General features: G+C 39.6%; 5 protein-coding genes across 6 annotated transcripts in view; 2 read left to right on the top strand and 3 right to left on the bottom strand.

Moving 5' to 3' along the window:
• Positions 1-20019: 20019 nt before the first annotated feature.
• rhoub (ras homolog family member Ub) lies at positions 20020-27229 on the bottom strand. The gene is made up of 3 exons (XM_053320539.1): positions 26807-27229; positions 24737-24795; positions 20020-22229 (listed from the first exon to the last, which is right to left on the bottom strand). The coding sequence occupies exons 1-3, from the start codon at positions 27021-27023 to the stop codon at positions 21774-21776; spliced, it is 732 nt and encodes a 243-aa protein (XP_053176514.1). The 5' UTR covers positions 27024-27229; the 3' UTR covers positions 20020-21773.
• Positions 27230-30035: 2806 nt separating this feature from the next.
• On the bottom strand, positions 30036-39209 carry rtn2a (reticulon 2a). Its single transcript, XM_053320541.1, has 7 exons — positions 39153-39209; positions 35984-36191; positions 35138-35276; positions 31658-31727; positions 31519-31565; positions 31363-31421; positions 30036-30549 (listed from the first exon to the last, which is right to left on the bottom strand). The coding sequence occupies exons 1-7, from the start codon at positions 39163-39165 to the stop codon at positions 30474-30476; spliced, it is 612 nt and encodes a 203-aa protein (XP_053176516.1). The 5' UTR covers positions 39166-39209; the 3' UTR covers positions 30036-30473.
• Positions 39210-48625: 9416 nt separating this feature from the next.
• ppm1na (protein phosphatase, Mg2+/Mn2+ dependent, 1Na (putative)) lies at positions 48626-54122 on the top strand. Of its 2 annotated transcripts, XM_053320667.1 has the most exons (6): positions 48626-49034; positions 50063-50634; positions 53117-53234; positions 53336-53450; positions 53564-53627; positions 54029-54061. In XM_053320667.1, exons 1-6 carry the CDS (start codon positions 48626-48628, stop codon positions 54059-54061), a joined length of 1311 nt encoding a protein of 436 aa, XP_053176642.1. The 2 variants fall into 2 exon arrangements, with proteins under 2 accessions (XP_053176642.1, XP_053176641.1); XM_053320666.1 differs by lacking the exon at positions 53564-53627 and having other exon boundaries at positions 54029-54122.
• Positions 54123-57037: 2915 nt separating this feature from the next.
• On the top strand, positions 57038-61128 carry si:dkey-202g17.3 (4F2 cell-surface antigen heavy chain). Its single transcript, XM_053320665.1, has 8 exons — positions 57038-57407; positions 58878-59042; positions 59130-59206; positions 59290-59367; positions 59443-59498; positions 59584-59776; positions 60368-60475; positions 60733-61128. The coding sequence occupies exons 1-8, from the start codon at positions 57038-57040 to the stop codon at positions 61126-61128; spliced, it is 1443 nt and encodes a 480-aa protein (XP_053176640.1).
• Positions 61129-64970: 3842 nt separating this feature from the next.
• ptgir (prostaglandin I2 receptor) overlaps positions 64971-72089 on the bottom strand; it is a 23223-nt gene continuing 16104 nt past the window's right edge. Inside the window, exon 3 of the mRNA XM_053320668.1 lies at positions 64971-65266. Within this exon, the coding sequence (XP_053176643.1) occupies positions 64979-65266 (288 nt within the window). The 3' untranslated portion in view covers positions 64971-64978. The remainder of the gene's footprint in view (positions 65267-72089) is intronic.

Raw genomic sequence — 72089 nt, 5'->3', positions numbered from 1 at the left:
TAAACACAATGGAGATTTTCTTGGAGAAACAAGGGGGATTTTGGTGAACAGCCTGGCAGCAAGAAAGATATCGTGTATCTGATATTTTCCTTTCTCAAATTTAAGGCAGAGTTGATTTAGATTTTCTGTCATGAGGACAGCTTGCACTATGTAAATACACCAGGTCTCAAAATCCCCCTAAACAAATGTTTTGGCTCTTTGTGTCGTCTTTGGGTAAACTCTCCAAGGCATAAACAGCTAAGATTTCACCCTCACCATCACACTGAGGCCTGAGGTAGAAGGTAACAAACTATGTTTACTCAAATACTTTACTGAAGAACCATTGTAGGTACTTGTACTTTAATTTCTTATGGTAATTTTTCCAAAAGAGTGCACACTGTTGGAGCAACTGATTAGTCATCATAAATCAGCTGTTCAACAATCACAAATAGGTGTAAGCTTTGAGTGGCCACATACTTTTGAAAATATATCTTTACCTCTGTAGTTTTGCCTCAATTTATAACTTTTACTTGTATGTTCAAATGGTGGAATAGAGAGAGAGAGACAGAAATGGAAAGATGTGTGTCAAACGTGGCAGATGTTTGAGCGTAACCTGAGACGAGATCTGGTTTTCTCCTAAGCGACAGGAGACATGGGTCACAGTGACAAAAACAAATGACCCACAGCAGCTGGGGATCATGGTATGTATGTGTTTTTTCATACATGTGCATATGTTATGTGTGTTGCATACATGCGTGACACATGATAGTGTACAGGGGCAGATGTCTAACGAAGAGATAGCAGTTGTCAGGGGATTCCCACGCTAAATGTGTGAGGATGATGCTCCCCGAGTTTGAGCCTCAACTGCCCTCTGTGCTTCAATCAGGTGTGTGTAGTTTCATCATATCTGAGGGACAGTTTCTCACGTGGACAATCAATGCACTTGTGTCCTCAAGAGCATATGTGAAATGTCAAGAATTTGAACTGATGGTTAATACCACTAATAGTAGGGGGGTTTACATTCACAGCACTCCAACCACAACAATGCTGCTCCACACTGTCCTGAGCAGACGGCTTGACTACAAACATTAAATTACACTCACTGCATCTGTCTCCTGTCTCCCTGCATTTGTGTATGCGCCCATCAACACATCCTGACGTTTGTGTGTTTCCACGAATACAAAGTGTGTGTGTGTGTCCTGTAAGGGGAGGCCACGTTGCAAACAGGAAGGTTGTGATGAAATCTTTATTTTCCAAACAGTCCACTGACTGAGCAAATAGTGTGGCCTGTAGAGATTATTTGTTTTGAGGAGATAATGGAGACAGTGGGACAGAGAGTGGGAGAGATCAAATAGGACAATAAGCATTCAAAAGTGTTTTCAGGACAAGAAACCTGAAAATATTTAAGGCAACCTCTCTTCTTCTTCTTTCTAAGTAGTCAAACTTTTTTTGTGTGTGTCCTAACTCATTTATTGATATGCAGTGAATCCAAAACATATTTGAGCAGTGACTGTGTTTTGGCTCATATCAGGCACGTGTCTGTGTTTATGCCAAACATGAGGCTGACGGCAATGTAGAGCATAGGGGATATTATGTATTAAACACCAAACACACAATATCCAACTCAGAGGTCTTATCACTTTGGATAAAGGTAATGTGAAAACTTCCAAAGAACCAGAAAGTGTTGATATGACTTGACCTCACAGCTACTCACAGAGTTATAAGAGTCAAAAACATTAAAATTGATCTTAGTAATATGTATGCCCTATATAGCCTTAAATCTGATACTTGGCATGAAGACCGATATGTGGTTTAATGTCCTGAGCTGGGAGATAAACCCCTGAGATTGGGTTTAAAGGGGCTCTGCTCTCAGCAGTGTGACATGCCCCCTATTTGCCCTCATTGGCCTGGCCGGGGTGTGTAATCTCTCTCTACTCTCCAGCCCTCGTTGTCCACACTCTCCTCCTTTCAAGGGAGTCAGGGGACAAATGTGAGAGAGTGATGTCCATCACATGTTTTATATCTAGGACTATGTCCACACTAAGCTGACTAAATTAAAAGAAAACATGTTTTTTTTTCTCCTCAGTGGAAAATGGCCACCATATGTTTTACTCAGGACAAAAAAACAGACATTGTGAACTTAAGAAGACAATGTTCTTTCTGTAATGTCAATCCCACTCTGTAATCAATTATTTTAGATATCAACAATCACACGATACAGCTGCCGTCATCAACCTGCATTAATGTCAATGCAGGAATTACTGTTAGTCTGGTAAACATGCAGGTAGCATTTATTAACCTTAATCAAATTGCTATTTCATACTTTTTTTTGTTGTCTGACAACAGAAAGGGAAAGATATGTCACGAGAGCCACCAAGTTGTGAATCTGTGGTGGTAGAGAGTGAGAGAGTGCAGGGGGCAAACTGAAGGTTAACTGGGCTGTTTGTCTAACTCCACACCAGATGTTGGTTGTGACGCAGTTTTGTTGTTTGGCAGCTGAAATAGAGTGAAGAAAAGACATTCAACATTAACAATTTTCTTTGTTGTTTGTTGTTTCAGTGTTAATAGAGTTACATATGTCTAGAGTATGCTTCTAATGAAGTGCTTTCCAGATTATGGAAGGTGAGAAAGTAGGCAGGGTTTGAACTTCTCTCCCAAAACCACTGTGTGTCACTTTTTGTGTGTGCAATGCCAATAATACTTTCAAGGAGAGAGTCTGAAAGTGTGTGCTGCTATACCCCTCAGACCAGCTATAAACATGTTCTACTTTAGTCGACTGACACGTCCTACAAACCCAAGCATACCCTGGCCTTTAGTTAGCGTCCACCTCACACCTTAAAATTACTCTTGACACACTCTGGTATGCACGCACGCACACACACACACACACACACACACACACACACACACTCAATACATGTATATGGTGAGAGTTGGTTGAGTGCATTAGCCAGGTCAAGTTGAGTTGCATCACCACACCTCTGTTCGCTCAGGTGTGTGCATGTATGTCAGTGGACTTAAATAAACACATGAACATCTACAAGCATTCCTGAACTGTTTTTATTACATGGTTCCATGATCACACTGACACACAGGCCTCTTAAACCTTATCTATACTGCTGGAAGGGGCTCCCTCTGTCACACAGGAGAACAAAGTCCACTATAGGTTCACCAGAATAACCCTTCAAAGTGAGAGAGAGAGAGAGTGTGTGTGTGTGTGTGTGTGTGTGTGTGTATGCTAGACTTCCAGTAAAAGGCCTTACAGCCTTTCACAGCAGCGGCTAAGGTAAGCAGGTGTCCTTTGTTAGACCTAATCCTCACAAACCACTTTCAAAACAGGCCTGATATTTACTGTTCTCCCTCTTATACTGAGAGACTCTGACGTCAGTGTCTGACGAGTGTTTCTGCAGCTCAAGTGTATATTTCACAGAAATTCATTCTGGGGACAGTTTTTATGGCCTATATCTGTTTCACTAACAAAAGATTTATGATAACGCCTCTCCCCCACTTCTCTTCTTCGTTTCCAACTTTCCGCACTGTTTTTTTTAAAAACTTTATCTTAACTCCCACCTCCTTATCTGTTCTTTCTGCCCCCCTGGCCTGCTTCTCCCTCCCCCTTGTATCATCCACTATCTCCTTTCTTAAAACCCCTCTTTTCTCCCCATGAGCTGACTGTCCTGCCTGGAATTGCACCATTGCTCCTATTACCTTTTTTCTATTTCCCCATATTATGTCATACCCTTCGTCTGCAGCTCGGGGCTTCTGTCACTCAACAAGCCATAAAACAGCACTCATCCGACCCTGCCCATTTTCCATCAGCTCACAGACAGACTGTCACTCACTATATTGTTGGTCTGACTTCTCTTCTATATTTTCTTTGGTAGTAAGGTGTAAGTTGCCACGGTTGCATGTCTAATTTCAGCTGAAGAGATGAGACAGCGTTTGCATTAGCCACTATGTCTTAAATAGGCTGTCGGCTTTATATAACGCAGCAGCTTCATCCAGCAGCTTGTCGGGTGTGTTTATCTTACTATATTTATGTTACTGGGGTGTTTCTAGTGTGTGATTCACTCTACAGTCAGTGGGGTCTAAAGCAGCTGTGAGCAATGGATAAATGTCTGAGTATAGTCTTTTTAATACATTTAGACTATAAAACACACGGCACATGGAGATTCTAAATCATGTGCAAATTCTGTTCAGTACAGTATATACGACACTTCTTCTTTTGACTGCAAAGGTCTGTGGGTTGTGTCCGTGTGTGCCTATCAGTTAGTCCATTGTTCATTGGAGCGTGTATGTGTGTGCGTGGATGAATAGTACATTACAGTACTGAGGCTTGGGGTGGGTTATGTAACATGGGGGTTGATGGAAGGACAGGGTAATGATGAAAGGCGGACATACAGTACAGTGTCTTTCCATGCTGTGACATGTTGAGATAGGAGAATGCCGCCTCTTGTTTATCTGCGTCCGTACTCGAAAACTCATCAATAAGGCTCTTTGACAGACACACAGATAGACTTTGTGTCATTCGTCAACCTGTTGCTCACTCCCACCAGCACCCCCCCCCCAACCTCCTCCAACCCGCACCCCCAACTCCCCGAACATTCCCATTTGTGTTCCACCTCCATCAAACAAAACAAAAAACTCATTCAAAAACATACTGAGTATAATATTTTTATAAATAGCATCCCACCCATTTTTCTTCAACAACAAGTAGGGGGTGTGCAGTTTTTCCTTTGGTTTCTTTTCCACACACTAACTGTACTGAATGTTCTGTCATCACAGTCAGCTGCTTGCCCAGGGCTTGTATCATTTTCGATAAGATATTATGAGCCAGTTTGGTACAATAAAGACACGTTGTTATTCAGACAGACCCAGGTGGAAACAGCAGACAGACACCCTGATGACAACACTGTTTAAACAGATGTCAGGTGTCACTCGGACTCAAGTTTTCCATGGCTAACAGTGCTTTGACTCAACCTTCACTCACTCAGAAGCAACACGATACTAATGACTACAGTCAGGTTACTATGGTATTTGATATACAGGCCATGTAAAAACTGCTTTTATTCTCCACTTTGAATGTAGAGTTATAGAATATCAAGGGACTCAAGCTACTTTTTATGTATAGTGTGATATGTCCTGCAGCCTTAAATCTGTCTGGATTTAACCAAAAGCAGTGCCACATTTCCCCAACGTGTGTGTGTGTGTGTGTGTGTGTGTGTGTGTGTTTGTGTGTTTGTGTGTGTGTGTGTGTGTGTGTGTGAGAGACTACTTAGATGAACTGATTTCAGCTTGGAAATTGGTCTGCCAGTCTAGAGAGACTCTATCTATAGGCCCACTGAGACATCTGCAGCAGCTGGCCAACGCAGTCACCAGGCAAACATTCATTTTAGGCTACACAGAATGGCAGGATGTCCAAATGAAAGAGGGGGAATAGACAGAATGAGTGTGTGCTTCTTGGTGAATGACAGGGGAAGTATGTGGAGAAGTAAGACCTACTGTTAAGGCAAACAGGGAAATAAGTGTGTAATGGGATAGAATGTGCTACATAATTCATTATAATTTAGCAAATAGAGAGTCTGGCCACAATGACTGGAGGAGTGCTCATCGTTTAAAAAATTGAGGTCAATAAAGAATAGTAATATTGAAATAAAACAGAGCTGAAGAAGTGGGCAGACATAGACTGCCACAGTAAACATGCTTGAACATAAATTATTTTTTTTCAACATTACATTTTGTCAGCATATAAAACATTTGTAATTAACATATTTTCTAAGTAGCTAAATGATTATTGACAATGTACAGTTTTGAGTTTGATTTTCCCCACAATATGAGTCCTTTCAAACAATATGCACTCAGAAACTAAAGCATGTATTTTGTGGGTATGGTTAGGCACTCAATGCACCTGGTTAAAATTAGTAGTTAATGCCTGTGGTGAAGAAAAAAACCCTTTCCGAAGGGAGGCATATTGGATGTACACCTTAAATATTTCATGGACTGAATGACCTTTTTTGTAATTATGGCTTTCTTTTATAGAACAGCTGAGGGTCCCAGTTTTTGTATAAATGGATCTTCTGGTGAAATACATTTATGATTTACATGTACTTGTTATATTCAGATGTGCTTTCTGTAAATTAATTTGATTGTACCATTATGACTTCATGATATGAAGTTTATAGCTTCAGTTTTCAGGTTGTAAATATTGCAGATAACTTGATGTGTGTCCTATATGTTGATGAAATTGATTATCTCAACCTGTGATCTACACGTTGGTGGAATCAGATGAAGTCTATATATGGACCTTCTTGTCCACATGCTGAATATTACCTGATGAAGTCAAAATTTCATAATTGACTCAATAAACTGCCTTTTTAGTAGCATCTATTCAGTGTGCAAGTGTTCTTGGTAAGTGACTTGAAGTATGAGACAATGTACACTTCATAACAGCAACATTTAACCTGAAAAAAATGCTGCACGTTCCATCTCTGGAAAAACATTGCCACTGAAAATAATACACACAGCAATTATTTTCCTTTGAACCTTATTGAAAACATAAATCATTAACTGTAATTAAGCCAATTAAGCAAATTATGATTAGGAAACATAATTGAGTTTGGAATGATAGATGTACAAAAACTGTAAGAAGAGACAATTATAGTTTCAATGTAATTAAAGACATCACTTCTTCAAATTTACCACAACTATGTCTATGGTTGAATATGATAGTGGATTAATAGGGAGCGGCTGAAATGACTGAAATTTAAAGACAGAGGGAACAAGGGAGGAGTGAAAACGAAACTGACCCAGTATCGAACAAAAGATGGAAAAGATGGATGGATCTGGTGTGAGTGATGTGTGATTACAGAACAGTTGTTCATACTGGGTTCAAGCAGGCTGGGGCGTGTATAGGACAGGACATCGACTGGCCTGAGGGATTTTTTCCTGCTCTTTGTCACTCAAGCAAGTGACAAGCATCTACTGTGTGTGACAGCAAAGGAAAACATTGTAAAACTATCTCAGTGCTCCTGTTTGAGCTGCATAAGTAAAAAGATAAGGGAGGAGGAATGTGCGGAGAAAGAAATAGGAGGTAATTTACAAGTTGCAGGTCTAAGCAACACTCATCAGCCTCCATCAATCACTCTCTGACAGACACAAACTGTTGCTCCTGGCTGTCTAATCTAGGGCTCAGACCTCATCTCGTATTCATATTCAGCAGCAGACTGGACATGGAAATAGATTCTGTGTCAGTGTACCAGATTTACGTCAGACCGATCACCAATAACTCCCACACATGCCCCATTCAAGACAATAACACCCATGGGCACATCATGTTCATTCACATATTGACACACAGACACACACACACACACACACTGGTGGACAGAGAGAGTGGTTGTTCCTCCCAGTCCTCCCTCGGCCAGCATCTCTGAGACGCCATGGATCTATATTTCAAAGGCCAAGGTCAGAGCGGCCTGCATTCACCAGGAAGTTACACAGTAATGAGACCAATTAGGAGGCTGCCGCAAGGAGGTATTCAATCTCTTTCTGTCTCCATCCCTCTCAAATCCCTTTGAGAATAAAGCCTCACTTTGTCCTCAGATTTGATCCACATTTTTACAAAAACCTTAAAAACAATAAATACAGCTTCTCCTTGGATTCGGCTGTTGGCTGCAGCTGTTACATGACCCTTTTTCCCACAGCCAGCCAACATGGCACCACTTTCATTTTCGTCCACATCGCACTCCTTCACTGTCTACTATGCTCCATGTCTCCCTCCCTCTGTTTTTCCCAGACCTTCTGTATCTCTCTGTCCTTACCTCCCTCCCTCCTTTTTTCTGTCTGGTTCACTCCCATCATCCCAGTGTCCCATATGAGAGATCACACACACAGTGGTCAGCATGTGTCCTTTAACATGTGTGCTGTTCAACATTGACTGAGACAATGAACATCTGCCCACTTGCTTCATCAACCACAGAAGCACAATATGGCTTAGTACACGTTTAAGTACATCCATTAAAACTTTTACTAAAGTAAAGAAATGTAAATGTTATCAGCTGTACTCATAGTGCAGCAGAGTGACCCCTGTATGTAGCTCATAGAGGTGAAACTAATCTTTACTGTTAAAAACACTGTCAGGTTTTCAACTTGAACAATTCAGGGAGAATTTTGCACACAACAATACTTGGGAGCTAACTGTTTAAAAACAGATGGCATATGGAAAAAGTGAATGGAAATAATGTTGGCATAAATTACAATAACACCAGTAACAATGCAGTACATGTTGAGAGGCTTTCCTCCATGCCTATTCCCTGGCATGGTACAATATCATAATTGATGTTTCCTTGCTCCTCGATCCTCGCCTGAACCGGAAGTTGTTCCAGAACGGCATTTTGAAGGACGTCCCACTTTTCTTGTTTTGGCTCTGAGGCTCGAGGAGGGATCTCTGAGGGGCTATGAGCGAGGATACACAAGAGGCAGACACGGCCCTTTATTGATCGATTGATTGGCCGCTGCAACATAAGGAAGAGTCTGTCTGTCAGCAAGAGTCTGTCTTTAAGCACATTTGTATTTTACATAATTTGTCCTCATTTTCATGTGAGGAAGAAAAATTCCTGAGTGTCAGGTTTGGTATTGAGTTTACTTATTGAGTTGCATCATTTCCATTTTTCCTGAAACATTCAACCAAATAAACAATTTTCAGTGTTTACATTATCAAATAATGCATTCACAATCCAAATATCAACAAATACAGTCTCGAATAATCAATAGAAAATATAAAGACATTCTGGCAGCAGGAATGGTTCATATGTGATATATACAGTAATATATAATATAACAGGCTGCAGAGAGAAAACAATGCTGCTCTGTCAGTGATTAAGTGCACACCTTTATTAATCATAGCACAGTGCATGTGTGCAGACGCAATCTCCGTCAAAAGTTGTTAAAGCTGTTGAAGGTGACTGACAGCTGATCCAGCTAGCCCCGTGATCATAGGCAGAAGTCGCTTCACATAATGCTTCGAAGGAAAGGACTGTCTACTCGAGTGGACCAGGAAAAGACGCAAGCAAGGGAAACATGGATGCAATTTAAGAGGATTGAGAGGCACCCAAGGTCATTAAAGGTATCATGTGGAGGTTTTCGACCACCAGTAGTGCTGTGGAGCAATGTTCTGGCCGCTGTGGCTGTGAAAATGTATCAGTCTGCCAGCAAGAGCAAAGAGAAAGAAGACTGCTGGCAAACAAACATGGGTGTAGACACCTTACATTTTAAGTAGAAATAAAAAATACAACATGCAAAACGAAAAGAAATGACTTATCATGCTTGTAATAGTGCATTCACATATGGATACAAAGTTGTAGGCAGTCTCTGATCTCTCATGAATATGTCTGTGCATGTGTTGAACAAGTAATTTACATGTAGATAATATAAATAGAAAATATAAATACTGATGTAAAATACAAATACCACACAACAGTACCAGTAGTATTTTAGATCTACTTACTTTTCAATGACTTTCCATAACCCATCACAGAGGTTCAGCTGGCTAAAATTTAAAATGTGAATGTGCTCAAATCAAGTTAGAAAACTACTGAACAGTCAACTTTATGACAATTTTATGATGAGAATTGCAGGAAGAAAAAACTAAAGCACCAAACCGGTAATTTTTCATTTAACAGAACAACAAATCACATTGTTAAACTGCAGGTACTTAGAGTCTGTGAAATACTGCAGCAGGCCTTTGTTCTCATTCTTCTGGTGAAAGCAGCTTTGCTGCTGACACACACCAGACGTCATGACCCCATTCCCAACGCTTCCAAACCCTCTCCCTGTTCTTAACAACTCAGCTCTTCCTGATGTTTTGTTGGCTGATGCTCTGCAGACCAACAAAGAAAAGAATCAACAGTTGAAATTGAAAAGGAGTCGGACAAAAACACCTCAATCAAAAGCATCAAAGCCATTTTCTGAAATGAATAGGGAAGTTTGGTTGGTGGTTTGACTACCTTTCATTGGTGCACTCTGAGAAAAGCCTTAGCTAAACAGAAAGACAAAAGCAAATGGATTCACTTTGCCCAGTGGCATCACAAAGAGAGTTTCTTATAAACTTTACTGGACACATTCACAATGTCACATGGTCAATGGGCACAGAATGGGTAGAAAATAACACTGAAAGGAATAGACAACAATAATAATTGAAAAGAAGATTACAGTAAAAAGTGGAACCAGGCTAAAAGTAACCTGGAAAAAAATGTGGGTCATGCATGTAAATCTATGCCTGATAAATTGTATGGAGTATTCTTGATTTGAACGACAAATCAAATACACCTTTCATTTTTTTTAAGTAAAATGCCTAAATGCTTTTTTTTTACTGCATATAATGGAACCATTTTCTTCCATTAATTTCAGCATGTTATGAAAATCAACTAGAGACACTTGAAACTATCTTGAGATCAGTAATCCATCACAGTTAACATTGTGTCTGCTTGTTGTCAACGATACGCTATCATTGCCTGGTGATACAGTGTGGAGATTTCACATCTATCACTTTCAACTGCTTAACTACTTAACAATAACATAATGTACTTTGACCAAGATAAAATGATTTTATTTTAAATAGGGGAATGGGTGGTAATCTAAAAAGGCTGGAAAAAATTTGCAGGATTACTACAAAAAGCAGTTATTTAAAGTGTACATAATTGATAATAAATAAGCTGCAACATTAAATAAACAGTTCATTGTTCTTTTAACACTTATCTGAACCTCTTACATCTTGTTGTCAGGTTGCCACTCAGTTTGGTCCAGACACTTAGTCTGGACAGTGTCTGGGGTCAAGGCCCTCCTACAGGGCCCTCCTTATAGGTCACATCCTGTCCAAAGGGGGGAAAAGGGGGAGAGAGGGGGATGCTGCTTTTACCGTGGGAGGTGGTAGGCTGAAGGTCAAAGGTCGGTGCTGCTTTCTCAGGTTTCAAAGCATGCTGGGGGCTGAGGTTGCAGGGTCACTGTGGGTAGTTCATCTCTAGTTAGGTCTGTTGTGTCTTTGTGGAGCAAGGTAATGCTTCCGCAATTAAACACTAAAAATGGAAGCATTTATATCCTCTTGTGTAAGAGGAGGACAATGATGATTAGCGAGACGACTGATCATATAATCTGTCTCTTGGGGCTCCTTACCTGCTGTGCAGCGCAGCACATGGTCAAACAGTGATTTTAGTGTGTGTTGTTTTGTTTCTGTGGAATTACAGAGCAATCAATCATTGAGGGAAGTTTCGCTTTGACTTGAGTGGACAAACACAGTCTCAGTGTGAGCTCACTGTTGGGAATAAGAGACTACTGGTTCCGGCAGATTCAGGAGTAGTGTGTGTTAGTAGTTTTTGGGGTGATGGATGGTGGAAGTTTGCAGATGAAATTCCATATGGACTGACTAGGAATTATAGAATGAGGAAAATATCCTGAAAATTGGAGAAACTTGGAGATGGAGAGTGAAGAAAAGATATAAAAGAAAGGGACAGAGAAGGTAAAGGTCATTCTGCTGAATGGAGCCTGAAGAATAAGTCATTGTTTCTTGTATTGGATTTGGAACGTGAATGCAGATATTCAGAAGTGGGATAAAGGGCAACTCTGGAAAGAAAGTGGAGTGGGGGGGTGAAAAGAGGGAGTGAGTGAGCGTGGGTGTGGAAGAAACAAAAGGAGACAAGAGAAGACTGCCAAGAGTGAAGAAGGATAAAGAGGCAGAGAGACAGTTCATGAGAGCACAAATAAAAGAAGCTGTAACAAAATGTTGAGAAGAAAAAGCAGGGAAGGGAACGTACGTAAAAGGTACAAGTTGTATCCTGCAGATTTCCAAATGGACTGTAAAATTGCTCCGCTGTGCAGGGACAGGGAAGTGGAGCGCTTCTGCAGGTGTTATCTCAGTCACTGATAAAGAGCTTTATGCACAGCGTGGCGTGAGGAGAGAAGCCGGGTCTGCATAGGGAGAGAGGGACACGCTTACGTAACTGGCTCTGTAACTGCCAACAGCTGGCTTGGTCTGGGCTTGCAGTGCTAAAGCCTCTATGAGTCCAAATCCAGATATCATATATCTATTGGAGCAGAGAGGAGGACACAGAGTCCCTGGACATGAGTGGTTCTGTTTCCTGTCAAGATACATCTCTTCAGCCTGAGCATATGCGTTGAGCCAGTGCCAAAAAACTGAGAAAGAGACCACAGTCGCTTTAATCGATGATCCACTTATTAATTTCAAACAGTTTGAAGCAAATGATGAGGGAATGTCACGCCACCCAGCTTCAGGCAGTGACCGGTTATTAAAATATATCAACATGAGGTAAACTGTATAACTTCTCTGCGTCATTGCAAGATGATAAATGTAGGAAATATCATACTATTAAACCTGCGATACTGAAGTGTTTTTCACTAGATAAACTGTTTACACATTTCCATTTCCAACAAATACTGCAAATTAAACATCAAAATAGGTCATGTTTAGTTGCACTTTCAGACACTCATTAAGGTGTTTCCTGTTAATCGTGTCTTCCATAACTATTACGAATAACTGTTGCACAGATAAAGTGTTTTATGATCTGACTCCAATACGGTTAAAGTTAGGTCAGGCTTAAGCACAGAAAATGACTGGGTTAGGGTTGGAGAAACATCATGGATTGGGTTTAAACTACTGCTTTGTTAAGGTTAAAGACCTTTGTTGTTGTGGTTAAAAAATACTTTGGTTAAGGTTAACAAACATGGGTTTGGATAAAGGACACCAACGTTTAGTGTCGGAAGGAAACAGGAAGCAAACGGTGGTCTCCCATATGCAACCTTTTTCCTCTATGGGCTTTGTGGCTCTATAACAATGTGACACGTCTCCCTCTTTTGCATGTGATGGAAAGCAGTTGTAGTTTCTAAAGAAGCCTGAGGGTTTTCCCACTTATGGTCATAAATGTTTTTGCACCTTTGCTGAAATGACTGATGCTGCCATTTTTCCTGTGAGGACATAATTTCTCCTGAAAATTGATTACCATGAATTCAGTCTGTAAACACTGATAACAAAATTATCAATGTTTACTTTCGCAAGAAAGTACACTTTGGTCCATCAGTTCTGTTGAGCTGGTCACACCACTAATGAGTCACAGGGGTGGGTAAATAATCAGCTTCCACCTCTGACATTATCAGTGACCACAGAAACAGTGCACTGATTTCCTTGGTGTTTGTTTACTCTGGGAATAAAATTGCACTTTTCTTGATTATGTCATTTCTGCTCGGATGTTTGGAAACACTCAGTCCGAGTGTGCGATCAATATTAAACCCTGTGAGTCACTCACATGTTATCTGAGGTGTCTTTGTCCTGTGTTAATCAGTCAAACTGAAGGCTATTGGATTTGCAGTCCAAACAGTGGTGAACGACGGGACGACATCAAGGCCAGGACGTAAATCTGTGTATGCATATGGATGCAAGTGCACAAACATACACACACCCTCTGTAGCTTTATCTGTCCCATATGAGAGATCAAAGCACTGCAGGCTGCCAGCAGTAAAACAGAGAATGAGGGAACGCCAACAAAATGAACTGATAAAGAGAGAACATGTGATAGAGGCAACAGAAAGAAAGGGGAAGCATAGAGTAAAGAAATATAAACAAGGAAGAAAGGAGAGGAAAATATTCACATATGTCCCTGAGTAAATGAGGTCACTATATGAGCCATTTCTAGAGAACAATGTAATGTCTCTGGAGGCCAATCAGATAACATCAGCCAAGTGGGCTGCAGCTGTGAGCCAATCATAATCCCAGTTAGTGACATCAGACATACAGTTGGATTCAAACCAGGGAATAGCCACTGAGGAAAGACAAAAAAAACTTTTAAAAGGTGGTTTCTCTTGGAAATCAAAACCTTATTGAATTAGACCCTAACGTCTTTTCTCCTGTGCTCCAGTTTAGTCAGCAATATCACTTACTGGAGTCAGGGAAGGAGTACTTTTCATGCCCCAGATACAATTTGGCACTCTACTCCGAAACCAAGAACAGTAAAAGGCAACTTGAGAAGCTCTGTAAACAGCAGATGTTCTCCTTATCAAGAAGCACAGAGTATCTGGTTAATTTCTAAACATCAGAGAATATGAATCCAAAGTGTTTACCACCAAACCTTACAGACAATGTGTGAAACTCTGACATAAGTCAATGATTAATTTAAATCCTCAATGGCAAGGAGTTTCTATTGTGTGGCAGAGCAGGAGATAAGGAACAGATATGGAGCCACTTCTGTATCTTGTTATCTTTTCAGGTGCATGCTCAACTGACAACAAAGTGACATTACACAACCTTTCTCTTTGTTTACCTATAAGCACACCTATGCAGTTGTGAGTGAATGAAGCAATGAACCACAATTGCAATGTTGTTCACAGTAATGCTCTACATTCATAACCTGGAGCAATCACTTTTTCTTTCTTTCTTTCTTTTTTGTTGTTGCTCTGAACTAAATGCAAACATTAATGTTTAACGTGTCTACCAGGTGCAAATTTAGCAGGAAACAAAGAGCACAGCTGAGGCTGATGGGAGTGTCAGGATTAAGTCATAGACCAAAGTGTCGGACAAATTAAAATATCAACCTGATGATTGTGCTAAATGAAAAGTCAAAGGATCACCAACGTTATAATTTATGCTAAGGTGGGCATGAATGTTATTTCTGAATTTCAACAATTTCATAAAGTCAAGATATTTGATTCAAAGCCAAACGTCTACCTGATTGTGGGGCTAGAGCTACCATTAAGAGACTACAAAATGGCAGTTCATCCAAAGTATTTAAAAAAAATATCAGTCTGGACCAAAATGGTTCACCGACCACAAGCCATACCACAAGCATGGATAAACATAATACATTTAACATAAAAACATAAAACCATATCAAACAAAACACAAGCAAAGCTACAGGATATGTTGCACTCTTTGTGTGATTTTGGGATATCTAAGATGAAAGTTGACAACCTTGAGAGAATCTTTGGCTGGAAATTCAAAACATTGGTCCTGGATTGCACTATGAGATGTGCATCGATTGCCAATGTGGAGTTTTAATGACCAAAGACAGCCTGCTGCAAAATTCTGACTGTCAGAAATGTAAGACCAAATCCCCCCAATGTGACTGCTGTTACACCCACATCCTGACCAAACTAATTGGAATTATCATGGGTCATTTTGTAAGTGCAGTTTATTTAAATAAAGTGTTATGTAATATGATGATGGCCCACAAAAACTAAAATGATAGAAAACTAAAAAGTAGTTTGTGAGACTTTATTGCATTTATACACAGTGCTGATGGATGATGTGCTGAGTCTCTACTTTCATATGCTTTTTTTCTATTTACATCATAGCACTAGGAATAAGTATACAATCTGACATGCAATACATTTGCACTGTCATTGTTGTTGCACAGTCTAAAGGTGTTTGATGGTAATAGGAGAATGGTATGAGAACACTCACAAACATAGACAAAGAACTATTTACCTTGCAAGGCAGCTGGATTCATGAGATCGCAACATCAGCTTGCATGGACAACCTTTCATACTATGCTGTGTGACAAACCATCTGGCATGTCAGGTTTAAGAACTATGTCTGGCAAAATTACTTCAATAAGAAAATACCAGTTATCACAGTTTATAGTAACTTTTATAGTAACGATGAGAATGAACCTCAAGGCTACAGTTGAAGCACCTATACAGTCACATTTGCAAGTGCAAGTGCAAAGATGTGGACATCTAAACTGTTTGCCTGAAGGAAAGACACATGTTCCACAAACCACAGGACAGATGTTCTTGAGGCAGAGATGGGCCTCTTTATAGCAAAACACTGAGCTGTTCAAAGAGGCCCTGCTGACCCCAGCACAGAGCGACTCAATTAGCTTCCCATAATGAGACCGCACTGTGGGGGGTGTTTATATAAGCTTATTAAAACATAATCCTGCTAGCAACGCCATACTGTAGCATGCCAGACTGGCCACTCCTGCTATCACAGTGTTAGCTAACAGCAGGTTAGTAGCTTTAGTCCTCAGAGGGAAGGAGAGAGCTTTGATTCTGATTAAATATTCTTTCATAAATCCATAAATCAGCTGCTCTTTTAGGGATAAAACCAAACTAATCCCTGCAAAGTAATCTCTGTACACTTCTACTTTTTTCCTAACAGACTTTACTCACTTGATATTAACAACCTTCAATTTACTGTTGTTCACATCTGTCCTGTCTTCAATAGTAGAGGAACTCTGTATTCCCCACAACTGTTGCAGTACAACACAGGTACTGAAAACTACATGAAGACCACCAGTGACCCATATTCAGTTGTATTAAAGAGTGAAAACATAACTTATGTCTTCTATGTGTTAAGAGATTTTTCAACATATACCTACTTTGAACTGGGAGTGAATGAGAATGGGAACATAGTGCTGCAAAGTTCTGTGTGTGTGTGTGTGTGTGTGTGTGTGTGTGTGTGTGTGTGTGTGTGTGTGTGTAAAGAAAGAGAGACACCTGCAGCGCATACAGCCAACCAAATGTCAGGACAAAATTCATTGCTGCGCTGAAAACATAATACAGAATTACTCTGAAACATACTGTATATTTACTCAGTATTCCACTTGTCAGAAGTTGGTTTTAAAAGGGTTTTTTTTCTTACAGAAGAAAGATCCTTAAGTCAATTAAGTAATATCCAGTTTCTCTGAGACCACATTCCTCTTTATGTTGTTTGACATGGTTTTGTCTTTTTTGGTTGTATTTTACTTCACAAAAAAGACAAAAGAGCACTCTGGTTAACTATATTATTATAAAAACATGAAACATGAGCTTGTCGTCTGTGTATATTTTGTTGGATTCGACCGATAGAGGAATACAGTACAGGGTAAATGACACAGGTCCAAGAATCAAACCTTTGGGGACTACACTGAAATGTGGTTATAATACTCATGGTTGTGGATTTGGGGTAAATAGTGGAGCAAGGAACATTGTACTATAGCTGATCACTACTTCCCCTTCCACCCAAATGGACAGGTTATCTCTCTATTATCTTATCTTATCTATATTATCTTATCTTCTCTATCTTATTACCACATGCTCCAAATTTCACACAGAGGGGAAAAGAGTGTCTGACTGAAAACCTCAACACCTCTCTGGTGTTCTTCACGAGTACTGACTGATGCAAAACAGGTCCGAGATCAAACTTTAAAATGAAATTGAATACGACCGACAGAATTGCCTATAGTTTTTTTGTGTGTGTGTGTGTGTGTGTGTGTATATGTGAAAGCGACTTAATTCATTTTAAACCCTCTAACCTTAACACCATTCTCACCTCTCAGTAAACCTGATGTGTCATAATCACTCGGCGTGAACATATGAGAATGTGAGAACAAGTCACTGAAGTAAAAAGACTTGTTCCAGGAGGGTTATAAAAGAGAGGCTGGGGTCTTCAACATAATTCAAAAGCTGATTTCTGTCAAGAATAATGACCTGTACTCAATCGCTGCTTAAGTCTATATGTGGGCGTCTTTTAATCAGAGCCCCAGACATATTGCATCGCATTACAAGAGCTTGGGCAACAGTTAATCCTAAAGACAATGTACAAAGTGGACCACAGTCTACTGGTTGGATATCTTCCCACCGCACCAACCTGACCCACGTAGTTAATGTCCCGCCATAATCCCGCCCTGTGGGCTGAGCTCCGGTCATTATGCTGGCAATTATCTAAGGGGTGTCGGAGAAATACTTCACCAACTTTAAGACATCAAAACTGATTACAAAGCTGCTCTTTCATGTGGAGTCAGAGTTCAGTTATTACCTAAACGATTCTCAGAGGTTATGTAAGGAAGTGGGTTTATAGGAGGGAGAGGTTCAAAAACCATCTGACGTTTTACTGTTAAACCAGGTTACTGTAGACTCGACCACACATGTAATACCAATATCTCCTGACACAATATTCAATTAAAAGTGATATCTACAACTAGTCATCACATAGGATGATAGCTGCCTCTGGTGTCACTGAGGTCACACCTGTATCTCTGGGAATTGAAAGAGTAGTTCAACATTTTGGATTATATGCTTATTCACTTTCTTGCTGAGAGTTAGATGAGAAGATTGATACAATTCTCAGCAATGACAGAATAAAATTGTCAACATAATCCTTTAAGATTTGACCCTTTTTCAGGAAAAAACTAAACAACCCAGAATAAAATGCATTTAGTGTTCTCCACCATAAGTACAAATGGTAAAGCAGACTGATGGGCCATAATGTAGGGAGATAAAAATGCACATGCACATTTGAACCATTTAAATAACAAATACTGTGAATCTTTTTTTAAATACTCTTATTACATTTTACAGAGTTTAATTGGTGGCTATTTATTTCTTAAGTGGGTGGAGTTGTTCTTGAGGACTTGGACTCATGACCTCATAAATTAATGACAGATACTAAATCTGCCAAAGTGAACACCATTTTGGTTACACTTGAATGGGTCTGTGACCGTGAAATGACTCCAATACATACAGTCAGATCACCACTCAATGATAATATTTTGTCAGTCTTTGGGGTTTTTTGGTAATCTTTACTCATTGACATGTTTTACGTTTACATATGGTTGCACAGATACTCCCACATACTGTATGTTTGCTTAACCTTAGAGGACAGTTTTGGTATTTGTATTAAGGAGAGCAGTCTAAATTAGTGGAAAGACCCTTCCACATACCTACACAGTCAAATGATCTCATGACATTTGAGAGGTGTTGCAGCCCCGCCAATTATGTCTCCTGTCTGTTGGTTTCATGATTGACAGCTGAAGGTTCCTACCACAGACTATAACCTATATTTCCAGTAGACAGGTGGGTATTACCGTCAAAACACCCAAACCACACAGCTAAATCATGAACAGATCAGAGATATGGCAGGCACAGTATACAGCACGTTTCACAAGATGGCTGCCTTTTGCTAAGACACAACAATGGGGTTTCTCGCTAAAATATTGGTGGAAAGTGGAGGCAACCTGACAATCATAATTAGGCTACTTGGCACCACTCCTACTGTAGTTTCACCCAGTCTGAGGCTGGACAACATAATCATCTCCAGTCTGCCAGACAACACAAACTCTCTTTTAGCTGCCTAACCTATCATTAGCACTTCTAAACAAGTATAAGGTACCTAGCTAACTGTCATTCTCTGCCCATTGTTGTATACTGTGGTGTAGACACGTAGCTATGAATAGGAGGAAAAGCCTATTTTGGGCAATTATAATCATCTGATCCTGCATAGTTAGAAGCCTTGGTGCTGACAAAACCTGTGAGCTAAATCTTTGAAGTCTGATTTACAAAGTGTAGCAACTTTCTAAAAATGTTGTCTGTAGTCAATTTTAGAAAGTGACTGAAATTGTTATCCTATTAACAACTCACTATTCACTGTATAGAGAACACTATATAGAGGACTATGAAGTGAATCACATGGCAAAAACTATTTTGGACACTATTCTGGTCATTACTCTTGTCCAGTACTTTTAATTTTTTTGTCCTCACAGTTCAGATGGTAGTTCTAATTCTTATTTTTAGGAAGATGAGTCCTCTAAATAGGCTATAATGTATAATAGGCAGATAACACTGCGAAATGCCAATCGTAACATTACACACACTATATTGTAAATAGTTAATGATTTGGTTGTTTGAATATGCACATATATCAGGGTGTTTTCATAATTCCCCCTCAGTCTGCTAATAGTGCATCTTTATGAACAAAATTTGATGTGTTTCTCTGCTTTAGGCATGTTAAAGTTTTGTAAGGCAGCAGGTACACATTTGACAATAAATTCCTACATTTGGTTACAAAAGTAGGAATTCGTACCATGGACTTTACACCAAAGTCCCCTGGTCTCTTTTTCTTATACATACAAAGCATATGAGATTCGTCATCAAACATATGTTAATAACCTTTGACCTCAGAGACAAGGAATGCAACAAGCACTCTTCCACTTTTTTTATCATCTCATCATTACCTCTTCAGTGTGATAAGATATCTTTATGGAAGACTCAACACTGAAAACCGGTTAAATATTTCACATTTTTATTTTGTTCCTCATACAGCTCAGCAAACTGCTCAGACACCAACTGAAACACTCATACCATTAAGTACCATTCAGGCACTGTACATGACTGAGTCAATTATATATGTACACAGATTTATCTTGATGACATTACAAACATCATAAATGTGTGCTATGTAACATACATAATGACAATACAATATTTCATACGTCTGCTCTGTATTGCTGACGATCAGTTATTGGCCCAGAAGGAACTGATAAATAGACAGAGCTGAATGACAGGCTTCTGAAAAATAAGAAGCAAACATAGAATCAGTCTCTTTGGTGGTTTCACCTCATTTACTGCATAATTTCAGAAGAGGAGCGAGCTCCAATATACTGACCAACAAAAACTGATAATTATCTGTTTAAGGACCTCACTATAATGACAATGAAGAAAGACCCAGTGGTGTATTGCAGGTACTGATTAACGTCCAACTTTGATGATGCTTTACCTGCTTTGACATCTTGTTTTAAAAGAAAATTAAGGAGGTACACACTCATTATGTACCCAGTTCTTAAGTTTTCACACCACTGGTCCAAAGGCCATTGCATGGCAGTGATGTATTTGGACTGTGCGATAAGTGCAATGTACAGTGGCACCACCCAACTTATTGCTGCAACCTTGTAATAATGACGAAACGTTCTGAAAAACATTTAAGGTTTCAGTCAAAGTGAACAACTGAAACTTCTAAGCTTACCAAAACCTACAGCAGACATATTTAGTTTAATATCCTGCATAGGCATTTTATTATTTGATTAATGTTTTGTGGCATCAATCCAGTAGGTGTGTATTGGTGAGGAGCTTGAAGACCTCTTACTGTGTGACTCGACTAACAATGAGACAGCTGTATCAACATTTCAAAATGTGGCACAGACACAGGCTGGTGTACAGAAATCCCAACTAGAAGAAGTACAACATGTATCGCTCTAACCAGCTGTACATTCCCTCAAAGACTCATAGATTTTCATAAAAAATTATACTCATATACATTTGATTGTAATCCAAGAGACAAGTTATAATAAATCTGATCAGATGCAGATTTTACTCTTTTGTCATTGGAGTTGTAGATTTCTCTGATTTAAAAAAACAAGGTGCAGGACTGGCTTTGATTTTCAACAGTGGAATAATTGCATCTTTGATTTGAGGATTTAAGCTGATCAGTTTATATAGACTTAATGCTTTGATTTCAGTGGTGGTGGGAGATGAATTACAGTGTAGAAAACAAAATGATATAGTTTGTTAAAGAACAGTACCAAATCAGACAAAAAGGAGGAGGAGTATACTTTTAGTACATAACATCACTGTCTGAACACCTCCCCTCTGAGTCAGCTCATATTTCCTTTGGACATGTCCAGTTTGATATGCAGTTCCATGTGCCATAAAATTTTATTAGCTCCATAAGTTTTGGTTGAATGCTGGTCAAAGTCATATTAACAGTTCAAACTGGCTCTGAGGAGCAGACAGTGGTTACGCTCTCAGTCTTTCAGGCATCAAGAAATCAGCAAGAGATGTTTTTCTGCCAAACCTGTAACCACTACAGCTCGGTAGACACGCTCTGCCTCTGTTGAACTGTTGCTCCATTAAAGTCATTTTGGGACACGTGTGGGGTCCTCCATGTGAGCATGAAAACAAGTCCTTACGTCCAACTCAGTCCCCCTGAACAAGTTCCAGTTTTATCATCAGTCACAGGAAAACTGTCTCCTCATTCCCTACTGGACGCACACATACTTTTTCCACCAGGACTTTGAGAGCATCTTCATCTTATCAGCTGTGCTGCGGACCTTCCTCTCCCGCCGGACTCTCCTGTCAGACTGCCGCAGCCCCACAGCAATAGCTGCATCGAACACCTCCTTCAGATTCTTTTGTGTGAGTGCCGAGCACTCGACATATGTCACTGCCCCGATTTTGTCTGCCAGAGCTCTGGCGTCTTCCTCTAGCACTGGCCTCTCCCGCCGCCTCGCCAGCTCAATCAGCACCTTGACGTCCTGTCGCAAGTCACACTGTGTGCCAACGAGGAGGACGGGCGTGAGAGGGCAACGACGGCGGATTTCTGGGACCCACTTCTCCCAGACGTTTTGAAAGGAAGCTGGGCTGACCACACTGAAGCAGAGCAGCAGGGCATCGGTCCGACTGTAGCAAAAGTGGCGGAGTTTGTCAAACTCATCCTGTTGGAGACAGAAACCGATACTGAGCAATGTGGTTTTGTGTTGTCAAAGGCAAATTCTCCTGTATTCCTACTTCACAATTTAATAAAAAAAATTAAGGAAACATTTTGTATTTAGCTCTAAAGCTTTACTTTGTGATACATTATTTCACCCAGACTGACCACACACAGATGCACTTTCAGGAAGCCCTTCACTGATCAACACATTCAAACATCATAGCAACACAGGGAAGGGAACTGTGCCAATAAGCTGTTCAATAACACACTGTCTAAATAGTGTTTATATTGTGCTAATGTATACATGAGCCCTGCCCGCTCACTTATATCAGCTACAGTAAATCTCCTAAATTAACACTATGGAGGCACACAGCTTTAACTAACAAGGGCCTCCCACGTCCTTGAGTACACAGATTAAAGTTGGCAGACACTTGACACAAACCTCTCCTTCTATGCTTTAACCCTCTGCTTTCCAGCATACATAATCTCTCTTTACCTAAACATCACTCTTAAGCGGCATCTTTTGATTTTGAAATGCAGCCAAAATCTGCAAAAGCAATCAGTAATTTATACATGTGAACATGTGGGTTCAAGGCTCAGCAAATGCAGTGGACGTTTAATCAACTAGTGCGTTTCCCACACAAGCTTTGGCTTTGCTTTGCTATCTGATGACGTAGGTCCATCTGCAGAATATACAGGCATATCAACATCTCTGACTAAGGAGCAACTTTGTTTATCAGCTTTGGCAGCAGCTGTTATCATTTTTCTCCGGACCTTTTCTGTCTTCTCTCTCGGCTTTCTCCCCCCTCTCTCTGTCATCTCTTTTTTTTGGCACACCCCAACCCATTTCTGGCACAAGCTCCTTCTTATGAAATTGCATCAGTACAGTAAAGTGTTTGCTGACTTTTATCTGTCCATATTTGCCCAAGCTTGTCTGTGTGTGTGTTATACGTGCGTATAGCCGTAGCACTGTGTGCAGCTTGCAACATGCTGTGAGGTTTTACGTGTATTAGGGGCTTGTTCAAATGCCTCAACCCACTTCATAGCCAAATTGTCTTTGATTCTGCGGAGAACTGGCAGTGCCCTTGGAGTGTTTGTGAATGTCAAATATGCTGCTCCCAGGGCAGGATTCTGTTGAGCTGGATTATGAAATAACCACCCATGCCCCAGAGAAAAAAATGTTTCACAGCCTATTCCCCCCCAAGATCTCCCTACCAACATAATAATGAGTCAAAAACCTTCCCTGGCAAGCTTCTTGTACCACCATGTCCTTAACACACACAGACAGAGAAAACAAATCTTTTTTTCATGCTTTTACATCATTTCACCTCTGATCTAACCCACTGGCTTCTCCCTCTCCTTCAGTGCTCTCTCTTTTCTATGGAGCAGCATTACTTGTACTTCAAATGAAGACTGACAGTAGAGACAAGGAATTCTAATATTTCTACACTGGTGAGCTACCTGAAATAATAGGGAGAGGCCTAAATGAAGCCCTGAGGAAAAACAAAGGCCAACTTGAGTGCACTACAAAAACAACATGTCTGCTGCTAATAATCCGTTTTTGTTGCCAATTAATTAAATATTTATTTAATCTATTAAACACAGTTTTTTTTTCTTTTTGATTCTAGTGGTCTCTCGATCAGAACTATAACAAAAGATCAAGTTTGTTGATGTTGAGAAGTAATGTGGGATCATGGCCGATGGAAATCAATCTGACATATCTCTAATGTATTATCTGGTCTTACTGAAGTTTCCTCACAGGCAAGTAGAGGGGTGATACCATGGACAGGTGAATAAATGAAATTGACTGTTACCTTAAAAAATAGCCATTAAAATAAGGTTTGACAGCTCGAGGTGTCATCTCGGTCGTGTTCATGTAACTTGAACAATTCACAACTGTAATGTAACAAGTGGCTCTTTGTGGCTGTATGTAACTGCAGTGGTGGCTTGATGTTAACATAATATCATGTTAAGGTTTCAGCAGGTATAACATTAAACATGTTCACCATCTTAGTTGAGCATTTTAGCATGCTAAAATTTGTCAATCAACAGTTATAACAAATTACAGCTGAGTCTGATGGGAATGTTGTTATTTTTTATGTATTTGGTCATAAACCAAAGTATCATTTTGACTTGATGATTGCACAAGATGAACAATTAAGGGTTTCACCTTGAAGGGAACATGAATGTTTGCACAAGATTTTCATGGCAACCCATCCAATAGATGTTGAGACATGTCACTAAAAATAAAAAATGTTAACCTCATGGTGGCACTACATGAAAAGCTAGCATATCAAGAGTCTAAAGTCAGTAAGATTCATCCTCAGAGGAAGATTCATGTCAGTCCATCCAACAGATGTTGAGATATTTCAGTCTGGGCACTGCCCTTGTAAAGCCATGCTGCTACAGTAGCATTGCTAAATTATGACATTTATGTGTAACAAAGACATGCATTGTGATCCACAGGGTGCATGTGATGTGTGTGTACATCAGTGTGTGTACAAAACTCACCTGTCCTGCAGTGTCACATAACTGTAGTCTAACTGGGTTTCCATCCACCTGAACCACAGCTGCAGACACAGAAACAGATAGACAGAGAAAATAAGTCACAGCTGTTCACATGAACTTCAAACTTTAAAACTGTATGCCACACACACACGCACGCATGCACACACACACACGCACACACAAGAATATACTGTGGAATAAACAAAAGCCTGCCAGTTGAAAACACAAAGACCCCCTGCTCTGTCCTTCCAGCTCACAGACGGCGTGCTCTGTCTCGCCCACCCACTCTGCCAGTTACTGTTGAGACCATAACACTTTACTGTTGCTCGGACCACTCGGTGAGCTTTGTTCTACGCTGTGTTTTGACAGAGGCCATTCCAACGTTGTCTAATAGTGGGGGTAAAAACAAAGCGGGTTCTCTTCCAATAGGCCTCATTTCCAGATTGGTGGAAAAGTGGATGAGTCATCTTACAGCAAGTTTCATTACAGGGCCATTTATTCTTTTCAGAAGAGTGAGCACAATGCAGAGCAGCAGGCACATGGAAACATTTACAATATGCCTGGAGTGTGTTGGTTGGTCATACCACCTGATCAAAGAGTTTGCTGGAACTACTCATGTAGTAGGACAGGCATCATAGCACCCAGCTTTGACAAAAGAGAGGAGAAAAGAGCGAGAGGAAGAAAGTGTGTGAGAGAGAGAGAGCTGCCATTGTGTAATTATTTCCTAATCCCTGACATATAATACTTCTTTGATTTTCTGCACCCCCTCCACCCCCCACCCTCCCCTCCCTCCGCTTCTCTCTGTTTCTGCCACCTGTGGTTTTGCGTAACTACTCAGAAGTCAGCTTTCAAGAGTACTCTCTGATTCCGGGCACCGAGATATGACATCACCAGCTAGGGCCCCAACTGCACAATTACTCTCTGTCAGGCTGGACGAAAGACAATCTCTGCCTCAGAGCCACTGCAACAGATGTGCCCATTCCAGTATAGATTGAGAGGGCTCGAGGGGTCAAGGCTGACAACAATAGAAAGAGTTGTGCAATCCAAAACCCGTGAACCAGAGACACTCTCTGCTCCGTACGGGAGGGTTGAGCCAGAGCTCCTCTGAAGGTGGTGTGTGTTCCAAGATAGTTTTATGAGATTTATGTTAGCCAAGTTGTTAGTTTTACTGCTCATCAGCTTAATGCCAGAGAGAGAGAAAAAAAAGATTGTTGACAATAATGCTTAAGGTTAGTAAGTAAGTCAGTTTGCAGGGTGCAACATCAAGTATTCACTCCTTAATACAAAATAACCATAAAGAAGTTGACATACTCATACGTTTGCATTTATAGACAGGACATCTAACAAAGTGAAGTTTGAAGGTTCAAAAAGAAAAGCTACAATTGGACTGTCTGGTTGGATCACTCTGAGGATGTGATCATAAAGTAGTAAAGGTCACAGCTGTTTCCTTTCATGTTAAGACTGATCAGTTTAAAGAGCCACCTTTTAAGGATTTTGTTCTCTACTCTTATTTTTCAGTAAACAAATCTTGCTGGGACTAGTGAGACAGTCTGGAAAGTGGAACCATGCCAAATGGAAACCTGGCTACATCAGGAACAATAACTCATGTACATTAACACTGATGGAAGACAGATAATAGGAAACACAAACACATCTACCATAACAGTGGAATAATGGGAGAACTGGCAGAATGGGTGGGTGCTTTCAACACGTATGAAGTTGAAGAAGAGTTCAGGGAAATTAAGTAAGGCTGTCAGGCAGGTAAGGACAAATTGAATTAAATTGGAAATAAAGAGGATTATATGGGCTCATCGGAGCTTTGTTTAATGTCATTAAAGTTTAATTCACCAGAATTCACCCCAATTTAGGCTTCAATCTCAATACACTGGACCTGTGCAGCTATGCAATTCAGACTCACTATCTGATCCTTGCAAAACTGACAGGGCTTATTGGAAAATAAACCTGCATAAATCAGAAATGCTGTTTCTTTTATCAAACAATTACCGTTGATTATTTGTGCGTAATGCAAATTGTTTAAAGAGTCTAAATAGGCATTATCTTCACTTTGCTTACCTGAAAAGTCATCAAATGCAGTAGGGACGTATTTGGTTGGGTAGCCATTCGTTGTGTAGCTGACCACCAGACTGGTTTTGCCCACTGCTCCGTCGCCGAGCAGGACGCACTTCAGCAGCCGTTCCTGCGGTTGCCCTGGCCGGGCCGGACTCGGGTTGTGAGGGGGCACCGGGGGGGCCATAGTCCGTCCGTAATCCATGGTGACTGGAGGTGACATTCAATCAACCAGCACTTTACTTCCAGCGCTCTCCTCGACGGTCAGATGAAGGACCCACCATGAGAACAGGCTTTTCCTCTCTTAGACAAGTCTGCCAAATGCTTATGATCGAGAGTTGGATTTGTGCGTAAAACCTCCTCTCCTGTCCTGTGCGCTGCCAAACCAACTGTGGCAGATTACCATCACGACTAGAAGCCTCTCTGCAGTTTACAATGCGAAGGCGGGTCCAAGGTATTATATCTCCGGATTGATTTGACTAAACCCACCCACTTCGCCTCCCAACAGTGGAGAGCCAAGCAGACACAGGTTGGGGATGTCAAATCAAATGTTTATCCTTTTTGAAAAATAATATGTTGTCTATTGAAGATGATTTAATCTGCACATCCAGACCTGTCCCCTCTTGTAAGAAAAGGACAACCTTGATGTCCATTTTGAACATGACACATAAATGAAATTTCAAACCCACTCAGACCCCTTGACCTACTTTAACTTTAACAGTGCAAGCTGAGCCTTAAACAGCCACTGGTCACAAACTGTAGTTACTGGAGAATGTACAATATGAAAAGACAGTGATATTTGTTAAAGTAACATACTAATATCTAAATAACTGTTCTTGTGGTTGGTAGTTTCTCATACTGTGCAGTGGCTGAGCTGATCAAGTTTAAACATTTTAAAAAAGGGATGGAAATAATGTCTTGGCATTTGTCGCCTCCTTGTGGTTGGAAGTAACAGCGAAAAGAAAACAAACCCATGAATTACTTGTTGGGCAGGCAGTGCGTATATCATGATCACCATATAGCTCCAAAAGCCACAATTGAACAAGTTTCATATGTAAAAGCATTTGAAACATCTTGACTTTAAATGAAATGTGTCCATACAGGCCAAATCAAAAGTAGATAAGAAAACCAAGACCCAGAAACAGACAAAGTTCCAGAAACATCAATAACCTCAGGCTCAGCCGATCAATTAATCTGCTGATTATATTTCTCTAACTGGACTATAAAAGTAAGAAAATAGTAAGACATACCTGTGCAATTCTAAAAGCCAAGATTACATCTTCAAATTGCTAGTTTTGATTTACCAAAACCTGAAGGTATTCAGATTAACGAAGAAAACTAAGAAATTGTATTTTTGCTTGAAAATAGTTGCCACTTAATTTTCTACCAACAGACTAATTTATAAATTGACTTACCATTGCAGCTCTAATTAAATATGATACCCGCGTGGCTAGTGTAGGAACAGTTTCTGGTCTGACAGCAATTTATCTGAAGCCTTATAGGCTCCATCTATTGTGGCACAAACTGAAAATTCACTATAGGGGCCAATGTATAATATAATTCCTCTAAAGGTGAGCCCCGTTTATAGCATCTGATAAATATTTCAGTCCAAGCTATTTTATGTTATTGCAAAAATAAAACATGCTTCTTATTACTGTCATAGGCAAGTATCAGAGATTTGAGTCACATTGTGAGTTGTGTCTGTCAGGAAAAAGTCACACTACGCTTATGTTTTAGCTTTTCAGTGTATTTATTTTTCCAAGATTAAAACTCTAATTATTTTCAGGAATACAAAATAATCAGCATACTACTATAATGTATGTAATGACCCATTCTGACATATTTTAAAAGAACTGCTTTCCTGTTTGGAAGTCATTTCTTCCTTTCTTTTGTTTCATCCTCACAGCACATAGAAAAACATAATAAAGTTGTGGGCAAGACCAAGCAAGACTAAATAATGAGTTTGACTGCAGTTTTGTCTAAATATAATTTGACAGGACAGACGTCAGTGAATGAACCCTTTGTATATGCCAAGCTGTGTGGACAGAAATAGAGAATCACTGACTAGTGCCTCTAATTTCATCACTATCTCTAACATCCTGTTTGAAAAATTAATTTGTATTGGTATACTACTATAAGAGGCCAGTGTGTACAACTACAGTCGGTCCAATACTGAGCAGCAGGGGGTGTCTAAGGCTAAAGGGCCATATTTTTTGGGTTTCAAGGATCATGTCTGTTAACATAACAAGGCTTTCAGTGCAGGACACAGATAAATTATGCATTAATAAGGCATAGGAACAGACACATTTTGGTGCAAGCTTAAAAGCAACTGCTTAAGGGAAATATGGACTTGCTGCAGAGTGTCCTGAATAACTTTATTTTTCCTAAAACTGATCTACTTACAATTCTGTAAGTAGATGTGTAAGATACCATGTCATTGTACACATGTATCCATTTATCACACAAGTATTATAACCACGTACAAAACCTCATTCTCAGGAAGGCAATGGTCAGGTAAATATGAGAAGTGGCTTGTTATGGGGGGAGAAATCGCTGTAAGCTGTTGTCAGCAGTAAGTACTGTGAATCAGATCATGCACTATAACCTGCATATAGAAAGGCACCTGCTGTATTTCATTCCCACATTTCCTCACGTTTCCTCCGAGGCTTTAGATAAACATGTTAAGAGCTGTCTATTTGAATTTTTAGCACTTGTTTTTTTTTTAAATCATACATCCCTTGTACCTCAAGTAAATTGTTAAAATTCCATTTATCTCTCTGAATATTACGTTTCAGCTTTCCCTTTATGTCAATGAATGAGGGCCAACTTGTGGCAGACAGTGGTGCGTGCAGTGTGGTGAAGTGACATGAAAAACGTGGACAAAAAGAAAAAAAGTCAAATGAATAATCATGTGAGTGAAAGTGAATGCCTGTGCGAAAAGAAACAGAAAGTTTGGAAAATAAAGAAGAAATGTGACTTTAATTGCTTGTCGTTAACAGTTTCATTTCCGCAAAGCTGTATGTCAGGAATTAGACGCACACACACACACACACACACACACACACGCGCGCACTCATCTCATACTTGCACACACACACAGATAAAACAGTCATGAGAATGAATATGCATTCAGAAATGTACATGTGCAGTCGCATAGACACATGCATCCTAATTTCCAATTGTATGCTGCCATGAATAATGATGACCCCTGTTTTTTGTTTTGTTTTTTTTTACAACTAAATTCCCTTTTCTCAGGTGTGTAGCTGTCAGTGTGGGAACTTCCCATTTCTGGTCTTAGTACCTCATTTGGACTACAGCTTTCAACTAACACTTCTTAAGTCATTTTTAGATATTAAAAATGTGAACAAAGGTGGTCACACATCATGAGATGTGTCATTAAATATTTCCATCTCTGATGTGAGCAGCAACAGTCTCATCCTGCATTCATACACCTTGATTTCACCGTTTATTAAGAATTAACCCCCCACCTCTTAACCCCATAACTTAGATACAGTTAGCGTATTAAGTACCATGCGTAATCCCCATCATCGTCGTCTGTTTAAGTTTAACGTCCCATCTCTTCCCCAGTCTCTGGAGCTCTGAGCGCAGACTGCTGGGTAAGACATCTGAGTGACAGCCTGTAACTTCTCTTTAAGTTCTTATCCATGAGTGTTTACTGGGATTTGGGTTTGGCGCCACCAGGGGTTGGGTCTGGAGGAGGGCCACCGCCCTGGGCGAGTCTTTGCAGACTGCAGGAGACAAAACAGAGGATGTGGTAAGTACTTGTGTCAGTCAATAAACTTGCATATCTGATACAGTAAAAATAAATATGAATAGTCATATAATGCTAAATGGTTCCTCCCTAAAAATATAATCAGATCAGGCACCATTGCACTACGAAAATACATAATTAAAAGAAACACAGAACTAATTGAACAAATGCTGATTCAGTCATACTCTGCCGTTAAACAGGGGTCCCTTAAAGAAAAAGGTTTGGAACTACTGTTGTAGATAACCAAATTTAATTATTGTAACAATTTTATTACGTGAATGTATGTTCATACTTCACTGTCATCGTGTGTAATCCTGCTTAGTCTACTTGGTTTTTTTTATATGAAAATTGTATAAAACCAACAGACATGTATTTGTGTTTTTGTCAGCTACAGGGTGGCTCCTCTTCCCCCAAGACCTTGAGGAACACTATAGAAATATTCATTCTGTGATTTTGTATCAAACACCTTTGAAATTTGGAGATTTTTTGGTGGATATATGGTGAGCACTTCTGTCCTGAAAATTACTCAGAAAGCTTCTTATTGACATTATACCTAGAAAAGCAATACATCCTCTTAATGCTGATGTCTCTAGTTTGTGGGTATAAAGTTTAATGAGGCTGTGATTCTCAATAGGTAATTTTATACAGTTAGGTCAAGTTTAAAAAAATGCTCTCACTACAATGAAATGTGTACTGTACGGCCTAACCGTGGTTTCTGCCTAACTGTAGACAAACAGCAGTGAACCTCTGTTGATGGCACCATTGTGCCAGAAGATGGCACCATACTCACATGTCCTTGACGTTGTTGATTTTGGCCTGGATTTTTGCAATGAAACCGTCTACCTGCTCCTGTGATACAATTGAAATACCCCAAAAAATATGTTTGTGAATATGAAAGTGAAAGTGACTGATTAAAGAATCAACAAAAGCAATTAAAAAGTGTTACCTGACGTTGTCTGTAGAAAAGTGGCAGAGAAAAGACAGCGATCACACCTGGCAAAGGCAAAAGAAGAAAATGAGAGTAGTTAAAATAACAATCATACAGTATGTCAATGGATTGCATATTTCCAGCTGTAATAGCTTACTGATAATGAGCAGAGTAAGGCCATTGCACAGGTCTCCCAGATACGTCACAAGGTACATCAGAACCAGGAGCTAAGAGCAAGAGAAAAAGAAACAGAGGAACAGCTGCAGAGAGTCAGTTTAACTTCCCTCAATGATTTGTGCACATGTCAAAAAACCCCTCCAGCAATGCTTCATGTAGTCTTAATTATGTTAGAAAGCAGTAAATTATGCTTCACTGTTGCTTAAATAAAAGAGCACTGGAGTATGTTCTGCACTGTAGATGAAGAAAGTAAGGACCTCGTAATACATGAATGCTAATATGGGTTAGGGTGCTTTCTCTTATATCTCACAGTGTCACAGTCGCTGTGTATGGGATCCAATGTTGCCCTAATATGGGACACCCCTGCCTCAGATGGCAAGTGACTCCAGCTGATCCCCGGGTGTCTCTACGTTCAGCCTCCTGTGTGTCATGTCACATACCGGCCAGGTCAGGGTTGAGAATGGGAGGTCCTGGGATTTAGGGGCTCAGTTAGCTCACACGGACTCCCTATTAACTGTAAATGTGTTAAGTCTATGTCTCCACAATCTAATTACTGAAATGCCGTAATTATATTAGAGGTGCATCATAATGGAATTTTTTAAATAATAATTTCCATTTAATCCTGATTTAAACACAAGTGTCTCCAATCATCTATTACTTCCTTCAAATGAAGTCAAAAATAAAAATCATGTCACATTTATTTTAGTTTTATGTTTTCATGGAATATCTTACAAGTTTTCCTGTAAGATTTTAGAAATGTTCAGAAAGTTACATGAACTTTTTCATTGCAAACTTTGTTCCATTTAAATAGATCACACCGTTAAAATTACACCAGATATAACATACCAATGAAAGCACACTATACTGGTTAGAAATTTGATACTGGTCCTGACTTTTTCCATGAAGGTGATGAGACCGTTTCTATTGATGATAAGATGGCGGCTACATATTTATGTTATGTATAAGTTCACATCAGATCGTTACCATCCTACAAGAGGAAGTAAATTTAGCTGCATAAAAATACAAAACTACGAAAAGGTGCCAGTGCTATGCAAGCAGTTCAGACAGTAACGATGTCTTTTAAAAGCGAGGGAAAGAGTAACAAGAAAAACAAACACACAAAGAGGCAGTTTAAAGTTTGTGTAAAGGAAAATTAGAGACTTCTTTTTAACCACTTTATATATGTTAAAACAGCTGAAAATGTTGAAAGACTGTTAACTATGTAACTTGTGGAGATACAGCGTTAAACAATTTTTCACCATTTCTGTATTCAAGATTTTTTGGGCGAGCATTAAATGGTTGCTCTATGACGTAGAGGCTGGCATCACCCCTCCCCCACCATATAAACACTAGAGTGCATGTACTCATAGTTACTATTTTTACAGCGGATAGTTTAACAAACTTTCATCTGAGACCACTGGGATTCACGTCAGATAATCCACTCTAACTGGTGAATGGGCCCATTTTCGGTCAACGTTAATACTCAAAGAGTTATTTTAAACCCCACTGAAACACTTGGAGCCGCCAGCGCCTTTGGCTTCAGCACTAACTGTGCGGCTGTGACATCCCCAGCCAGAGGGAGAGCTTTTGATGGGCAACACTTCACTGAAAAGCACAATGTACCAGGTAATTGCTCCAAGGGTGACAGCCACAATTAAGTCACTAAAGACTTTTCAGCAGAGAGGTGAGGACCATAAAGTGCACCAAACTCCATTTAAAAAAGACAATTTAACAGAACGATGGTTGGTGATGGATAGCTTGTTAACTAGTCACTTAAGTTACCTTTTTACTGAAACCAATCCATGCTTACCTAAAAATGTTTAATTTGAATTAAACAGTGTCTCCTAATGTTATTTTATTTTTAAAATATAATCCGTGCTGTTCATCTGACCCCTTTAAACAAGGTCTATTTTAAATTTTATATTTTTATACAGGCGTTTGGAATGAGTGTTGTTAAGAGGCTGTACAGTAGGGCCATGTTTTCAGCGCATTCAGCAGAGACACTTCCAACATTTCAGAGCAGAGAACTCTGCTTATTTTTCCATCATTTTTAAATCTAATTTTATACACAAATTTGGCTGGATGGTCAATTTCACATTTTTTGGTGGTGAGACAAACACACAATATTATAACATACAGCTAAGTTTAATACTCCTGGAATGTGCTTGAAATTATTATTATTCTGTAATAGTTAATTAGTTGTACTACAAATATGCATACTATACTGTATATCATGCTCAGAATCTTTGCAGTGCATTCATTAGGTAGACGTTTTTGGGTTTGTCTACCTAAAAATGTTGACACCAAGAGCCAAAGATCAAACAAATAATCCTATCATTAATGTCTGATCTCATATTTATCAAGAAATTCATTGCAGGTGTGGAGGTGGTTGAGTGGTTAGAGCGCATGCCATATACGCAGCCGACCCCGGTTCGAATCCCGATCAGAGGTCCTTTGCTGCATGTCACACCCCCCTCTCTCTCCCATGTTTCCTATCGGTCTACTGATAAATAAAGGCGTCTATGCCAACAGAATCTTTAAAAAAAAAAAAGAAATTCATTGCATCAATGTGTCATCATAGACTCCTACAACAACAGTATGTGATTAGCTCCCAGATAAATAACATTAATCCAAAGTTGTTTAAACACTGTGCAATCAATGCTGTCAATACAAAGAAAAGAAATGTAAGCAGCATGCAGACTGTAGCGACATACTTCATGGGTGATGGCATATGGTAATAACATATTTATTTATTCTTGATGAATATTAACATAATGTTTTGGTCCTGCCAGCAAGAGAGGCGTACCCAGAGGCCCGATACACATAAACTTTTTATTCTGCTAGAAGCAATTTAAACTAATTCAAGGTTTTTCCTTTAAAAGGACTGTTTGACATGATTACTAAAAATATGTCATTGGAGCTGACAGTCTCCATCAGTGATATTGCCCTTATTGAGGAGCTGAGTATTCAGCTCTGAGCTAGCATAATTAGAGAGACGGTTGGCGAAGCAATGCTGTCATTTCCAGTGATGGAGGGAACTGGGATGATAGAGAGAGGAAGATGATAGAGGACAATGAAAGAATGTGAAGAAAGGCTGATGCCGGGGTTGAGGAGGGGGGAGAGAGGTTCTGGGCAGGGTGATGCAAATCCTTGAGGACATATCATTAAGAGACGAGACTGCATAGCACACACACACACACACACACACACACACACACACACACACACACACACACAGACACACAAGATCATGGTCACTTTTGGGGACATTACATAGACTTACATTCATTCCCCCTAACCTAATCCTATCCCTTAACCACTGACCCAAAAAATGCTTTTTCACAATTCGTGACATGGCTTTTGTCCCCAATTGGACAAACTGTCCCCAATCAACTGGTCTGAAGTCTGAAATGTGTCCCCAAAAGTAGCCTATGACAGACCATTAGTCAGCATTGCTCACCTTGAAAGATTCAAAGACGTTTCCAACAAAAAAGAGGTTCTTCAGACTGTCGATGGCAGACAGAATCATAATCATGGTTTTCTGCATGTGGTGGTCAGCATGCTCTCCACTCAAACTGATGTCCAAGTCCAAGTATGACCTGAGAGACAGTGAGACAACAAAAGGATATTTAGAGGCAGAAAAAGAAAACCAGAGATAAAGTAATGACAATGGACAGAAACATTTGTTACTTTTGCCTCTCTACCTAGTACTTATTTATTAAACTCTCCTCTTAGTCATCCATCCTATACTGTGTAACAGAAAATGATGTTTAATGAGACACTGATTCACGGATCCTTGACTGTAATCCTCCCAGCCCAAATATAAATCAACTCCTGTCAGTCCGGAAGCCATCCACTTGTTAGTAGGGGATATAAGGGCATAGTAGGGGATATGATTGAGCAATAATGAAGAGCTTTTACTTAGATTGTATATTTATTAAAGATGAAAAAACTGCATTCAGACACATATTTGCATTTAAGCACACATACACTGACACAGCATAACAAAGACTTAAAGAAAGATTTCAAAGATTTAACTGCCTGAATCTCTGTATAACCCCAGTTAGGTTAATAACAATAAATATTTCACCAATTAATAATTAAAATGTAGCTACTGCATATTTATAAATAGATGTAAAACAAAAACTGATCTTGAAAATCTGCAGAAAATCTGCATAAACAAAAGTAATGGAGTGAATCAAGCTCTCTTTGTTCTGCAGTTTGTTTGTTTACTCTTTTTGTTCTTTTTAGAATAAGTAGAAAAAGAAAAGAATGAAAAGGAGGGAAGAAAACTGTGTGAACTTACTTGAAGGGGTGTTCTCCATCGCCCCAGCTGAGGATGTAGAGGACTTGGTAGTAGATGCGCACTGAGATGGTGAAGCACATGACAGCCAGGGAGACTGTGGAGACCACAGTGATGATGCTGAGCTGGAACAGGGACAGCAGGCCCACGACTAACCCTGTTAGCACCATGCCTGTTCTCTCCGTGTCCTTCCAGTAGATCAGGTCCATCACTGGAAGACAAAGTGGGTGGAGTGAGAAAAGGGTGCGGAAATAGAGTATAATGCCTGTGTGTTTGTATTTAGCTGAGCTTCTAACTGAACTCAGCACTCACCACAAACTGGACCTATCCATTATTAACCTCCAGTCTCCTGTCTTTTATTTTCTCTCATCTCTGTACATGTATGAAGTTGATAATATGCACAAATTTGTCTTCACGTTACACGTTTGTGTAAGAGAAGAAGAAATTGTGTGAAAAGTGTGACATGAAGTAGGTAATTACAATAGATAGAAAAATTGAAATTACAATTCAAAGCAGGAAGGAAAGTGTACAGGTAGCTGTTAACAGTTTAGACAGGGCAGTGGGTCAGAGGCCTGGAACCAGTCTAGAGACGATAGCCTGACATGATTTACATACTGTATCAATAATAAAACTTAGAGAGACCAAATAATATCAGAAGTGATCAAGTCAGATGTGTGTAAAAGTTATAAACAAGTTGCTTCCCAATTTCAAGCAGGAGCTGTACACAGCCAAAAGCAAAGGAAGTTGTGAGTTGCTGCATCCTTCCCGGAAACAGAGCAGCATCATCATCACTCAGCCTTTTTGCTTTTAATTTTGGGTGGGAGAAGCGGAAGAGAGGAAAAGTGGCAGGAAGAGACAGTGGTTCTGACACGGAAATAATAAAGGAAGTGAGGCCAGAGAAGTGGTAGAGGGAGAGAGGCAGAGAGGGATTTCCAGCCTCAAGCTATGAGAACACACACAGCCGCTACGAGGACATGTCAGGCTCCCGCTCGGGCTAAATTTAGCCCCCAGATGATAGAAGGAAGCAAGCGGTCGAAGAGAATTTAAATACAGCCTTTCACAGCACCTGCTGACAGACGTCAGGCCGTCAACAGCCCCTTTTCCACACCCTGTTGGTTTCCCTCTCGTCACCCAGCAACAGCAGCCGTGGAGACTGAGGCGTCTAGTGATGCTTTGCTAAAATATATAGTAGAAGATATTTTTCTTTCAGCTAGCTTTAATTTTTTTTTTTTAATCGATGACCAAACTATAGCACAAAGTCCTCAGGTAGAGCAGTGTTTCTTCATTGTGAAATTACAGGGTGTGTTGTGTGGTGCGTAGGTCTTGTTGCTTGTCATTCAGTGAAATGCTAAGCCTCAGCATTAGAATAAAGGGAAGCCTCTTTGAATAGAGTGCACTGACAGCAGGTGGGTTATTTATAAACATCAACTCACAATTAATACCCATGATGCCCCTGGAACACACCTATCCAATGTGTTTGTTTGTACTGCCATCACTCTGAGACATGGTTACGCAGCACATGGAGCCAGAAACAGTGACTACTTCAGTTTTAGGACATAGTAACAATATATGAAACCAACACTGTAGAGCTGACAGCATCAACTAACAGGACATATTCATGGATGACACTATGCCCTGCATTTAACCTCTGTTCAACTTGAAGTTTCTTTATACTGGAGTCGAGCAGCTACAGTATGTAGACACAACAAATGAGACATCTATTATATCTACATTTTTACATACCATCATGCATCATCACAGATAGCTTGAGTATCCACTAAAAAGCCTTGGAGTCAATACAGATGTGATACATTTCTAAACCTTTAAAAGTAACCTAATCTATCCACCAGCACACCTAAAGGTCACTAACTAACATGTTGTATCTTGTTTCTTTAATCTGACAAAAATATGAATATTATATCTACTAATTATCTGCAAGAAAGAGTATAAGCATAATTCCTAAAATGTTACACTATTTCTTTACACATTTGCATTATCATCTGGTATTATCCACAACTTGTGGCAGAAAAACATACATTTTTTAAAAATTCAATGGGGAGGTAAAATGTCTGCAGTGTGCTGTTGTTTCTACAGCACTTTTTGTTGGGTGTAATAAACACTGCAGCCTTTAGGTGTCCCTAGGGGGGACTTTAAACTTTTCAATTCTTGTTTCCTCCTATTGCCAGCAATAATTTAGTGTGTTGTACTGACCTTAAGCTACTTAAAGTGTCCTTCATGTGCAGCTGTATCGTAGTAACTGCAGACACTCAGCAATAAATTACTTAGGTAGAAATAAACAATAATTGCATCTTGATTAGAGGAAATTATTACTCAACTGCATCCATTATCCACCACTGTTGAGTTATGGCCTTCTCTATACCATAATAATGTAATCAAAGAAGCAGAATGAATCTTAGTGTACACATTACACATCAATCAATCAATAAACCAGTCAAGCAATCATGTACCCATCCAGCCAACTAATTAATAAACTAAATACAACACTTTAGAACATATGGCTTAATCACAATCTTTGTCCTCTAACCCTGAAGTAATTTCCATTTCATTTGACCCAGTACAGGTCAGCTCAATTACATGTCTAAGAAATCTCAGAGTACTACAGTCTGAAATGCCCCTGCTTATGCCAGCTCTTCAGCCTAAGGAGGAAACATTAAAATGTGAGAGAGAACCCAGCCGGCCAAGTTATGACACACAACGACACGCTGCTAACAGCATACCACAACAGTGCAGTTCATGATACTCATTTGAATGGCTGGTGCTACTTTAAATTATGGCAACTGATAGTTAGAATGAGGAGAACGCCCGGCTACTGTACATCTGAGTTGAAAGCCAAACACATCTCTAGCTGACGGAGGCAGCTGTCTCTGGAGACTCTGCTTGTGAACTTATCAAAGAGACGTGAAAAATCCACTCAATTCCCATCTTCAGTCCCCTGACAGACAGGCCTTTTCTCTATTATTACAAAGTCACAACTCAAAACAGTCCAATGCTAGAGACTACAAGAGATTTCTACCCCGTCACAGTTGAGTTCATTGCTTCCCTGCTGGTAAATGAAATCAGTAGTTGACTACTAAATATCCACACATCATCTAGGTAAGTGTTCACTTCTGTCTCAAATTATCCTATTTTCACTTTAAGTCCAAGTTCTCACCTTTGCTGGCCATTTTGGTTCCCGCTTCAATGTTTCCCCTCACACCCTCTGTCCCTCTCTCTGTCCCGCTGTGCTCCCCCTCACCCCTCTGAGCTGTTTTTGGCCACCCCCCTGCTCGCTCAGCAGTCCAAAGCTCTGACAGCCCAAAATAATCTTGTCCGCAGTGCCGCCCACCCCCACTTCAAGACTCAAAGAGGTTCACACATAAAGAGATGATTCACAACAATCTCAAAATACTTCTGAAAATCACTGAACCTCCACCATAAAGCAAAAATCCAGTCTGAATCAGAATTAATGGTATTCCTGCATGAACTCAGATAAACTTATATAGTATAGCACACTACAGTGTTGTGTTCATGTGTCATCTGGCACCTGAAACACGATAACCAGGGGTTATTTTCTGTTATGTCATGAAGTCAAACCTCTCTAAAGAGATGAGTGATTAAAATGTTTGCATTAATGAGAGTGAATATCTATTTAGCTATCAAAATAAATCGTATTTTATTGTACAAATGTTAAAATAGAGGCCTGTATTCCTGACAACAAATCAATAGCTGTTTAATCAAACAGAGTTTCATTTCAAAAATGGAGATGCTGGTAGTGATGTAGAGGTATGAAACCAGGCTAACAACAAGTAGTGGTCCCCTTTATCTCCAGATTTGCATAAGACTTACTTGAGTTTGTAAATTGCTGTTATAATATATTCATGGATAATACTGCGCATGTAACAAATTCAGTTACATTAACAGCTTTTAGCAACGATACCCAAATATCTTACCTTAAAGAATACATTTTTCAAAGTTCTCAATTATTAAATGTTGTCTAAACCCAAACAGCTTTACAAGTTACTGAAATAAAATAATCTCAAAGTACAAAAAAGGGTTTGCCCACCTAAATCCATCAGATTGTTCATTTTATTTAGTTTCCAGTGTGCTCAAGTTTGATGGAGAAAGCTAAACAAAAGGAACAATCTGACTGATTTGGGTGCCCTTTTTTGTGCTTTGAACTTTGACTTTGGTTGCACACACCCCAGCCCCTCTTTTTGTTTTTGGTTGAGTGTGATAGTCTTTACTTCCATTTTGTAAATAGAATAATCTAAAATTAGCAAAATTACAATTTAAACCAGAAAATGCCTAATCAAGCAATAACTAAAAGAGATTAAATCTGAGCAGGCATCTTCCACCTGACAGTCTACTGTCTTTGTGCTGGAGACACATTTCAACTGCTAAAAAAAGTGTTGAGGTTTGACACACTGTCCCTAAAACAAGTAATAAAAGCAGAAGAAATGTGATGCTCCAATAGATGCATGTGTGCTATTTATTCGGGACACCCTAAACTCTGTCATCAACCTGACCACACATTCATCATGAGTCTGAGGGTCTGCTGCCCCCTTAACATCCACTAAAATAAGACTGAGCTCTACCCTGACCAACAGTCCACTTAAAGTGCCAGCAAGCTGAAAGACAGGATGTTATCTCTCACCTTTTCCCTTTCTCTGTTTCTCACTCTTAGAGATCAAACAAACTCCCACAAACCTGCATACACACCCACACCCACACCCACACCCACACCCACACACACACACACACACACACACACACACACACACACACTCATACACCTGCCTCTCTTTCTCTCTCTGTGTCAAACAGTGATACACTCTGACATCAGTGGTGATGGTGTGTGTGCCCAAAATGTCAGCCAATGCCAAGAATGCTTTCCCCTCAATTAGCTTATCATTCCTGAAATCCCGAGAGAGGGTCACTATGGAGACACAATGAACAGCCAGGACTTCCGGGGAAGTGGTGGGGGGTGTATATCTTTGTCTGCTTGCTCTGGAAGGTCCAAAGCGAAATCTGATATTTTCTTTATTTAAAGTATTGATTAATGAGCTGAATGAAAGCATCTCGCTCAGCAGTGAGACAAAGACAGGGAGATGGAAGAGGTGGAAGGACAGAAGAAGATTTTGAGATACAGATACAGTGAATATTCTACCTGCTATGTGGGTGCATACTGTCGGGTCCTCTGATAGGTTAAGAGCTGAGAACCAGTGATCGCTGACCAGCTGTTCCTGAGAGTTTAGGCCGATGGCAGCCGGCGATGTGGATGAGGGATCTCGTGGTCGCACAGATGTGAGCAGCTTGACTGAAATGGTTTCTGTGGTGACGGGAGACTCTGGCTCGGGGGTTGGTGAGGCTGTTGCTGCTGCTGGGAAACAGAACATGATGTCACTATTACAATGACATCATCATCAAGTTCCTGCTGCTGTGCATGCTCAGCTAGACTTGAACCTACTGACAAAAGATTTCATTTATATTTTCAATCCCACAGTGTCTTTGAATAGTATTTGAAGTGCAGTATTTTTGTTGTGGTTCAAGGTTGATGTCCAGACATTTGGTTTGTATTGCTTTTTCCTCATTATTCGTGACTTTTCTTGAAGAAATTCTTAAAGGAATATCCTTCAGGGAAATATTAATAACCTATAGTGTTTTTGCAATAACTTAATAATTAAAGGCATATTTGAAGTTGAAAATCTTTTTACAACCATTTCATTAAATATATATATATTAAATATATATTTTTGTGGACTGATTAAGAAAAGAACTAGACCATAACATAATATATATATATATTATAATAATCAGTGAAAATAAGATCTGTCACCCTGAAAAGGCTGATAAAATATTGGCTGGATTCCTTTCATTATTTAACTGACACTGTGGACCTTAAAATGTTAGAGGACAGCACTTTGACATTGTGTTGTTTCATGTCTAAAGTCATAAGTATAGTGCAGTCTAAGAAAGCAAAAAACTGTTTTGTTTATTGCATCCGGGATCTCACTCCTCCTCCTCTCATTCACGTACTAGCGCCAAAACATCACCAAAAATCATACATTATATGTGTGCTATTTAAGCTCTAAAACCAGCTATTTCGAGAACCGGAAAACATGAAGATCCAGATGATCTGATACCTAAATATTTACAATATTCACATTTAGAAATATCAGAAAACATTTCTGGGTCCTCTTCCTCCTAGAGGCCTGGTAGACTTTGGCCACCATTTACTTGTCATCATGATTCATCACATGTCTGCTTCCATGCCACATCACATCAAATCCACCTCAGGGAAAGACTTTTAAGATCATCATAAATGAGACTACATAATCTTTTCTCAGTGAATCATGGTTTGATACATGTATTATTTAAGAAAGTGAAGCTCAGTCTTCACTTGTACAAGATTTAAATCTTCTGAAAATCAGTTAAGCCCAAAGAGATACCTGTTGGACTACTAGGTAGACTACTGGGTGTGTTTAAATGATGAAACCTTTCAGAAGTCTTCAACATCCCAAACAGCTATTTAAACTAGATGATAACTAATAAAATAAAGCACAATCCTTTAACTGAATGACCTAGTTTTTCTTCTCAGTTTCACTTGACCACTAGAATAAAACAACTTCCTCCCACACGCTCCATTTCTCTTCTTTCTCTCACCCTGAAGTATCTGTTGCTGGGAAGATGGGGATGGAGAGGGAGGCTGGACAGTCTGTGTCAGACTGCTTTCCTCTCTTTGGATTCCTGCATCTCTCCCCTGAGTTTCTGGGTCCACAATTTGGGGAGAGGGCTGAATTGTAATAGTCTGAATTTGTCTGTACAGCTCCCTCCTCGCTGCTGGGCTTGCTGTCCTCACTGTCCTCACTGTCCTCGCCTCTGCCCTCTCCTGCACTCTCCTTTCTGATGTTTCCTCTTCTTCCTCTCGACTGAGAAAGGCCTGGGGATCCCAATCTACATCGGGGGAGTCCAACAGTGTTTCCAGGGTGTCTGTGCGCATTAGAGAAGTTCGACTTCCCCGAGAACCGCCCCTGCGTCTGTCACGGTGATGTCGTGAGGCTCCAACGGCCTCGGCATCAGCGATGGCGATGTAGGAGAAAGTCAGCTCAAAGGAGTTCTGACGTGGCGTGCCCCAGATGGACGGGGATGAAGCCAGTCCCTCATCATCATCTGGGTCTCCATCTCCCTCCTCATCATCATCAGACCACTCCCTGGCTGTTTGCAGCTCATACAACTCAGACTCCTCATTTCCACCTGAATGGAGACAAAAGTGAATGAATATGGTCACCCCAATGCACACAGAGGTATATGGACTCTAGATAACAAGGAGCATAGTCAGAAAAGAAATGTCCAGTAAATATAGCTGAACTGAGCAGAGAAACTATTTTTCAACTCTTAGCAGTTTATTCAGTTAATTCTGCTGCAAACACTATGAATATCAGTTCACTGTCATACAAAGAGTGTGATGCTGCTTTTAATAAACAGATAAGTCAGTTGAAAGCACCCAGCAGTGTTATTTGATGTCTGGGAGAAAAGGTGTGACATCTAAAGATGAAACCCTCTTTGATAAACATCTCTTCTACAATTTAGCAGAGATCAAAATGTATGTCTGTGTTCACCTGTAGATGTTCACTGCTAGTATTTTGAGGTGAAAGAGGTGTTGGATTATGTTCAAAAGAAAGATACTTTAGAAGGCAGGAAACTCCCGTTTATATCAGTACTGTATGTCAAGTTTCTGTTTTGTACCGTCAGTGCACGGAGGCGTTGAGTCCGGAGTGGACGCCACAGAGCCATATTCCTCTGGAAGAAAACAAAGTCCAAAATTTAACATACATCTGGTGGTCTTAAAAGACTGTCAGAGATAGAAAACTAAACATGGTTTAGCTACTTTTACATGCTGAAAGCCCATTCATTTAGCAGTCTCACATTCATCTTGAAGATGCCTCTCAAAACATATGACTTAGATGAACTAACATAACATGACTAATAAGATAAAAGCACTGCAATGCCTTGCTATGAGTCATTTTTTACTTCCACTGAAATACTGGTAGTTACCAAATACAAAATGCAAATGACCATACATGCCACTGAACATAATGCCATGTGTGCAACACATTTTGATCAAATGTATCAAACCTGAGATAGCTACATGGTGTAGGTCAGTGAATACAGACTCATTTCCATACTGTGCTAAACTGGCAGCAGTAAAGGCCTTTACTACATTAGATAGCCAACATGACATTAGCTAATAAATCAACCCAGGCAGTGCAATGAGTGCAGCATATTCTCCTCTGCACACACTGTATGTGAGCACATGCAAATGATCTTAAACTCATTTCATTTAACTGTAGAGAATATCAGTTGGATGTTGAGAAAAGCACAACAGAAAAGAAAGAAAAGCATGCATCTTAATATCAACAGCAACAGCAACAACAACACAGCTTCTGCACTGCATCCACCCATTCAGCCATGTGTTTATTAAAAGGTAAGAGCAGGAGGGAGGAATGGAGAGCAGGCAGGATGGGGGTGAGGTACCACATCTTTTCTAGCTAAGTGCTGTAAGCAGTTAGCTAGAAAAGATGCTGAGCTGGAATATATGTGACGATGGTATGATGACATAAACAAATGCAGACCTCACACACAAGGGAGATGGAACAAAAGCAGACTCACGGCAGTGGGAGAATCCTAAAATCTGGCCCATACTCCATCAAGGCATTGCTGGGCCCATCCAGTCTGGAAGCCCCCCCCCCCTATTTTGCTGCTGACACTCACGTCCTGTGGATATACTCTCTCTCTCTCCTCTTCTTCCTCCTCCCTCTGTTTCTTAGTTGTCTGTTGAGCAGCTTCCTCCCTCTAGCTCCTGCCTCCCGCTCTGTCACTCAGCAGCCCCGCCCAGCCTCACTCCACCATCCTCCCTCCTGCACCCTTCTCTGCCCGTCTCCTCTTGCATCGTTATGACTGCAGCGGTAGTAGTGTATGCTACAGCAAAGAGAGAAAAGCATGAGTGTGTGTGTGTATCCCCTTGTCTGTCTGAGCCTGTCGTCATCTCCCATTCATAGCTAATCTATGTGTATCTATCCCTCTCTTCCTGATCATGTGATTTCATCTCAGGATCTTATAGGGGCATGCTGGAAGAGAATGCATCATTAATAATGTATGATATGAGCATATACAATGCATACACAGATAAGTGGAAAATGCATTTAAGACAGACTGAAGCTTTACTGAGGTCCATAGCCAACCAACATGTGAGTTTTGTGGATATATTTCACCCACAACTTCACTATTTTATATTTCATAATGAAGTCTATAACGGTATTTTACCCATACTGTAAGGTATATAAAATCATATAAACAAACCAAAATGAATGATGGAAAACTGAATAGAGAATAAATAATGTATAAACTCACTCAACTAAAAAGCATTTTTTATGATAAAAGGTGAAGCCTGTGCAACAGTGAAAAGTAGGGGGCAGTGTGTAGCTGTAACTGATGCCGATAGAAATGGTTCAGATCATGATTAGTGGAAAAAAATAATGTAAAAGGTTAGAGTAAGAAAAGCAGGAGGTGAAGTACAACATGTATGGCCTCTGCTTAGATTTATGTGTCACATTTCATACGCAAAGGCAATGCATGTACTTCTGCAAAAAAGCTTTAAAATTTGGCTGTGCAAAGAAGGGCAGACAAAGTTAGCAACAACCTGAACAACAGCATATAGCAGCTAAATCGGAAAACAAAAACAAAGCTTCATGGACTGAATAATGGACCTATATTCAGTCTGGTGGCCAAAACATCACTTTAAATTAGTGCTCATTATGATGCTCCATAAATTATAGACAGATGTGTGAATAGGCTACTGTTTACTAAGAAGTTGGCCAATATGAACATGTCAGTAGCTAAAGAAAATTACCCACTTAGCCACTACACTGGAACCACATCTGAATTTCTCACCCACCGCCATTATGTCTCTTGTTCCTGATCTCTCGGACACCTAGCACACTCAAAATTATGTGGTCGTGTTCTATCATATTCATATGAATATTTATTTTCAATTTCATCAATGTCAAAAAAAAGATTTTTTATTGTTAAAGTGGACATTGCTTGACCTCTCTCCCTTTTGTGATGTCATGTCCAGTAGGTGATTTGAGAGGTTGTTTAGGCAAGGCAAGGCAGTTTTATTTATATAGCGCATTTCACACACAATGGCAACTCAATTGTGCTTTACATAAAACAGAAAAACATGCAATTTGAGAAACATTAAAACATACAATTAATCCCCCACCCCCTCCCCCCACACCAATAATAAAAACTAAATACAGAAAAATAGAAAGAGAGAAATAAAATGCTAGAATAGAGCATTAAATATAAGATTGCAGCATAAAATAATGATTTGCTTTAAAATCATTAAAAGGACATAGAGTCTAAATGAAAGATTAAAATGTAAAGTGCTTTAAAAGAGCTCAATCATAAGTACAGGAGAAGAGAAGTGTTTTAACCTGGATTTACAAATGTTCACATTTGGGGCTGATTTCAGTTGTGCTGGTAGTTTGTTCCAGTTGTGTGCAGCATAACAGCTAAAAGCTGCTTCACCATGTTTAGTTTGAACTCTGGGCTCAACTATCTGACCTGAGTCAGTAGATCTCAGAGCTCTACTGGGTTTATATTCTACTAACATGTCATTCATGTATTCTGGACCTAAACCATTCAGTGATTTGAGAGGTTGTTTAGTTTAATATGTAAGTCTAGTCTACCTGACTGTTTGACCCTTTATCTGACTGAGGTTTGCAACCTGTAGTTGCTGAAGTGCAAGAGGATCATAATTAAAATCATAATTATAATATCAAGAATTAGGCTAGGCCGATGAGACTATTCTGCAAACCTAGGGCTAGGGTTACGGGGTTAATTAAGGTCATTGGGCTTATACTCATTTTCACTATGTACTTACATCTAATTTCACTATGTTTTGATTAATCTGAAAAATGTAAGCATGTTATCTTTGACTAAGAGAACTTCTGTGAAGATAAAGCTAGCCACTGAGAGTGAGAACAATGAAATAACTAATTAAAAAAGGGTCGAAGCTAAAGTAGATGTGTGAGTAGAAAGCATCCAGTCAGCTGCTCCCAGTGGATGAAGAAAAACCTAAATTCTCCTTCTGTGTGTTTAATTTGGGAAGGTTTAGCAAACCACCACCAGATGACCTAAGAGGCCAAGAGGGTTTATCTGTCAGCTGTATTTTGATTCATTTTGGACCTGAACCTTAGAGAAATGGCATCAGGACAGCAACAAACCAGGTCTGATTTATTAAAAAACTGATGGATTACGTTATTGTATAAAAGCATAAGAACACACAGTGATTATCCGTGGACAATGTCCAAAGAGCTAAAGAGCCTTTAATGGTAAAAATAATACAAGATAATGTGTGACGTTGTTTGAAAAAAAAGAAAACTAAGAGGGTTTATGGGAAATGAGGGCTTAATTTTGAGAAGCAAAACCTCATTATCCATGGCACTAGTACAGGCTTAAAAAAATCTAGCCCAACCGCTGTCAAAGATCACAATTAAATTAATTGCTATACTGATGTTTAAAAGTACTGCATAAACCATGTTAAACCAAGACAGTCACGGAGCAATGCCTATCCTGTTTGATCCTGTTTGCTGCAACTCAGTGCTGTAGTCTTAACTGGATAAAAGAAGGTAAACAAAAGAAACACACTTTCATTGAAATGCTGCCAGTGACAAGCAGAGACTTACATCAGCTGAAAACAGGTTTAGTCCTACTTATAGCTGGAAAAGAGTAAAGTATAACACATATAGTCCTTAAAACGATTAAACCAAAGAGCGCATGTAAACCAGGCCAGGGGCTTCAAATAAACAGCAGCTAACGAGATTAAAACGCACAGCTGCCATAAGGGGACAACATGGTGTCACCAAGTCACACACATAGTACAGGGCAGGTCAGAGTAGGTGTGTCAACATGTCACCCAAACAGAACTAAAAATATCTGCACTGTCACTTTTGATTATATTTTATTCTGTTTTATACCATTTAACTTGTGTTTATCGTCCTGACGCAGACGCGCACTACTGACTGTGGGATTCCTCTGTGTTGTGTAAAATGTCCAGCTCATAATCCATGCATGTATGTAGACACAGGTCATCTGGTCTGCCTTGACGACCAGGTGATTATCCAGCAGCGTTACACTGACTGAGGGGAGGGAACAGGGACAAGGAGAGGGTGGGGGCAGAGCAGAGGGATAAACCAACAGAAATAGATGGACCAATAGGAGCTTAAGGCTGATACAACAGGGTTGAAGAAGAGAAGGAGGGAGACAGAGCGACAGAGAGGAAGGCACTGTATAGTCTTATTGCAAAATCAAAAGGATAGGAAGGATTCAAGGACTCTCTTTTTTGGAGGCTAAAATGCAAAAATGTTTCTGATCATTTTAAACAGAATACCAACTCAGTTTTTCATTTAACAGAATCATTTTAATTGATAAAGTAACTTTTTTTTTACCTGGTTGGAGTGACGCTGCTTAATAGTTGCCCTGGACCTGCTGCGGAAAACACAGGGCCGGAAGAGAGGCACCAGGAAGAGACGGACTGCTGCCAGGTCAAGCAGGAAGCTTGAGCGTAGGCTCCGGGGGGCAATGAGGACGGCCAGACGGGCAAGCAATGTGGAGGTACCCTCCTTCCTCCGCCAGCTGGTCAAAGAGACAGAGAAGATGGTCACCTTCTTCTTCAAAGGGGGGCCCAGGGAAAGAACACCTGAGGAGGAGGAACATTTGGATGATGATGACGACTCGATGCCAAGCCCGTATCTGGAGCGTCCCGTATTAGAGAAGCATGTGTCAGAGGGGGGTTCTCAGTTAGGGATGAACTATGCTGTGGCAAGCATGCAGGGCTGGAGGACTCAGATGGAGGATGCTCACACCTGCATGCCTCGGCTGAGCGGAGAGCTGTCAGATTGGGGATACTTTGCTGTGTTTGACGGACATGCAGGCACCACAGTGGCACAGTACTGCTCCAAAAATCTGCTGGATCGCATCCTGGCTACAGGTACAGAAAAATGTGTGATTAATGAGATGAATCTGATCATTAAAGATGGTTAATGTTGCAGTGAACACACTTTTTGTTGTTTGTTTGAGAGGGATGCAGTTTAAAGTTTTGATGACATTTTGCTCTTGTTCCTATTATTGCATATATGCATTTACATGTCACATATTCTGGCAAAGTCATTGTTTAAACTGAAAACATACTCCCACAATAATTCCTTTGACACGTCACATGTTGAATATGAATATGAATATGTAAAGACAACTAATTATTTCACTTATGAAGTATTATATATTACTGTTTTATAATCAATGTTCTGGGTGGCACTATTTCCATTGATTTAACTTCTAGACTTGAAAAAACTTCTAGACTAGACTTCATACAAAACATTCAAAGTTAAAATAAACACATGTGTGCCATATGTCAAAGCAAGAATTCTGGATATTATAACATATTTCTTTGGAGGAGCAAGCAAAGTAACAAATAAAGTTCAAACCAGGTTGTTTCAAATTTTGGGTATCAAAAGAAAACACAGCTGTTCACATTTATGCAGCGTTTTATAACTAAGATTTAGAGCTGTGAACTGATTTGTTAGCCGTCTGAGAGGAAGATCAACAATCATAATTACATGGACAGCTTTAATCCTTAGTCTGAAACTCTTTGTTAATGTGTGTGTCCCCCCGTAATGGCTGGGACACTCCTGAAAATGTCATTTTTAATCTCAAAATCTTTCCTGGTCTTCCAAAACTAAACATTATTTTACTGCGCACAAGCATTGTCATGTTATTGATCTGAGCTGCAGTGTTACTTCCAACCATGTCTAATTACACTGGCCTTGCAGTATGAAGCTAATAAATGTTGGAGCCTGGTTTTTCACAAATCAAATAAAGATAACTGCCACAGGTTAGATAGTACATGGGTACATGTGTGTTGCTCTTTAAGCAAACAGCAAACTAAATGTTGGTGTCAGAAACTACATAGTCTGTATCTCTGTATCTTAAAACCAAACGTTATCCCCTCTTTTCTCACAGGTGGGATTAAAGCAAGCGAGGACCCTGAGCAGGTGAAGGAGGGGATCTGTAAGGGCTTCCTGGACATTGATAGCCACATGCACAAACTGGCTCGTGAGGACAACTGGGACCGTAGCGGCTCCACTGCAGCAGCAGTGTTGATTTCCCCTCGTTACATTTATTTTATCAACTGTGGTGACTCCCGCACTCTGCTCTGCCATAACGGCAAATTGGCCTTTTACACCGAGGACCACAAGCCATTCAACCCCAGAGAGAAAGAGCGTATCCAGAACGCTGGAGGCTCAGTGACCCTGCAGAGGGTGAATGGGTCCCTGGCTGTCTCCAGAGCACTGGGAGACTTTGACTTCAAGGAAGTGGACTGGAGGCCACAGACTGAGCAGTTAGTGTCACCGGAGCCAGAAGTGTATGAGGTGGAGAGGACGCCTGAAGACGAGTTCCTAATTCTAGCATGTGATGGTGTTTGGGATGCCATTGGTAATGAGGAACTCTGCGCCTTCGTGCGCAGCCGTCTGCTGGTGTGCGATGACTTGAGAGAGATTTGTACTCAAGTCATTGACCTCTGTCTCTACAAGGTGAGAAGTCCACACTACAAACAATATATAAACAATATAAGAGAAGAAAATGTAATGTTCTGTTGAAAGATTCTGACACTAATAGATGTATCTTGACACTTGTACAGCTATTAAACATTACATCAGGAAGGAAGAATAACTGGAAAGGCAAACAGATTGAAATACTTTGCCAATATTTAATTAAAACAATGGGGATGAAGATAATAAGAAAATAATATGCTTGCAACTCTGCCTAGAAGGCAGCTGAAACAGCTTCATATGACTATGGCTGGTTTATCTGTTTCCAAGGTCAACGAACATTAACTCAGTCTGCTGAGGAACATCATGTGATATGATCAAAAGCTCCAGAACAGCTACTAAATGTACTTTTTGGGGAGACCGTTGAGCATAGACATGATTTCTACTTTTAAAAGTTGAATAAAAAGCCAGTTCTCAAATGTTAAATGTTGCCTAAACGTGAGTTAGTATTTCAGCCAAAATAAAAATGTAAAATGTTTCTACATTTCAGTCAGTACCACAAAAGCAGGGTTGTAACTTATTATTATGTTTTATTACTGATTAATCTAACAAAAGATGAATTGTCTGATGAACATCCGAAAACACTGAAAATTGACAGTGAAAAAAATGATCAGGCTAAAGGCAATGATTCAAACAATTAACGGACCAAAAATAGTTAATAGTCAAAATAGTTACTGATTAATCTTCTGTCTATCTGTTGCTGCTCTATACAAAAGTCCAAAGGTCAATACTCAGCCTTTACCATGGCACAGGTGGTATCAGGATGAATGAAGCCTACACTGCTATATATTAAACCTAAGTATGTTATATGGGCTGGGTTATTTTTCCTCCATATAAAATAACTACAATACAGAGGAAACTCATGTGTTGTCCAAGTGATCTTTCAATAGTAAATGAAGCAGTCCCAGACTCTTGGTTTGTATGTGTCTTATCTATTATCTCAGTCATGTAGTAGCTCATAAAAATGCCTACAAACATTTAAGTGAGTAATTCCCCACTAAATGCAGCTGCATCGCATGCCATTTGAGCTATGCAGAGCTCCAAACTCAGCTCATTGGATGGACACGGTGTTACAGCTGGTGGATTTATGAATGGACAGCTTTACATTAAGAGGGGAGGGCATGGTGGGCAGGATTTCTGTGAAGAGGAATTATGCAAGTAGACTTCTCCTGCGCTTCTTCTTAATACTTGTTAGTAACTGTCCAACTGACGTACCCTCAGTTCGCACTATAAATAGGAGGGAAGAAAAGCTACACATGACTCGGATTAAGTCTGAATGTGAGTGGGTTGATGGGAGCAGTGTTAGAGAGTTTATCCTGACCGAGAAGGGCTTCTATTTAATTTACCTGAAAAGGCTTACTGTACAAGTACCATGCATGTACAAGTACACACTAAGTCTCCCTACTCAGCTCTGTGACGTCAGAACGGTGTTGCAGCCTGCAAATCATCTTATTAGTCACAATATATTCAACACAAAGTGATCAATGTCATGGTATATTACATTTACTGAACTGTGACATCAACACTGTAAGATACAGACATCCACCTGTAAGATCAACAAAACTAAATCCTGACAGAGAACTCAGTGCCTTCATAGTTTCCCAATCAACAGGTCTGTTTCCTGTTCTGGAAGAAATATCTGCGATTTTCAACTTTTAAGTAATTTTTAAGCACCCCAGTTCAAAAATATTCCATTACAAGTAAAAGTACTGATGTTAAAAGTGAAAGTATAGTAGAATTCTCAGTGAAGTGCAGATTGTTTTTTTTTTATCTTAAAATTTTAAAATGTGTACACATATGTACACAAAAACATGTTTTATCTGGTTAAACAAAGCTATTCTGAACTATTTTACTTCTTTGTAGTTACATCATAAAATAATTATTTTAGGTAATTATATATTTTTGAAATTTTAATTTGCATGATAGCTAGTAACTCTCAAGTACAAGTACCTCAAAGTTGTACAATACTCGAGTAAATGTCATGAGCTTAGTTATATTCTATCACCATTTGTTTGATTTAAACTTCAATTAAACCTGCAGTGCTGAACTTATCCGAGGATACTGAAGTTTTTTATCTAGTGTCCGGTCTGACATTCCCACATAGGCTGGATGAATGCATGAATTCAGAATGCTGCAGGCTGAGCATGCTAACTTCCAGTTAGCTCTCTGCTTCTCCTTGAATAGAAAATAATTTAAATGTTCAGCTCTTCTAGACTTGCCAAATGTTATTGAATACTGAATGGATCAAATAGTCATTTTGCAGGGACTGTGTGATGCTCAAATCAACAGTTTTACGGCCATAACAGAAGCAACAGAGTAGGCTATAGCAGAGCTTATGATGTAAGCAAGGTGGTTTTGTAATTACTCTCACTGCCAGAAGGGGGAGACAAAAACCTTGCACTCCACCTTTAAAACGGCAGTCCAGGTACTTCTCTAATATCTGATGCTCTGTGTCCCTCTGCAGGGCAGCTTGGACAACATCAGCATCATCATTGTCTGCTTCCCCGGCGCCCCCCAGATTTCACAAGAGGCACTGCAGCAGGAGGCAGAGCTGGAGCAGCAGATGGATATGAAAGTGGGAGGTGATTTTCTGTTTCTTGCCATTTCAATCTCCCACCAAAAAAAAAAACACACTAAAATCAAAGATTAATAACTGTAATGTTTTGATTTGTTCCCTTTACAGAAATTATTCAGATGATGAGGTCCAGAGATGAAGACCCTGATCTTTTGTATGTGATCAAATTCCTGGCTGCAGAAGAAATGCCTGGACTTCCACCAGGAGGAGGCTTAACCAGCAAGTGAGGATGAGCAATTAAAACCCCCAAAACATATAGATATGCTTATAGTTGAATTAATTTTGGTGGGAATCAAAACATCAATCAAAAATATACTGCTGTTTCTCTCTTTGCAGGCGCGACTGTATCATCGCTGCGTATCAGAAACATGTTCTGACTGTCAGGACTCAGGAGCCTATGGTGAGCTACATAAGTCTTATGTCATTAAATTGCACGTCATTAGAGGCAAGAAGTAATTAGAGCGAAACAGTTCAATTGATTAGTCGAGCTTCTCATATGTGCTCTTTTCTTTATCTACACATTTTTTAACTGTTGGTCAAAAAAGCCTTTTATCAGAGCTGCAACAACTCTAATTATAGATTATTCCAAAGTTATTTATTTGATTACCTCTGTAAATGTTTGGTCTATACTATGGTGAGAAATGTTCTTGAAATTAGCAAAATAGTTAATAAGTAGTGACTACAAGTTAAGTTTTAAAATCACATAAAAGTAGTCTTTGCTCTAAGTGCCAGACTGTAAAATAAATCTTTGTTGTACATGGTATTCAATGTCAGTAACATGATTGCATTGTGGTATTTCAGGACATCGAAGGATCAGAGGGGGACTCAAACTAAAGCCATTCCCATGGAAACAGAATCATTGCTGGCTTCACCATCTCCATGGAGACCAGCTTAAATGAGGAAACTTTACATTGTAGATGAGCACTAAATTAGGCTAAACTTAGATTCTTTGTGTGATTAATTGTTTTTGGCAACAATAATTTACTTTCTGGTCAATTAAAATGAAAGTCAAATCTAATATCAACTGTGTTGTCTATTGTAATAATTAGGATTATATCTTCTATAATTGTGCTTTCTTGGCAGGACTTTTCCTATTTTAACCATCCAGTGCCTAGTAGGTAGATATAGATAGATACATACAGCATGTGTTAGAGGCTTCAGTATAAGGCAGCTCATTTTGCATTACTGTGTGATATTGTATACAAACTGTGATCTATCAATCCTCATTCTAAAGCAATAAATCTTGCCAAACCTAAATAGTACTGCACAATAAAACAGCCTGGACTTAATTTATGTGTTCCACGTGGACTGCATGTGTATCAAAGAGTCTCATGATGAAACGCAGTATCTCTCAGTACATAATTAGTTTGCATCTTGCTGTCAGGGAGCAAAGGTCACATATAGATAGATAGCAATGACTTGTTATTGCAAGAACATAAACGCGTGCCATAAGAGAGGAGGGTGGGGTGGGAGGGGTGGAGGGCTATACTAGGGTAAGAGGATGACATGTTCCCAGGAATTAGCACCCATACCTCATTAAACGTGCATTCTGTGGAACTTTGGGAGGGAGGTGTGATGTGTTACGTCATTGTGTGATTTAAGAGTTGTTCACATGCAGAAAATGTAATTAATAGATTTGTGCAGCCTGGTTTTGAAACATTTACAATTCAAGACAAGACATACTATAAATGAGGGTGATAAAATTGGAAAATAGCATCTAGTAAGCTATAAACATTTTCAATTTTTGTGTTGGTGACACCTAGAGCTGATTATTTTGAACACAAAATTGTTGAGAGCTAGTTTGGGGCTGTAACTGACAACAAAAAACTTCATCAATATTGATTTATTTCTCCATCGATTAATTAAAAGTTGTATCTAAGAAATGTCAAGAGATATTGAAAAACACACATCACAATCAATCTTCAAATCATTTTTTTCCAACCAACACTCCAAAAGCCAACAATGTTTAGTATATAAGATGCAATATAAGAGAGAAATATGAGAGGGAAAAAGGCAAATTTTCACATTTGAGAACCTAAAACAAGGCAAATGTTTGGCAAAATTTCACTTTGGATACATTTTCTCCCATCAATGTATCTAAAATATAGATTGCAGTAGAAGCATATAACAAGCAGAGGCAGTATCATCTCTTCTGTCGTCCACATCAACTTATCATTTCAATCAGGTAATAATTGAACCACTGAATCAGTTCATTCAATTCATGATTTTTCTACTTGCATAAAGAAACAAAGAGGGGTTCTAATCTTTTGCTTTAAATATAACAGATGAATGTTTTAATCATGTCATGTCTTGACAGTTAAAATTGGCAAGCCTAAAATTTAAAGTGTGTAGGACTAAAATGTCAATAAAAGGAAATTCCCTAAAACCACATCCCTATTTCTCCCTATCAAATCTACCACTAATAAAAACGCAATAATTCAAGTTAAAATGACTAAATGAGTGCCGTACTGTGAGGGGGCTCTCTTTGGCAGTCATGAGTTTTCAGAATGTGTTGTGACGGTGTGGTGAGGCTCAGCACCTCTGTATTAATTGGCTCTGCAGAGCTTTTAAAGGACGGAGACTCCCTCTCACCTCCTCACTCCTGACCAGATACTCAAATATTCAACTCTGGACGGCACAGCTCAGCTGAGATCACTTGTATCCAAAGAGGAAGAGGTGGAAAAGAAGAAAAAGGACCTCAGGGGAAAACGCCAGAAACCTGAGAGAGAAAATGTGAGTAACAGCTGTGCTTAGGTGGTATTTAGAACATGTGGAAAAAGTGGTTAGCGCTGTCGGCCCAGAGCAGGATGATCGAGGGTTTGAACCATGATCAAACCCCAGACCAGCTGGGACTTTACTGTGTTGCCTTTGTGTTTCCTGTGGGTTTCCTGTCAGTCTAAAGACATGTTGGTGAGGGCGGCCTAAGAACTACAAACTGTCAGCTGTATTGAGCTCTGTGGCCACTAGAGGGCCCCCCTCCCCCTGTATTTGAAAATTGCAGACACATTTTATAGGAACTCATACTTGTTTTGGTTGGGTTGGGGTTAGGGTCTCAGTTTACATTCTAAATTTGATTTGACCAAGTTATTTATAGTTATTAGCATCCAGAAGAAAACAAATGACAATCAAATGTTTTTCACTCAATGACTAAATGTGTTTATCTATTTAAGTGCAATTAATTCCCACTCTATTTTAAATTGCCACAATAAGTTAAGTAAACGAGCTAATTCGCTGTTGTTAACTGATTTCATTCATTTACTTTTGTGTGTGTACTACCTGTTAGGTGAATTAGAGGCGTTGAAACCTGTGTGAGCATGCATTAGGCTATATCACGTCACTCCGTTCATAGAAAGTAAATGGGTAGATTGGTTTGTCATTTCCAAGATCTAATATCTGTATTTGCAACATGTGAAAGTGCCTGATAGAAACTAACTTTATTTGGAAGCTCTCACCAGAATGAGTCAATCAGATGTCACCTGACCTGTAGCAAGCGGAAGCAGTTAATTTATGTCATTAAAGCACCTGTTTAAAGCAGGTAGTAGCAGGAAAAAGACCGGGGGCTGCTGCAGAGTGTGTGAACACTTCTGTATAGAAAACCCTGTGGTTGTGATACTATCTGTATACCTTAAGGCTCATATGGAGCAAACCGATAAAGAGGCCGCTGAGGTGATATTCAGCACGGTATGGAAACCAATGCAACAGCAGGCCACAGTGTCTGGTTGATATAACATGAGTGTGTGCATGCTTGTTTAAACATGAAATCCAACCCAGTTGATCTAACTGTGAGTCACTAACCTGCAGCACGGCCCGATGCCTCTGAACGCCGGGGACCCCGGGTACGGCAGCGTGTCAGCTCCCGGGCTGTCTAGCAGTGTGGGCGGCTCAGAGTCAGCCCCGCTGCTCATCCCCGAACCAGATGTGGTGCAGCAGTGGCGGCCCATGAGCAAGCAGGAGCTGGAGATCGCAGCGGGGGGTCCGGGCTGGAGAAAGGTGCGGTGTTACCTGGTGGTGCTCTTCTGGCTAGCCTGGTTTGCCATTCTCGCCACCTCCATTGCCATCATAGTGAAGAGCCCCCGGCCGGTGGCAAAACCTCTCAAGTGGTGGCAGAAGTCCCTCTTCTACCAGCTGCAGCCCGACATGTTTCTTGAGGAGAAGAAAGAAGGGTCAGGGGGCATTAACGGTGAGACAATGCATCATTTTAATCTCCATTCACAAAGTTACTCAAGTAGCGCCAACAACACTGTGTGCAACCATTTTTTTGACACACAACTTTGTCATTTACTTTCATTCACACAGTTTGTCCTGTATGCTTCCTGGTGGTCACTGAAAGACTATTTAATACTTCTGAAACATGCTCTAGACATGACACATACTGTAGGGAAGTTTGAAAGAGCAAAAATAGTTTTACTGGGCCCACTGTGATTTTTTTTTTTTAAACCTTTACTGATTCAAGATGGCCGCTCAACAGCTCCTTAGGAACAGTGGGGTTAAGGGCCTTGCTCGAGGGCACCTCAGTGGTCATAATGAGGGAGGGGCAAGGGCTGCTTCTTCACTCTCACCCAGATTTATTCTCCCTGTCTGATCATATACAGGCATTTTGTTATATGAAATATAAGCTTTAAAACTGAAATAATTGGGGTCTTAAATGTAGATTTTGACCATCTTAGACCCTTCAAGGTCAGGCAGTATTGAGTCACTATACTGGAAGGTCTTCTGTCAGTTGATATTTGCAGCAACAACTTTTCAAATAAAATTAACACATGGAGACCACCCACAGCAAGGAAGTCACCTGCATCACCCTTTTTTGGGAAATCCAGACTTGGTGTTTTTTTCCCCGTCAATGGAGATTGGTCTTACTGTGAGAACTAGTTTATCAATACCGCAAAGAGTTACATTCACACTGTCTGGAAACATTCGATCTTAACCACAGTGGAAAGTTTGACTTCTTGATTACTGTGAGAATACCTATGTCAGGTCAAAGTTGGTCATACTTGCAGTATAATGAAAAGAGGTGCAGCACTTTGCTGTCTTCAGGGAGGAAAACCACTTGACACCACAAACCACACTGTTTGCTTGCAGACTAAACAAGATTCATGTTGTTGGCTGGAACTGGAACTGAATGTGCTTTGTAATACAGGATGAGGAACTTTTTTTGTTTTTTTAATTCAACTCATGAAAATGAAACTTGAAAATATACATGAATGGTAATTATAAGTATATTGAGACAAAATGGACACAAATGGTGAGATTAAGTTTAGTATAATAACATTATGATTAAATGTATAAGCCGGGGGCGGCCGGGGGCGGCTGTGGGCAGGAGGTAGAGCGGTCGTCCTCCAATTGGAAGATTGGTGGTTCGATTCCCGGCTTCTCCAGTCCACATGTCGATGTGTCCTTGGGCAAGACACTTAACCCCAAATTGCTCCCGTTGCTGTGCCAACGGTGTGTGAATGTGAATGAATGGTTAGATCCCTCTGATGAGCAGGTTGGCACCCTGCGTGGTAGCTCCTGCCATCAGTGTATGAATGTGTGTGAAAGGGTGAATGACATACGATGTAAAGCGCTTTGAGTGGTCGCACAGACTAGAAAGGCGCTATATAAGTACAGTCCATTCCATTTACCATGTATAATGTTTAATCTTTTTTTTAAGTGCTGTGTGAGCAGCTTCCCTATCTGAGGTCCTTAGGAATAGGGGCTCTAATCCTGGAGGGCTTGTTTGATAAGGAGACATCTCCTTTAAACATCACTGTAACTGGTAAAAGCTTGGGAACATTGCCAGAGATCGAGCATCTGCTTAGGGAATGCAGCAAAGCAGGTGAGTAAATGACTCCTTATGGTCAAGCAACCAGAATAATTTAACTTGAATTATTTGATGATTAATGGGCTCTGTGCTGGTCATCAGGTGTCAAAGTGGTGTTGGACTTCTGTGAACTGGAAGAAGTAGCAGATGAGCCATCAAAACCCTCAGAAACAGTACAGGTAAAACCATCTCACTGGTGATGCTTTTAAACGTGTTACGGTTTAAATGATACTGGATTTCTTAAAATGTTACATCTCTACAGCGTGCACTTCGGTTCTGGTTGGAGCAGGGTGTAGCAGGTTTTTCAATCTGTGACACCGATGCAGCATATTCTGAAAAGGTAAGCTCCCCCCCCCCCCCCCCCCACAATCAGAATTTCTATAAATGTAAACTTAATCAAATATTTACATTTTAGACTCTGTCAATGTGGAGAGGTGTTTTCAAGGAGTTCAGCAGCGAGGAGGAGGAAAGGTATTGTTATATGTAGATAGATATATTTGTTTAAATTGTATAATTTAAAGTACAGCATTGTTATAGTGTGTTTCTTTCACTTCAGGATTGTGGTTGTAAAACAGACGAGAGATGTTCTGCCTCCTCTAAACAACTCCAGCCAGGTCAACGTTACGTTGGTGGACTTCGTCATTAGGTCAATACTGCCAACATCACCTCAACTCCTGTCTGCACAGGAAGTGGCAGATGCAATAGAGACACGCCTGCAAATACCAGGAGATATATGGCCCAGTTGGACAGTAAGACTTAAGGCTTTGTTCAGTAGGATTTGTCTGAAAACCATATTATTTTATCAGATGGATTTAAAAAAAAAAAAAAGATGTCTACTTAGTCTCCCTCATTATAAGATCCAGATTCTATGAATATAGAAATGTTGTTTATTTCAAAAGTTTCACTGCTGGAAACAAGATGTCTCCAACTTTACTGTTAAAACCATTCTCAGTGTTTGTGCAATGGCTTCAATTTTCCACATCAGAAAATGGTGTAGATGTAAACTGGACCACAATTGGTGGTCTGTTTGTGATGTCATGAATGATGATCATGGCTACAGGCCTTAACCACAGATTTTCAGTGAGAATAGAGAAACTTTCCACTTTTAAGCAGCTGAAGGTTGAATCAACCCTCTAGTGTCAAACTCTGCATGTACATCATCCTGCACAGTGAAGCTCAAACATCTAACTGAAGAAACAAGACAAACAAACATTTGAGTGGGCGTCTTAATGGCATAATTTTACATCTGTAAAATAAATTACCCAGACTTCATTCACCATATAATGTGATTAAGGTAGAGTGTTGTGATACAAATGAAACATGGCTTTCTTTTCTGGCAGGTTGGGGGAAAAGCATCTTATGACTTGAAGAGATTACTTCTGGTGTTAATAATGACCTTGCCAGGGTCACCTGCAGTTCAGTATGATGAGGACCTGAACCAAACACAGGTAAAGTCCAAGCTTGGCACTTATAGTGTGTTAATTAACCAATGTGACATTTGATTTTGCCCAATAAATCTTTTTTTGTGTCGTACAGAATGCTTCTCTACATCTTGCCTCATCAAATGCAGAACAGAAAAGCAAACCACCAGAATCTCATGCAGTGAGTAATAAACAGTGCAAATCATGTAAATCTGTATTTACAGAAAGTATTAGTTTGGTAGGTTGTATTTAACTTACTTTCATATCTACCATCCCTCCCTCAGGACAAGGAAGAGATGAAGCGTTCGACTGTAGCACTCTTCAACTCCCTCAGTCACTCCAGAGCCAGAGAAGAAGCTCTTCTTTATGGGAACTTCACTTTCCTCCCCTTCAACTCCACTTCCAACTCCACTTCCAACTCCACTCTCTCCTCTCCTACATCGCCCCCAATCCTCGCCTTTCTGCGCTCCTGGGGCTGTGTCCACTTCCTCATCCTGCTCAATGTTGGGCCTGAGCTTCATGCCCTGGATCCCGCCTGGGCCCCCAGCTTACCCACGGCTGGAGTGTTTGTGACCAGCACAGGAATGGACCGGCTTGGGGCTACATCTCTGTACACGCTTGAACTGCAGCCCCATGAAGCCATCGTCATTAAACTGTTTGAGGCAGGAAGCTACTCATAGAGCCTTTTGAATAGCAGCAATAGCCAGCTGTGTCGAGATTTAGGTAGAAACTGGAATTAATGAATGAAATGTCTGACACAAATGTATTGTTTTTATAAAGTGCTGATTAATATTTGATCAGAGATCACTGGAAATAAAATAATGGCTCTGTATTCTGTGTGACATAATTTTCGCTGTGGCTGATGGGTGCCAACATGTCAAGCCAGCAACATGAGAAATTCCAGTACTTCAATAGCAGCTTTAGTTTTTAGAATTGCTGTATTCATCAAAGAAGCAATATGACATGTCATGGTTAACTTGCAAGAAATGTGGACTGTGTTATGAACAAAGTGAAATCCAGCTTCAATGGTATTTCATTTAGTCACTCACTTGTTGCTGATTACTCAAACCACATTGCAAACCACATCCTTCTAACTCTTCTTTGCGTTCTCAACAGATTGTTTCAAACTCCTCAGATTTTCTCTTGATGAGGAATCCAAGATTTGAAAATATGTAATCTGGAAAGTCTTTTTTTTAAGTTCCTCCTTTTTGCCACTCCCTGAAAGAGTTATTGCCTGAACGGAAACTGACTTTCTAGAAATGGATGTCTAATTTAGGTGTACACAAGTTAACCACTTGGTGGTGCTGTAGCACCACTCACACCTCTGCTGCCCTGAATATCTAATATTTAAAGCAGCAGAGCAACTCATCTTGACCCAATTTGTGAATTTATAAAGATGATTATAATAATAATTAGTAAATAAATAATTACTTTATTTTTGGATAGGGACAGTGCACATTAATGAACATCGGTATCCAACATCTTTGTAAACATGCTGGATTATAGCAAAACTGCTAATTTGCATCCATAGTCCCTAATAAATAGAAAACATTGAAATAGAAGAGACAGCAATTAGATAGATAAAATACAAATAGAAGAGACAACACACAACACAATACATTACACAATCAGAAGGATATCAGACCTAGACAGGATACAACAATGCAATAAAAAGTAATGTTCAAGTAGTCTCAAGTCTAGTTAGTGGTCGCGCTTTTGGTTTGATTTGAGCCATAGTTTCCTTTAAAAGAATAGTATGTGGGGCATTCCCATACTGTGGAGGGAAGACTATTCCAACCCCACCTCACAGTCTCCTCTATTACAAGCCTTGGTGCTCATACTTCCCAGAGCCCTTTTCCTAATGAATTCATTCAGTGGTGGTGGAGCAAGACCATGGAGACTCATACACAAAACAGGCAAATCTAAAAGTTTTCAAATTATGGAAACTTTATGACTTTATGACTTGATAAATTATGTTTTTTAAGGGTCTTGCAGATGTGGAAGGAAAAGGGTTTTTTTATAGAGAGATTCTATCAGTTTGAGTGCTGTCATACATGCCAGTGACTAGCTCGTTAAGCAATAGTCTATATGTGAGAAGATCATACAGTGTAATTATATCAAAGCTGCACTGCTAGTTAATGAATTCCTGATCTGTCTGAAACATTCGCAGGTTATATTTGACAGTTAAACACTTTTCTGATGTGTTTCCTGAAGATGACAGATGTCTATGTTTTATGTTCATAGAAAAGGAACTAACTATTTATAACACCTCGTGATCTTGAAATTCACAGCCTTTCACCACTAAAGAGGCATTGTGCTTACATAAAGTTTACAGTTTCAAACCCAAATTTAATTTTTTTCTTCAAAGTTTTCTCCATAAATGTATAAATAAGACTTTTATTACATTTATGGGAAAAAATGATAAAGCAATCCTTTACCAGTGTAATTGAACTATTGTACATTTTGACAGAGGCAATGAGACAACTCAGTGGTCATGTCAATTAATGGCACATTTTTTTCAAGTTCTTAAGCTTTGGACATCTCCAAAGGCCCCCAGTCTCTGTTAAGGTTGTAGAAGTCAAAGCAGAAACAATGATATTTAAACTTAACCACAACCTTTACTTGTCTGTGTCTGGTCATGTCATGTGACTATAATGAGTGCACGATGTACTGAGATGAAGAACAGTATGGGTTTATTTTGAATGTGTTGAACACCACAAAATCACCAAAAACACTTTGCAAAATTAGGAACACACACAGACATCATTTTCTTGGTCAATACTTAATTTCACATGAACAAAATGTGTACCATAGAATGAATACCATCTTTTAAAAATTGTATTCTATCATTCATTTTAATGGATGTAACAACTCAAATATCCTCAAAAGAATGAAATGTGCAAGTGGAAACGTGTCTCTTAGTTAAGCCGGGTCATGCATGGATATCCATGAAAGACAACAACAAGAAAAGTGATTGAGCAACACACCCGGAAAAAAACAAACTCATATCCAAGTTTGTTGTCCCTGGCTGTTATTCCTACGCTGTGCTGTATCTCTGCACTCCACTACTTAAACCAATACAAGCACATTTTATTAAGATTCACAACATCTGAGCACAGTGAAGAGGCATAAATACACTACATTGAAATGCAGTTACAGCATTAAAGTCACAACAACAACAACAACAACAACAACAACAACAACAACAACAAAAGACAAATTCTCACAGTGCATTTTGCAGCAGCAGCAGAGGTTTTCAAAAAGCAAGAGCACCAAAGACGCTCTTAGAAGAACATTCACAGACAATCATTATAGGTAGTTTTAATATCAGTGAAGATGAGCAGGACACATGGTATCAAATCTTCATGCAGTACATCATGGGCTGGATGGGAATATGGATTAAACCTAGTTCTGGACTGAAACTCAAAGCTTTTTAAACCTGATTAAATCAAATTTCAGGCAGATTTAACTAGTCTTAGATTTATTGATAGGATTCTGGAGGAAGGAAATAGGAGGAGTTACAAATTCAGGGGCAGGTTTACAGATTAGATTACTCTTTAACATAGAAACAAACAGACTATTTTTATCTTTGATTTACTGACTGTAACGGCTCATGCACACCTTCTGTTTCTTGTAGACAGGTGCGTAGCCTGTAATGTTCTTTAACATGCAATAAACTTTATTAGAGATACAACATTTCAGTCGTTGAGACCACTAATAAAGTTTACCGTAAGTAAAACAACTGCATGCAGGAATTCTCTATTCTCTTGCCTACGTTTGATTTCCAGGTGTCTTCCAGATGTCTTTCATGGAAGAGAGATGCCATATTTTAAGATATTTGAAAATGACCAAAATGAGCTATAGATCTTTGTCTAGATATTGATCCCAAAGGATAAATTCTACTGACTTTTCTGTAGTGGCACCAGCAAATTAAAGTTTTCGTCTATAGTATCCTGTGAAATATCTCAACATCTACCGGATGGATTGACACCAACCTTTGTACATCATCAATAAATCCTAATCACTTTGATTGATCCCCTGACTTTTCTTTTAGCACCGTCACATAGTTGACATTTGTCATTTTGACTAATGCATGGCCATTACCATTATCTGGATGTCTTTGACAGAAAAGGCTGACTGATAAAAAGAAGAAGACAGTATACATTCATGCATATTATTTACCCATATAGCTTTACCCAAGTGCATATATTCAGATTTTACAGTAGGCTATATTATTCATAGGCTTGATATGGTTTGATGTGTTCCTTAGTGCAAAGTTACAGTGCTGTTTGTTTTATGGCACGGCTCTCCTTGCAACTTCAAAATAGTTTGTATGTCAGTGGATGTGTAAGAGCTAGTGCAACCAGTTCATAGTGAGTTCATAGAAAACAGTTGAATATTTCCACTGTGACAGATGCTTCCTTTGAAAGTCTTTGTGCCTCATGTTGGTGTGTTCGGATCCCGAACAACAACTTTACTCCAATGTCTTATTAGACCTAGAAATGCTCATCAGAGTTTTTTTCTGGTGGGTCACTGGGGTAAACTGGAGTACGTGGTGGTCTGTGGAACTATCACATCTGGGGGGTTGTTCTGTATGTGATTGTCAAGGGGTAAAGATAGAGCACATTGTGCTGTAGTCTTCACGGCTCCTTTGCTAAAGCGGCAGCTCAGCAGAGAACGAAGGTGGTGAAACACAGACTTGCGGCAGATGATAAACACCCAGGGATCCACAATGGGGTTGAGGGCGTAGAAGCGGAAGGCTGTCAAGTTCTCCCTGTCGTCACGAAATGGCTGAATGGCATTAATAAAACCTGCAATCTGAAGAGAGAGAAAGTGAGAGTGAGACACTGTTATGCTGTTTATTGCTTACAGAATATAAAACATTAAGACATAGTGAAGCAGCTTTTAGCTGTTATGCTGCACACAACAAGCTAGCAGCAGAACTGAAATCAGCCCCAACTGTAAGCATTTTTAAATCCAGGTTTAAAACATTTCTCTTTTCATGTGCTTATGATTGAGTTCTTTTAAAGCACCAATTTTTACTATTATTGGGATTTAGATTTTTTTAAATTGTATGTTTTTATGTTCTTTGTTTCCAATTCTTATGGTTAAATGTTTTGTTTTGTTTTTGTTATGTAAAGCACATTGAGTTGCCCCTGGGTATGAAATGTACAATATAAATTAAGCTGCCTTGCCTTGCTTTGCCTAAGTACTGAAGCAAATACTAGAGTCCTGACTTCTACAAGGCTGCTAAAATTGTGGTCTTCAGCCTAAAGGAGGCCAAGTGCTTCTGGTTTTCTGCAGCAGATTACATAACCAGAATGAAAACCATTACGGCTGTCAGTCAAATGTCAAAACTTTTGTTGCAGCCACATACTGGTGCTTTTTCAGAGGAGTCTAACAAGCAGAAGTGCTGTTTTTCAGTTAAAATCTACTCAGATATATATTCATGAATGATCTGATGTTTTATAGAGTTCAACTTGTTAACAGTTGTTTTAACTGGAAGCTTCTCAGTACAATTTTTTTATCCAGTCTATTAAGCAGCTGACTGACCAGCTCAGAAACCTGACAGCCTTGTCCTCCCTGTCGGCACAGTCATGTCACTACCCACCACCTGACCCTGTCCACTTTGTTTTTGTTAAAGTATTTCTTTGGTGTTCACTGATATACAGTCAGGACACTTGATTTGACCTCTGTGTTCGGACAATAGCTTTTTTGTAATTTTTAAAATTGATCAATTTCAGAAAGCTCAATGTGATGTCAAATAGGGATACACATTCTTCAGTGTGTGTTCATAAAGCAAGCAACAACCTAGAAAGCACATTATCTTACACGTACAGCTGATTGTAGACCAGAACTAACTGACAAAAGTTAAGTTAGTTAAGTTAGTAAACAGTTTGAGGACTTCACATTGGGCTCTGTCAAATAGAGATTTTGTCATTGTTCATGTCATTTAATAGACTAAATGGTAAATCATGGTAATACAATATATTTACAGGTTACTCATCCCACAAGATTAAATATTTTGTCAGCTGGAAACTCAATTTAAGCATCTCTAACAGCTGAACAAGATGGAGTTGACAGGACTTTGGTGTTAAAACCAGATGAGAACACGTGCTTGTGTGTTTAATATCAATGTCAGTTGAGACTGCAGTTCATCTTGTTATGCCAGACTTTACCAAATGTCAACATCTGTCATTGTTATACCAAATAAAAACACCCTCTGTGTGAGTGCAGCTTTAATTTACAGAAGTACACATGTCCTAAATTCAGATACAGATGATGCTATCAGACCAAAACAAGACAGCTTCTTGCATTGACCTTTAAGATGTGACAGACTGCAGACAAGCAACCCCAGAGAGCAGCAGCTGGCAGCTTATTCATGCTGGACAGAGACAGAGGTAGCAGCTGGCCCAGGAAGCTTCATTGTCACCTTGCTCCTCTTCTCTATCAACAATTCTCAATTTCCTCCATGAAATATCCAACAAACAGTGGTCTAATTAATGACTTGTACCGATTCATTGGTGTAAATGTTTCTCTGTTGCTAGGGCCTGGACTGAAAACAAATAAGCAAGAGACAGAGAGGGGCCGGAGGGAGCAAGTCCAGAACCAGGCCAAACCAGACTACCGGAGGGACCAGACACTAGGTGATGTCCATGCATATTTCTATCTAAACTCACACGGATGTGGTCTCTCACATACACACAGACACTCATGAGAAAGATAGAGACGGGAGAGGAAAAGGTTGACTATTTGAAAACCCAAAACAACAGCAATTATCTGATTATGTTTCTGAATAGATGCTGAACTAACAGGAAGAGTGGCTTCAAAATGTAGAAAAGTGCTGTCATCTCAGATATGTCAGATGTGGTTGCAGTCCAGAGTGGAGCAAAATAACGTCCAGATGTTCTTAATCTTTTTTTAGGAAGTAATTATGTTATTGGTGGTTTTGTGGAAATTCTTCAATTGCACAACTAATGTTGTCAGAATTACTGTCACTGATTTAACAGCAGTAGGGCAAGGCTTTATGCATGGATGGTGAAGCTTAAAGGGGAACTCCACCCATTTTAGTGGCAAACAAGACAAAAACTCTGATTCCTTTTTTCAACTGTGCATCATGAGTCAGACAATGCTATGGGAGTGCAATGCTAAATCTGCTGGGTACCCTTATATATATTATGATGAAACACACACACACACACACACACACACACACACACACACACACACACACACACACACACACACACACACAGAGAGAGTCAAAACTGACATTAACACACGGCCTCAGTTTCCTTTAACAGGATAACATGTTTCCTCTTTAAAACACAATTTCACAATCACAATTTGAATCATCAGTTACTGCATTTATCTGCAGAATCCCCAACCTTAACCTTCCATATCTTCAAGTTAATACTGCAATGTAATCCAGGATTGGGTTGCATCAGCTACTCATGAATTCAGTTTTTCTTATTAACTGGTAGCTAATTTCAAACAAGTCATTTATAAGGAATGCTAGTAAAGACTCAATCAGTTGATAGAAAACATCTGCTTGATAAAACCCTTTGTAAATGTAAGCATTGCTTTGTTCTTTTTATGTATGCATGCATGGATAAATATGTAAGTTCGTTATTCATGCATTTTAGAATTAGTAGGAAAGATTGCTAACCCAGCTGCAAATTATGTCTGTTTCAATCTAGTAATGTCTGTAAATCTCCACTTAGTAAACACTTAATTATAACTAGATCTACTAGTTTGACTTTTTACCACACTATGAGTACATGAAACAGGAGGCAGCAGATCAAATACAGATTTTAAAAACTTTGAAAATAGCAGTGAAAGATGTCCTTTTTTGTTTTCAACATGTTTAATTACATTAACTGTTTTGGCTCATAACCAGGAAACATGCTTTATGCTGTCGACAATTATTTAATATTTGAATTAATACTTGAAGTACAAGTTATTCCTGATGGGATAAGACACAAATGTCTCGTGTGCTTTATGCAGAGTAATTGCACACGTTATTTATCATCCACTGTTGCCAGAAACATTTCAAACAGACATGTATCTTCATACGCCCTGCCATCATGCTCGCCCATGTTGACTCAGTCCACACTACCGCAGTCACTCTAGCTTCTGTTCCTGCATGCCACTCTGCCTCTTATGGTCGTCTCGGCAGACCTCAAGCCCTGTAGAGAGGGGCCAAAACTGATGAGATGTCAGGCTCTCCTTAAACAGGAGCATATTAATATATCAGCCTGTGGATAAAGAACTAGGCCAGAGACAATAGACAAGCGGTAGGATGATTATTTAGGAGAGAACAGAGAAGATACAGGGAAGCTTTGGAGCGACATACCGCAAGTACATATACACCCAAAACCAAATACGGTATGTTCACACGTGTTCTGTATAAACAGATGCCTGCATTCATAGACAGCTGCACTGTTCAAACACATACACATTCATCTATCAACATCTGAACTTCTGCAAACTGTGGACTCAAAGAGAAATGGATCTCTGTTTAAGAAAATATTTTTCTTTTCATGAAGACTTGACTCATTGTTCATCGTTGTTCATCCATGCAGGCTTCGTTTGTTGTAAATGAGTCATGAAAGAATCAAACAGAAATCAGTTTAGGGCTGCAAGTAATTCATTTAATTATTGATATATCAGCTGAATTTGTTTCTATTAACTGAATTCTTTTCATTTCTTTCACTAATACTCACACAAATGAAAATCTGACACCAGGAAATATTTGGCTATTTAGTTTCTCGATCAAATAATTGATAAATCAGTATCAGTAATAGTTTCAGCTGTCCTTATTGCTATCCTGAGAATCCTCATGTACCTGGATCCAACCTGCTCGGTGCACAATGTTTGTTCAAGCAGAGATACATCAGATGCTATTTGAGGGCTGATGATTGCCACGGCTATCAGGAAACAGACCATGTAATGAATGCTGACACTCTTCGACTTATTATTTTCCATCTTGGGTCCTGGAGGACTCTTCCTAACTCTCTCTTCCTGATCCTGTTTCACTGCAGGATCATTACAAAGGGATGAAAGGAGGCAGTGTGGAGATTACAGGCCTCTCAGAGAGGAGTGTTTATAGCAAGGAGAGATAGAGAGAGAAATGCTGCAGTGCTGTAGGAGTCTTTAAAGCAACAGTTAAACATTTTAGAAAAATTCCTATTGTCTGTTTTTTTTCAAGGATTTCATGTCAGTATGTAATTATGGAGCTGGAATTTTAGCGGGGGTTACATATTATTATTTCATATTTAACAATGGTTTATTCATCTATTTAGTACTGCTGTTCTATATCTCTGGCTACTGACCTTACTGTATGTTCTCCCTCAAGTGAAAAGACATGGTCAGTTAAAAAACAAAATGATGGCACAAGTTTTGCTTCTGGTTGGCTTAGGCATGGTGGTACCAAACCTGGCAACCTCGGGGATGCTGCACTGTGCCCAGTTGGTGCCAAAAAAATTTTGTCTGTACATTTTTATTTATGTACGGGTTACATGAACAAGATAATAATAATGATAATAATATTAATAATAATAATAATACATTTTATTTATATTTTATGGTGCCTTTCACAGACCCAAGGACGCTTTACATACAGAAACTAAACCAAAAAAAAGAAAGAAAAATGAAGCAGATGATCAAGCAGAGAGCAAGATACAGCTTGTTAATGAGTAAGATTTAGAGGCTGGAATATTTTCTAGAGCTAGTTGTTTGCTCTACTTCCAGTCCATATGCTAAGCTAGGTTTAATATGTCCAGACTGCAGGATCCTGCTGCACAAAAGCAGTTTACAAGACCATAAAAAAACTGCCAGTGCTCTGTTTCTCAGATGACTGTTGTAAAGTCCTCTCTCATGCATCGTCACGAGTGTGATGTAAATTAAAAGCAATTGCAATTCATAGCTTGTATATTACAAATTTGATTAAAACAGAAAGAATTGAATTAAACATATCTGGCAAAATGTTAAACTTTTCCTTTAACATGTTGTTTGGGATCTCTGTCTCAACACATGTGGCAAACATATTATAGTCTTTGCTACACTCCTGGCCAGGAGACTTGTACTGCTCAAATGGAAAGAAAGATCCCCTCCAACTTTCAATCAATGGATTAGAGATCTTATGTATCATCTGACCCTAGAGAAAATTCTTACATTTTACACCGTCTGGCGAACAGTTCTGGATAAGGTTGAACTAATGGGCGCTCCAGACATATAAAATGTTTTATTTTTGGGTCTTTATGTGTCTTCTACAAATTATTCATCATACTTAATATGATGTGTAATGTACATTTGGGATGGTGCAATAGGGTAGGGTTGTGTGTTGGGAGTCTGCTAGACCATATTAAACTTTATTTCAAATTGTATTTTGTATAACCTAAAAATCAATTTAAAAAAATGTTGTTCAAGTTCAAACCTCTGCAATTTTCACTCTGTCGTTCCACTGAGACCTGATACCATCAATCACCACCTATACTTTATTTCCTGTAACTCAACCTGAAAGTACAGTTCAGAAAAGGTTCAGCACAATTTAAAAATCAATACACATACCTAATGTATTTCTAGCATTTGTTCCTTCTTAACACTATGACCTGGAGCTGTCCAATAAAGTACACTGATCCAGGATCCACAACCACATCAGAGGTGATTGGATTTCCACCCACTGTCTTCATTCCTAACAAATGACTACACATAGACTTTTCTTCAATATCAGGCTTTTTCTACGTCAAACCTTTCCTCCCCCGAGCTTCTGCAACCAGAGCAAACAAGAGTTAAAGAATCAAATATATGTGTTTGTCCCCAGGCTATCTCACCACACTGACCTCTGACCCAGATTCACATCCTGAAGGAGCTGATGATAGGCGAGCGGTGAGTCATGCAGCACAGAAATAGAATATAAAGGTTGGCATTATGTTTCTATATTACAGGAGAATTTCACTGCTCCATAATCTGCAGTTAGGATGTGTGTGGGAAGGTGTTTAAACCCAATATACAGAAAAAGTTACAGCCTGGAAAAATGAGTGGGTGTGCACTACATGCTTCCCTTTCATTTCTTAATTACTTTTCTTAATGCCAGATGACTAATCCCTAGTTTGCTGACCTTATGTTTATCATAAAAATAAATGTGTTGTATATTCCAGTGAACATTATCAATAGAGTCAGTCTGCATTTGTCTTCAGAGGAGTTTTATCTGGGGACTTACACTGTCTGAATGTCCATTAGTGAGTTTCCCCCTTAAGAAGTGCCTGAGGCTGCGGTGAGTTACGGAGCCATTAGACCTTTTACTAGCTTTTTGCAAAATGGACTTCAGTGAGAAAATTATTCCAGACAGCAATCGGCACTCTGACACTTGATACAGTCGATTATCTAGGAAGAAAAGTGACCTAAATAAAACAACAAAACCTTCTGTATATGAGCACAGCTATTCCTTCTGCTACAAATTCTGCCTATCAAGTCTAATCAGTTTTGTATATGTGGGACAAAAGGGGTTATAATATGACACTCACCATCCTTATTCCCTTTTAAGGAAATAATTTATATATTATACATATCTATGGGATCTGTAATTATGGTCTTCTTTTTTTGTTTTTTGGATTTAGGGAAAACTAAAATAGTCTCT

This window comes from Scomber japonicus, chromosome 6 (genome assembly GCF_027409825.1).
Source record: "Scomber japonicus isolate fScoJap1 chromosome 6, fScoJap1.pri, whole genome shotgun sequence".
Lineage (NCBI taxonomy): Eukaryota > Metazoa > Chordata > Actinopteri > Scombriformes > Scombridae > Scomber > Scomber japonicus.
This window is presented reverse-complemented; position numbering and strand designations above follow the sequence as displayed.

Bases quoted from the DNA above. Each gene is read 5' to 3' on its own strand.
- rhoub (XM_053320539.1), bottom strand. From the start codon at position 27,023: ATGTCACCTCCAGTCACCATGGATTACGGACGGACTATGGCCCCCCCG. The intron at 24,796-26,806 runs GTAAGCAAAGTG...CTGTGTCTGCAG, and splicing joins TGCATTTGATGACTTTTCAG to CTGTGGTTCAGGTGGATGGA. The intron at 22,230-24,736 runs GTGAGTTTTGTA...TGTCTCCAACAG, and splicing joins TATGTGACACTGCAGGACAG to GATGAGTTTGACAAACTCCG.
- ppm1na (XM_053320667.1), top strand. From the start codon at position 48,626: ATGAGGACGGCCAGACGGGCAAGCAATGTGGAGGTACCCTCCTTCCTC. The intron at 50,635-53,116 runs GTGAGAAGTCCA...GTCCCTCTGCAG, and splicing joins TTGACCTCTGTCTCTACAAG to GGCAGCTTGGACAACATCAG. The intron at 53,235-53,335 runs GTGATTTTCTGT...TTCCCTTTACAG, and splicing joins GATGGATATGAAAGTGGGAG to AAATTATTCAGATGATGAGG.
- si:dkey-202g17.3 (XM_053320665.1), top strand. From the start codon at position 57,038: ATGCCTCTGAACGCCGGGGACCCCGGGTACGGCAGCGTGTCAGCTCCC. The intron at 57,408-58,877 runs GTGAGACAATGC...CTTTTTTTTAAG, and splicing joins AGGGTCAGGGGGCATTAACG to TGCTGTGTGAGCAGCTTCCC. The intron at 59,777-60,367 runs GTAAGACTTAAG...CTTTTCTGGCAG, and splicing joins ATATATGGCCCAGTTGGACA to GTTGGGGGAAAAGCATCTTA.
- rtn2a (XM_053320541.1), bottom strand. The intron at 35,277-35,983 runs GTAAGTTCACAC...ACTGTCTCTCAG, and splicing joins GATGGAGAACACCCCTTCAA to GTCATACTTGGACTTGGACA. The intron at 31,422-31,518 runs GTAACACTTTTT...ATTGTATCACAG, and splicing joins TTTTCTACAGACAACGTCAG to GAGCAGGTAGACGGTTTCAT.